Here is a 71,604-nt window from a genome sequence, read left to right as displayed (position 1 = left end):
ACAGCTTAATAAACTCATCAATACGCATTTTAAAATACAGCTTTTCATTTATCCAGATGCCCAGATATTTGTAAGCAGGGACAAGATCAATATAGGCACCACCCAAAGTACATACAGTGCCTTCGGAAAGTATTCAGACCCCTTGACTTTTTATACATTTTGTTATGTTACAGGCTTATTCTAAAATCAATTCATAAAAATAAATCCTCTGCAATTTACACACAATACCCCATAATGACAAAGCGAAAACAGGTTTTTAGTTTTTAAAATACAAAAAACAAAAAAAATACCTTATCTACATAATCATTCAGACCTTTTTGTCAGATTCCATTGATCATCCTTGAGATGTTTCTACAACTTGATTGGAGTCCACTTGTGGTAAATTCAATTTATTGGAAATTATTTGGAAAGACACACGCCTGTCTAAATAAATTCCCACAGTTGACAGTGCATGTCAGAGCAAAAATCAAGCCATGAGGTCGAAGGAATTGTCTGTAGAGTTCCGAGACAGGATTGTGTCGAGGCACAGATCTGCGGAAGGCTACCAAAACATTTCTACAGCATTGAAGGTCCCCAAGAACGCAGTGGACTCCATCATTCTTAATTTGAAGAAGTTTGGAACCACCAAGACTCTTCCTAGAGCTGGCCACCCGGCCAAACTGAGAAATCTGGGGAGAAGGCCTTGGTCAGGGAGGTGACGAAGATCTTGATGTTCACTCTGACAGAGCTCTAGAGTTCCTCTGTGGAGATGGGAGGACCTTCCAGAAGGACAACCATCTCTGCAGCACTCCACCAATCAGGCCTTTATGGTAGAGTGGCTGGACAGAAGCCACTCCTCAGTAAAAGGCACACGACAGCTCGCTTGGTGTTTGCCAAAAGGCACCTAAAGAATCAGACCATGATAAACAAGATTCTCCAGTCTCATGAAACTCTTTGGCCTGAATGCCAAGCATCATGTCTGAAACCTGGCACCATCCCTACAGTGAATCATGGTGGTGGCAGCATCATGCTGTGAGGATGTTTTTCAGTGGCAGGGACTGGGAGACTAGTCAGGATTAAGACAAAGATGAACTGAGCAAAGTACAGAGAGATTCCTGATAAAAAACCTGCTCCAGAGCGCTCAGAACCTCAGACTGGGAAACCTCACCTTCCAACAGGACAACGATCCTAAGCACACAGCCAAAACAACGCAGGAGTTGTTTCGGGACAAGTCTCTGAATGTCCTTGAATGGCCCAGCCAGAGCCCAAACTTGAACCTGATCAAACATCTCTGGAGAGACCTGAAAATAGCTGCGCAGCAACGCTCCCCATCCAACCTGACATAGCTTGAGAGGATCTGCAGAGAAGAACAGGAGAAGGGGGCAGTTGAAATCACAGTTAAAATCGGCTCAGGGGCTAAATTTTATTTGCTTTTTGCATTGGACTTATATTGAATTCTGCTTATACAAACGCGCTCTACCACAATAACAATGGAGGATTCTCAGAGGAGAAAGAGGAGGCCCATCCTCAGTGAAGGCGGGACAACTTCCGGTGAAACTGGAGGGTGCGCAATTCAAATAAATAATCATAAAAATGATGGACATTAAACATGTAGGTACATACAAGTGTCTTATATCGGTTGAAAGCTTCAATTCTTGTTAATCTAACTGCACTGTCCGATTTACAGTAGCCGTTTCTATTGACTCCTCAGATACCCTAAAATGTAATCAAACTACAATATTTAATACGGAAAGAAGTATGTTCAATAGGAAACCGATATTAGCAGGTGCGTCTTGTCTTCCTCGTGCGCCCAAACACAAATTTCCAATATTGTGTCCCAGTACTAAAACTCATATTTCTTACTTGTTTTGGAAAAAACAAGCCTGAAACCTTGAACATAGAGTGCTGACACCCTGTGGTGTGTTTTCTTTCCAATGGTACCAATTATATGCATATACTGTCACCAGGGCCTGAGCAACAGGCAGTTTACTTTGGGCATGTCAGTCAGGCGGAAATTGAGAAAAAAGGACCCTAGGCTGAAGAAGTTTAAAAAAAGTTATCCTTTTTAGATAAAACTATACTAAATATATTCACCTCACCAAATAATTGACTAAAACACTGTTTTGCAATGAAGGTCTACAGTAGCCTCAACTGCACTCTGTAGGGTAGCACCATGGTGTAGCCAGAGAACAACTAGTTCAGTCCTCCTCTGGGTACATTGACTTCAATACAAAACCTAGGAGGCTTGTGGTTCTCACCCCCTTCCGTAGACTGACACAGTAATTATCTAGGGCTGTGGCATTCACAAAATCTTGTCAGTGGGTGATTGTCAAGCAAATAACTGCCGGTCTCACTGTAATTGACTGTTAATTAACAAACACATTTAGCATCTCCTGGCTTCCACACACAGCCTACAAGCCACTGATGCAGACCTTTGGAACATCTTCATTTAAAAAGTCTAATAAATCCATGTAATGTAGCCTACACCTTCACACTAAACCCATGATTTATTTTAAACAGGTCTAAAGAAGCATGATATTAAGAAAATGTCATATTTCAGAAGAACAGAATAGCATACTCTGAGTTGTCCTTATGTTTGTAATGAATACTCAGGGAGAAAAAGGTGTAGATTCACACGCAGAGCATGGCAGATGTTTATTACGCCTTCACAGAAGGCAGGAATCATGGTCACAGGCAATGGTCAAACACAGGTAGGTAGTCAAAAACAAACAATACCTCACAACCATACAAACAGAAATAACTGAACCAAATAGGGAGCTGATGAGACCAGGTGAGAAACGAACACAGGTGAAATGAGTGAACAAAAATGAAAGACAGATGTTCCAGAACACAAAGAAACAGGGTACGTTCAAGAACATGAAGAAAAAGAACACAAGGTTGACTAAGAAAATTAAAGCAGAACCTTACAATGGTAGATCCTGATCTGGCTGTCCCCTGACCCCTCAGTCCCAGGCCTACCAGAAGGGTGTCCTCTGACCCCTCAGTCCCAGGCCTACCAGAAGGGTGTCCTCTGACCCCTCAGTCCCAGGCCTACCAGAAGGGTGTCCTATAACCCCTCAGTCCCAGGCCTACCAGAAGGGTGTCCTCTGATCCCTCAGTCCCAGGCCTACCAGAAGGGTGTCCTCTTTGTGGAGCGATTCAGCTGCGCTGCATGTTTTGACTGACACAGTCCTGAAACAAGAGATCAACACATAAATTCTTGGACTCAAACAGCAGCTGGAGGATGTATGCAACGGCCTGAGAGAGAAATCATTGAAACAACTTGTTGATTGTGTCAAACATGTGATACAATAAATTCTGGTGCAATGTAAATGTGTTTTCCTTGTTGATTTGATTGCAATATTTGGAAGAACAGATATCTAAAACCGTTGTATGATATTGACTCTTGTCCTCAGTGCCAGAGCTATGGGTAGTGGGAAAAACTCCCTGTCAGGCATGGGCTCATCGGGTCTGGTTGGATCCTTCAGTGGAATGCCATTTTTGATTGCAATGTTGTGGAGCACACTGCAAGCCTTGACAATGTAACAAACCTAATAAAGGAATTTGCACATTGTATTACATTCACGTAATGGGATTTGAAGGAATGTCATTTCAGAGGCAAACCTTGCTAGGCTAGTATTGCAGTGTGCCTCCTGTCCCAGACAAGCACAACGCCCTTTCAGCAGGCCTATGGTGCGCTCCACTGTTGTTCTTGTGTGTGCGTGGGCTTGGTTGTACCTTGACTCTTGTTGGTTTGAGGGGTTTGTGAGGGGAGTCAACAGCCATGTTTTTAATGGGTAGCCCTGGTCTCCTGCAGTTATGAAACACACCATTCAGATATTGTTTCCCAGTAGAGGTCGAACATGGCAAATAAAACCTTGAAAATAAAAACATAAGTCACTTACCAATAAGCCATCCATCCTCAACAGCTCCTTCCTGGAGGCCGACTGAACTGTTCCGCACAATGAATGAATCGTGTCCCACCTGGCCATTTGGCCACTACATTCAACAAAGCCAAATGTGAATCACACACATCACACCTGCACATTGACAGAATGGAAACCTTATCTTTTGACGAAGTTGAATTCATTCATTGATGGTGCTTTTATTGCGATGTGGGTGCAGTCAACTGCTGCAATGACATTAGGAAATCCAGCTATGGTATGGAAATCCCTCACTCTGGCCTGTTGCACAGCAGTGTACGGAAACTGCATGTATTGTGAGGGTCAATGAAATAATGCCATGAAGGACTGCAGGCAATATTCGACTCATGGTTGGTTGTGAAATGCCAGACCGATCCGCAATCTCCCGTTGGAATGTTCCAGTGGCCAAAAATCCCAGGGTGGAGCAGACTTGGGTATGCACTGGGATGGCATTGGTGCATTTTGTCTCCCTTTCTAATACTGGAGAGAGTTGGTTGCAGAGATACAATAAAATATGCCTTGGAAAACTTAATCTACTAATAAGCCAAGCGTCACTCTCAGCCAAAACATCTGCACGCTCATTGAAAACACTCTCCCTGCGTAATGCAGCTTGTGCCAGATCCTCCAGTAATGCAAGATTTGCCATTTTGGACAAGTCACAACGCCTCAGTGTTGCCTTTTATATTATTTAACTGGTTTAACTAAATTGCCTCCAACCTTACATGCCACTCTATTTCTAATTGATTTTATTATTCGACTTAAATGGTTTCATGTTTATGAATTCGATAGCACCCTGAGAAAAATATTAGTAGCTTAAGTGTCTATAAAAGAAATACGAAATAAACGATTCATGTATTGTCTTTTTTCTTCATATTTTTATGATTTGGTCCAGTATGTCAATCCTTTCTCCATTTGGTGGATGGTATTTCATTAGCAGTTTGACTTTTCTACCACAAGGTGCTGTGGGTACGCATGGTTAGAGGTGTGCTTCAATTTACACACAATCTCAAGTATAAGTACAAATTGATAAATTCCACACATTCTCAAGTATAAGTAAGAATTGATCAATCCCACACATTCTCAAGTATAAGTACAAATTGATAAATCCCATACATTGCTTAGAAATGATTGCACACATGGTTTATGAACCTTTCTGTTCATTTGCAACATTGATAAATGAGGGCCCAGGTCTTTCTCACAGGCTACAAGTGAAGACAGACACATCAGGGACGCAACTGCGTGTGTCCTTATCCAATTCCGAGGTACATATTGCAGATATTGGAAGAACTGTCCACACTTACTTTTTATCAGCCAACAAGATAAGTAGGCCTAACGAACAGCAAAAGCACTAGCCTATGTAAATCTACTATCCCCCATAGTACAAAAGTCTAACTATTCAATTCTGTGCGAGAAATAAATATTCCAAACATAGTCTGGGACAGTGGTGTGATGCAATAGATCCCTATGTGGCTGACACAACAGATCAGAACGTTTAGCTTAAAATGTTGATAAACTACTAGGCTATTCACATTATAAGTGCAACAATGCGCACATGGTAGAAGCATTAAGAGCAAATGTTCCATGAGCAGAAAACACCATTATCAAAAGTTATCGCAAATGCAATTATGCATATAATTATTTTATTATAAAGTTGCATTTTTATGGTGAAAATGATCTTCCCCAAACTTGAAACTCACACGCTGCTTACGTATGCCAGTTAGGCTCTACACCCCTTGTAAAGTGGATAGTTGTGATACAAACCTTATTAAAACATATAGGCCTATGGGTGTGCAACTATGATTAGAAAAAGTCGCACAAAATGCATTGTTTCTTGTGTTGGGTATCATTCACAAGTGATAATATATAATTCACAAGTGATAAGCTAATATTGTTACCCATCAAACTGTTCTTGATTTAATCGTCTTTACATACACTAAATAATATATGTGTGAAATTTGTTTTGATTTAGAATGGACCATTATCATGCACCTGTATTGAAACAGGAGCAGCGGGGAAAAAAAACATGTCATCTATGCACTTAAATAGCGAATGGAGGATGCTTTTCCCCGTGGTTTATTTTCATGCCAGCCAGGTAGGCTATACTCCTGTTGTATAAGCAATGTGCTTAATATTAGGAAAGTTGAGAAATAAATATTGTAGGCCTAGCCTATAGAAAGCTGATCCTCCTCTTTTTAGTAGAGGCCATCACTCTTTTTTTAATTGCGCAATTGCATAGCCTATAGAAATGTTGTGCAACATCTCATGGGCTCTCATGAAGTGTTTGAATAGATTTTCGGATACATTTGCATTGATGTCAGAGTGATTAGAGGGACAATAGATTGCTGATTACGAGGCAGTTAGCAGGTTTGTTAGGCTACCAATGACCAGCAGCAGCATCAGTGCTTGGAGAAGCCTAATTACTGTGATTAAACAGTCACATGGAATTTGACTGCCTTCATGACTCTTGACCGCCGGTGTGGCAATAATATCGTCACAGCAATAGCACGAATTATGACAACTTCCAGGGGATGTCCTCCAACCTATCAGTGCTCTTGCAGCATGAACTGACATGTTGTCCACCCAATCAAAGGATTAGAGAATGAATCTAGTACTGAAATCATAAGCTACAGCTAACTAGCACTGCAGTTCATAAAATGTGGTGAGTAGTTGACTCAAAGAGAGAGAAAGACAACAGTTGAACAGTTTTAGACAAATTCATTTCTTAAAAAATGAAGTAGAAGCAGAGAGAGAGAAAGATATTTTGTTGTATATTTTTCCACTTTCAGTCTCACTTACTTAGCTAGCCAATGCAGCTAGCTAGTTTAATCTACATAAAACACCCAGCTCAAACAGAGAGGGGTGCTACGTTAGCTAGCTGGCTATGGCTGTTCAACAGTGGAACTCTTCCATGTCAATGTAAGCTTTGAGTTTTATAAATGTATTGCCACCGGGCCTGCCGGTGTAACTGCTAAACTGCTTGCTGACTGTACACTGTACTGCATGTGTTACTGTTGATTTTGACGTTAGGTAATATGGTAATAACGATGAAGGCTATGTGTAGTGGATAGCGGTTATGATATGAAGGTTTGGCTTGGAAAGTTTTTTTTGCCTGGTCACAGACAGCTGATGTGTTTTGCACTGAAGACCACAAGGAAAGGGAAAAGGTGAGAGGAGAAGAGCATGTTGATGTGAGAAGGAATTATACAACGATCAAAAGGATCATGCTGTTTGTATGTGGCTGCTATGACAGTGAACTGTGTTTGCATGTGATCAGGGTGTCATGAACCCACTATTTCGTGGCAACAGAGGGCTCTCAAGGGGTGGTCACGAGAGTGCTCAGGGAGGTGTGTGGGGGTTTCCATCGGTGTGACTACTGTGGAAAGTCCAGACCAGGTCTCCACTGTGCGCATCCCCTCAGAATATGGCGATTTGGCTCTCGCCTTTTGTAAGAAGACGGCGACTAAATTACCACCTCATCGACGGGGGGATTGTGCAATAAATCTCCTGGTAGATGCAGCACTTCCCAGGAGTCACGTGTATCCTCTGTCACAGGAGGAGACGGTGGCTATGGAAACATATGTCTCCGAATCCCTGGGGCAGGGATACATTCAGCCCTCCACTTCACCTGCCTCCTCAAGTTCCTTTTTTGTGAAGAAGAAGGATGGGGGTCTGCGCCCGTGTATTGACTATCGGGGGATCATTCAGATCACTGTGAGGTACAGCTACCCGCTGCCTCTCATAGCCAGTGCGATCGAGTCAATGCACGGGGCGCGCTTCTTCACAAAATTAGATCTCAGGAGCGCTTACAACCTGATGCGTATCCGGGAGGGGGACGAGTGGAAGATGGCATTTAATACCACCGCAGGGCACTATGAGTACCTCGTCATGCTGTACGGGTTGATGAATGCTCCATCAGTCTTCCAGTCCTTTGTTGATGAGATTTTTAGGGACCTGCACCGGCAGGGTGTAGTGGTGTATATTGATGACATTCTGATATACTCCGCTACATGCGCCGAGCATGTGTCCCTGGTGCGCAGGGTGCTTGGTCGACTGTTGGAGCATGAACTGTACGTCAAGGCTGAGAAATGTCTGTTCTTCCAACAGTCAGTCTCCTTCTTAGGGTACCGCATTTCCACGTCAGGGGTGGAGAGGGAGAGTGACCGCTTTTCAGCCGTGCGTAATTGGCCGACTCCCACCACGGTAAAGGAAGTGCAGCGGTTTCTGGGGTTTGCCAACTACTACCAGAGGTTTATCAAGGGTTTTGGTCAGGTAGCAGCTCCCATTACCTCACTGCTGAAGGGGGGACCGGTGCGGCAGCAGTGGTCAGCTGAGGTCGGACAGGGCTTTTGGTCACCTGAAGGCTCTGTTTACCTCGGCTTGCGTGCTGGCTCATCCGGATCCATCTTTGGCGTTCATAGTGGAGGTGGACGCGTCCGAGGCTGGAATAGGAGCCATGTTCTCTCAGCGCTCGGGCACGCCACCAAAGCTCCGCCCCTGTGCTTTCTTTTCGAAGAAGCTCAGCCAGGGGAGCAAAACTATGATGTGGGGGACCGGGAGCTATTGGCTGTTGTCAAGGCTCTGAAGGCGTGGAGGCATTGGCTTGAGGGGGCTAAACACCCTTTTCTCATCTGGACTGACCACCGCAATCTGGAGTACATCCGGGCGGCGAGGAGACTGAACCCTCACCAGGCAAGGTGGGTTATGTTCTTTACCCATTTTGTTTTCACTCTATCCTACAGACCAGGTTCCCAGAAGGCAGACGCACTGTCCCAAATGTATGACATAGAGGAGAGGTCCATGGATCACACTCCCATAATTCCGGCCTCTTTCCTGATGGCACCGGTGGTGTGGGAGCTGGACGCGGACATTGAGCGGGCGTTACGCACAGAGCCCCCCCCCCCCCCCAGTGTCTTGCTGGACGCCTGTACGTTCCGTCTGCTGTCCACGACCGTTTGATCTATTGGGCCTACACGTCACCCTCCTCTGGTCATCCTGGCATCGGTCGGACGGTGCGTTGCCTTAGTGGGAAGTACTGGTGGTCCACCTTGGCCAAGGACGTGAGGGTTTATGTTTCCTCCTGCTTGGTGTGCGCCCAGTGCAAGGCTCCCAGGCACCTGCCCAAAGGGAAATTACAACCCTTACCCGTAACGCAACGGCCATGGTCGTACCTGTCGGTGGACTTCCTGACAGATCTTCCCCCCTCACAGGGCAACACCACGATCCTGGTCGTTGTGGATCGGTTTTCTAAGTCCTGCCGTCTCCTCCCTTCGCCCTGTGGCTCTACAGACTGCGGAGGCCCTGTTCACACACTTCTTCCGGCACTACGGGGTGCCTGAGGACATAGTTTCTGATTGGGGTCCTCAGTTTACGTCCAGGGTCTGGAGAGCGTTCGTGGAACGTCTGGGGGTCTCGGTTAGCCTCACCTCAGGTTTTCCCCCCGAGAGTAACGGGCAGGTGGAGAGAGTAAACCAGGATGTGGGTAGGTTTCTGCGGTCATATTGTCAGGACCGGCCGGGGGAGTGGGTGGCGTTCATCCCCTGGGCAGAGATGGCCCAAAACTCACTCCGCCACTAATCTTTCTCCTTACCAGTGTGTACTGGGGTATCAGCCGGTTCTGGCACCTTGGCATCAGAGCCAGATCGAAGCTCCTGCGGTGGACGAATGGTTTAAGCGCTCGGAGGAGACCTGGGACGCCGCCCATGTGCACCTACAATGGGCAGTGTGGCGGCAAAAGGCTAGCGCCGACCGGCAATGGCTAGTAGACCGGCGACACCGACCGCCGCCTGAACAGTCGGCGGTCGGCGTCGCCCGTCTACTAGCCATTGCCGATCCACTTTTTTTCCCCCTTTGGTTTTGTCTTTGTTTTCACACACCTGTTTTCCATTTCACAATCATTTGTTCCTGTATTTAAACCCTCTGTTTCCCCCATGGTTTTGTGCGGGATTATTACATGTTCAGTTAGGTTTATTTTGATGACTGGTTTTTTGACGTGTGCTGTGTTCACCCGTGCTTTATCTTTACCGTCTTGTTTTGGTCAAGTGTAATTGTTACCTTGTGCCTTGTTGAGTAAAGTACGTTGCTCACTCATTCTGCTCTCCAGCGCCTGACTTCATGCACCAGCTACACTCACCTTCTGACACAGGGGTGTATTCATTCCGCCAATTCTGTTGAAAAACATTTCTAAACAGAACGAAACGGGGATAAATATACCTTAATTTGTCCAAAAGAAACTATTTTTTGCAACTGTTGGACTAATGATTGTACCCTAGATCAGCTAGATGCGGGCACGAGTGTGCAAGGCGGTATTGAATGTGTCAGTGTCTGTCACCTTGATTACTCAAATTTCTCTCAACCTGTGCACCTACGTTGTAAATATTAAGTTTTAGGGTAGGTTGTAGCAACCTCATGATAGGTGTAGGGAACATTTGAGTATCATGTAGTAGCCTAAACTTACCGAGGTTACATTGAGCTGGGCGAATGGATGATGAATGACAGTCATCCAATATGCTGTAATAGAAATAAGGCCATGCTCAACAACAACAAAAAATCATCCTCCCTCATCTTAAATGTCACTGACTGCCACTGCACAATAAACATAAAGTTTAAATGCAGAGACTCCGAAATCTATAGCCTATCTCTGCTGCGCTGTATCAGCACAATGGACAGCGCCCTACAACAAGGCCATTTGGTAAAGAATATAGGCTACAAAACAGATAGATAGATAGATAGATAGATAGATAGATAGATAGATAGATAGATAGATAGATAGATAGATAGATAGATAGATAGATAGATAGATAGATAGATAGATAGGCTGTTTGTAATAGGGGAATTGCTCTAAGTGAATGCAGGCGTACACACAGCTTTCTTACCAAAATAATTTAAACTAAATGCTGAAAGTAGTAGCGTAGTTATTCATGCATGCAAACAAAAATACTGAATACCAGTTTGGCTTAGAATAGCAACAATTTGAACAAATGAATGTGACTAGAACAAAACAGAGATACAAAGTAGTAGGCCTCGTAAAACAAAAGGCTATTGGATTCAGGTTTGGCCGGGGTAGGCAGTCATTGTAAATAATAATTTATTCTTAACTAACTTGCCTTGTTAAATAAAGGTTAAATAAAAAATGTAAATATTTAATAAAACAATTAAAAAGTGGTCCGAAACCTGAATACCGACACAAGGGTCAAACAAATTCCCCTCTAAGACAATCACTGGTACAGCTGATTAGCTGTCTTGAGTCAAATATCTAGAAAAGCTAATCTAAGTGAGACTGTCCTACAACGCTCATCATCAATGGGAACCATCGAGATAGCTGGTTAGCTATCTTCCAGACAAAACAACAGTAGAAGATGGGAAAGGGGAGACCCCCATACAAGCTTGCCACTGAAAGGCCAACAACCTTCCTAAGGAGGGCTGGTTCCGGCAGAGATAAATGGCAAACAAAGGCATTCACACATAAATACATTCATGATTTTTTTAATTCCAAACGGGCAGCGGTTCATGTGTAAACTATATGATTACTTTGAGAATAGTTCTGAAATGTATCGAAGATAAGTGTATTTTTTTCTCTCTCTCTCTCTCCCTCTCCATGTGGTTGAGTAAAAGCACCATATTGTGTCAGTCCGCTAGGGACCTTTGTCTCATGTATTATGGGTGTATGTTTATTTATGTTTATTTATTAGTTAGCTAGTAAAAAAAGAATTAAACCAATTTGTGTACTACTGAATCATGAGTAAGGCTGGGGTTTTTGCAGATGGATGAGGTTACAACTGTTCAGAATGATATGATAAGAGGTAATGATTAATAAGAGGTCAGTTTATAAGGTCTATATCTATTATATCGATAGAGTTTAATTTGGGAGATGGTAACTATTTAAACAACCTCTTCCGTGGAGCCCCAAGTTCCTAATGAGTTAATTGTTACATGATTAATTTAATCGGGTAACAGTTAAACATAGTTAGTGGATTAAATAAATAACAGTCATCAGATCAATAAAAGTAAAGTCACAACACTAGCTAACCAACAGCTGTAATGATGTATTTGAGAGACAACAAGTGCTCATTGTGCAAATGTATTTATGTTTTCAATAAACATTGGAAATTAAATATAGCTTCTGTCAACAATCTAAGCCAACCCCGTCTGTTTTGCCTTATAGTTGCACACCTGGCAGATTTGTTGCAAAACAACCAACTTGTCTATGGCACAAAATATCCACTGCGCCCTATCAGCACCTTGGACAGCGTCCTACATATTAAAGCAAGATTTTTGATAAACCAAGCAGCTAGATTGTTTCAATCTTATCTTTTCAAAAGACTTGCAGCCTCCTTGATGCTCTGTGGAACTTCCTGAGTAATCAATCAATCCATTCTCCCCTAAATCTTATTGTAAGAGCCCTCTCAAATGTCAGTTGGATTAGTTGAGCTTTCCTCGAGTGTAGCATGTTTTTTCTGTGCTGACTGAAAAAGTTTGTCAAAGTGGAAAATGAGTTCTCGCATGTAGCTGTGGACGCCCCAAAAGTCAGTTCATGTTTCAGTGCAGTAAACATGTCATCGGCATAGCAGAGAGCGGCCCAGAGAATCGTTGCAGGATATCAAGTAGGGTCCATTTGTCCACATTGGAGCCAGAGCGGGCGATTTCAGCAAAAACTGCAGAGTGACACTAAACTCAGCTTTCACCAAATCTGTTTTGCTTTGATCAGCAGTGGTTTCACCTTTTTCACATCTAGAAAGTGGTCCTTGTCTGCGTTAGCATTGGATCCAACAGAGAACTTTCGACATGGGAAACAAAATTCTGCATCAAGCAAGTATTCCGGGCACTCTCTTCCTATGAAGCAGTTGCTATTAAATTAATGTTTTTGGACAGAACCTGCGGCAAGGGTAGGATTTTAGAATTTTAGGCTAACCTGGGCTGGCTCCTCCAATACTGCTGGGCTTGGCCGTCACCTCGGTGGTTTGATGCTGCTTGCTACTGCTCATCACTCTCCTTCTCCATTGTTTGGGTACTTTGGCAAAGCCAATTTCTGATATCCATCGTGGCAGATTAGCTGGTTTGAGCTAGCTAAATAACACTTTGTACAGCTAGCTAAGAAGCAAACTAACTTGGTAATGGTGTGGTGTGAGGCAGAGTTGAGTGAAGCAGCTTCAACAGTAAACTTACAAATCAAAATAAAATATTACATGCGGAAGTGTATCATGTTTTTCCCCCACTTTTCATGGAAACCCAAAGGAGTCATACCTAACCGCCCAGTGGCTGTCCATACCCCTGCTACACACACACTGTGGTGCAATCTGTCCATTGTGATGTCGCATTGGAGATTAAGATTTTAATATTTTTTTGTGTGTGAATTTTACCCCTTTTTCTCCCCAATTTCATGGTATCCAATTGTTTAGTAGCTACTATCTTGTCTCATCGCTACAACTCCCGTACGGGCTCGGGAGAGACGAAGGTTGAAAGTCATGCGTCCTCCGATACACAACCCAACCAAGCCGCACTGCTTCTTAACACAGCGCCATCCAACCCGGAAGCCAGCCGCACCAATGTGTCGGAGGAAACACCATGCACCTGGCAACCTTGGTTAGCGCGCACTAGAGATGAACGTACTTTGGTGCGAAAAGTGCAAATACATCCCAGAACAACAGCAAAGGACCTTGTGAAGATGCTGTAGGAAACATGTACAAAAGAATATATGTCCACAGTAAAATGAGTCCAATATCGACATAACCTGAAAGGCTGCTCAGCAAGGAAGAAGCCACTGCTCCAAAACCGCCACAAAAAAAGCCAGACTACGGTTTACAACTGCACATGGGGACAAAGACTGTACTTTTTAGAGAAATGTCCTCTGGTCTGATGAAACAATAATAGAATTGTTTGGCCATAATGACCATTATTATGTTTGGAAGAAAAGAGGGGAGGCTTGCAAGCCGAAGAACACACATCCCAACCGTGAAGCACGGAGGTGGCAGCATCATGTTGTGGATGTGCTTTGCTGCAGGAGGGACTGGTGCACTTCACAAAATAGATGGCACCATGAGGAAGGAAAATGATGTGGATATATTGAAGCAACATCTCAAGACATCAGTCAAAGCTTGGTCACAAATGGGTCTTCCAAATGGACAATGACCCCAAGCATACTTCCAAAGTTGTGGCAAAATGGCTTAAGGACAACAAAGTCAAGGTATTGGAGTGACCATCACAAAGCCCTGACCTCAATCCCATAGAAAATTTGTGGGCAGAACTGAAAAAGCGTGTGCGAGCAAGGAGGCCTACAAACTTAACAAAATTCACCCAACTTATTTTGGGAAGCTTGTGGAAGGCTACCCGAAACGTTTGACCCAAGTGAAACATTTTAAAGGTAATGCTACCAAAAACTTCTGACTCACTGGGAATGTGATGAAAGAAATAAAAGCTGAAATAAATCATTCTCTCTCCTATTATTCGGACATTTAACATTCTTAAAATAAAGTGGTGATCCTAACTGACCTAAGACGGGGAACTCTTACTAGGATTAAATGTCAAGAATTGTGAAACACTGAGTTTAAATGTATTTGTCTAAGGTGTATGTAAACTTCCGACTTCAACTGTACTTAGTTTTACCTGCATTCAATACTAATTGCAATACTAATTTCTGTAATACAATGAAGGTAGACTGTAGTTCATATAGAGCCTGGTCAATCATGGGGCAACCTGCACATCTGTTGTTGTTTTTTCTGTTACTGCCACACACACACCATCTCTCCTCACGGAACTCTTATCTCCCTGGATGGGGAACTCTTACTAGGATTAAATGTCAAGAATTGTGAAACACTGAGTTTAAATGTATTTGTCTAAGGTGTATGTAAACTTCCGACTTCAACTGTACTTAGTTTTACCTGCATTCAATACTAATTGCAATACTAATTTCTGTAATACAATGAAGGTAGACTGTAGTTCATATAGAGCCTGGTCAATCATGGGGCAACCTGCACATCTGTTGTTGTTTTTTCTGTTACTGCCACACACACACCATCTATCCTCACGGAACTCTTGTCTCCCTGGATGCAACTTCTGCCTGCTCATTGGCTGAAGCGGAGAATGCCCTTGCCGCCGGTTGGCTCAAAGTCTGTCCACTTTGTTTTGACATATAAGTGTAACTGTTGATCTGAACTGTGGCGTACGAATAGCCGTCCCACAAATGACAAACCCCGCACCCCATCCTGCACAGAGTGGATTCAGACAGCGATGTACATAGATCCTGTCCTGCTAGAGAGCCTATATACCTTACTAAACAGGTTAAAATCCTAACATATCTTAGTTCATATATTATAAGCCTAACATTTCTACAGCGAATAGGAGAAAATATTTTTCTGATATTCTAGTGGATATTAAATGAAATTTTTGTTCAATCTCCTCTTTGTATTTGAAGAAGAAAAAGGCTCACCATGCTCTCTGCTTGTCTGGAGTTCCTGGGGATGGGGTTGTGCCTACTGGGCTCGCTCCTGGTCATGATCGCGTGCGGGCTGCCCATGTGGAAGGTGACGGCGTTCATCGATATGAATATCGTGGTCGCGCAGACCAACTGGGACGGGCTCTGGATGTCATGCGTGGTGCAGAGTACCGGCCAGATGCAGTGCAAGATGCACGACTCGGTGCTGGCGCTCAGCCATGATCTGCAGACAGCGCGCGCCCTCACGGTGATCGCGGCGGTTCTTGGGGTGGCGGGGCTGGCGGTGACTATTGCCGGGGCGCAGTGCACTAACTGTATCAAGACCGAATTGGTGAAAGCAAAAGTGGTGCACGCCGGTGGGGTGGTCTACATAATCAGCGGTCTATTGGTATTGGTTCCCCTCTGTTGGATGGCCAATAACATCATAGTAGACTTTTACAACCCAGATGTGTCCTCGTCCAAGAAGAGGGAGATAGGAGCGGCCATCTATATCGGCTGGGCCGCCACAGCCCTGCTCCTTCTGGGGGGAACCATGCTGTGCTGCTCCTGTCCCCAGCGAGGCAAGAGTGCCTATCCCACCAAGACCATCTCGGCCAACGGAGACTTCGACAAGAGACATTATGTGTAGGTGATGAAAAGAGAGTTTTGCGCACATCCAAACTTGCCACAGGAGCCGGACAGACAAGTTAATGTCTACCCTTCTTGTTTGATGCCCATCACATACGTTATCTTTATTGTGGTCACCTAGAACGGAGGCTTTGATAAGGGAAATTATGTGTAGGCTAGACGATATCAGGATACTTTTTTTCATTTGGTTTGATTGTCTGTTATGCATGCCGACTTCACCAAACTTTTAACTTCCTCAGTTTGAAATCAGTGTATATTTTTTTCGAACATATATTTCTGTGTGTTGTAGGCTACACCGTTGTGTAGGGGTCTGGCGACCAGAAAATAAAAACAAAAATGTTGCCAATGAAGCCATACACACCGAGAGCGCAGCTAACCAAGGTTACATTTTTGGTTGATCTCAAGTTAAATTCACGTTAGTTGACAAATCAACTACATGTAAATCAAAACTAGACATTGAACGATGTCTGTGCCCAGTGGGACCTACTTGTTGTGTAGCCTATCCATTGTGTAGCGTTTTTTATAAACCCTTGTATTTGCATATTACTATTTCATCAGTATTATATAGGCAAAAGGTAAAGGTAAAGATGTTTTAAATGTTGATGTTATCATTTGACACTAGGCTATTGTCTGGCCAGAGTGGTCTGTCAAGTCTGTGTGCTCTGTGAATAAAGCCTATTGTTCTCAACTGGCTTTAGTGTCTGCATGTAAGTTGTAAATAGCTACATACATAGAAGCAGGGACTGGTTTTCAACATAGTTAATAACTTTAGGTTCCCACACTGGACGTGTCCTTTGTAAGCAGTGAATGCTACTCAGAACAATGTGCCCTCATATGATGATCAAATGAGCTTATTTGCATTTGAATGCTGTTGTATTGTACTGTATAACTAGCTGATTGTGGACCTATCTGTTTTCCTGGCCCTCTTTAAACTATTGGGCAATTGATGTTTTATAATAAAAATGAAATCACAAACCCCCTTGTGTTTCTGTGTAGTATTATTGTCTGTTACATGTGCATTAGGCTATTTTTATTTTAATAGTATGTACTATTGACTGTTTATTAAGCACAGTTCACAATACAGTTTCAGTTGTATTACTGAGGTTTCTCTACATTGACCTTCTACCACACACACAAACATACAATATACAGTGCATTCGGAAAGTATTCAGACCCTTTCACTTTTTCCACATTTTGTTACATTACAGCCTTATTCCGAAATTGATTAAATAAAAAATTATCCTCATCAAACTACACACAATACCCCATAATGATGAAGTGAAAACCGTTTTTAAGAACTTCTTGCACATTTATTGAAAACAAAAAACACAAATTCCTTATTTACATAAGTATTCAGTCTCTTTGCAATGACTCAAAATTGAGCTCAGGTGCATCCTGTTTCCATTGATCATCCTTGAGATGTTTCTACAGCTGTGGTAAATCAATTGATTGGACATAATTTGGAAAGGCACACACCTGTCTATATAATGTCCCACAGTTGACAGTGCATGTCAGAGCAAAAACCAAGCCATGAGGTCGAAGGAATTGCCCGTAGAGCTCCGAGACAGGATTGTATCGAGGCACAGATCAGAGATGTTCGATCGGGTTCAAGTCCATTCTCTGGCTGGGCCACTCAAGGACATTCAGAGCCTTGTTCCAAAGCCACTCTTGCAGTGTCTTGGCTGTGTGCTCAGGGTCATTATCCTGTTGGAAGGTGAACCTTTGCCCCAGTCTGAGGTCCTGAGCGCTCTGGAGTAGGTTTTCATCAAGGATCTCTCTGTACTTTGCGCCATTCATCTTTCCCTTGATCCTGGCTCCACATCCAACCTGACAGAGCTTGAGAGGATCTGCAGAGAAGAATGGGAGAAATTCCCCAAATACAGGTGTGCCAAGCTTGTAGCGTCATACCCAAGAAGATTTGAGGCTGTAATTGCTGCCAAAGGTGCTTCAACAAAGTACTGAATAAAAGATCTGAATACTTATGTCAATATGATATTTCAGATTTTTTATATTTAATAAATTTGCAAAAATGTAAAAAAAAACAGTTTTTGTTTTGTCATTGTGGGGTATTGTGTGTAGATTGATAAGGGGGGGAAATAATTTAATACATTTTAGAATAAGGCTGTAACAAAATGTGGAAAAAGTGAAGGGGTCTGAATATTTTCCGAATGCACTGTGAATACATAAACATAGGACTGTGTGTAATCGTAGCCTCTGCTAACTCAGCACACCCCAACTATCACCTTCTGGTTTACAATGACATAAACAAGGACTGATGAATGTATTACTGGTTGTTAAACTTGAATCAAAGTGACTGAAAAACACTAACTAATAACACAGTGGTCCACAAACATTTATTACCCTGTGGCCTAAACGTTTGTCAAATGTTATTTGGAAAGCAGCAAATGTGAGTCTAACAGAAAGGGAGAACTACAGGACTGTTCTCTGAACACAGTACAGCACATCTCAAATAGCAATGTATAATTAAAGGAGGAAATGGAAAAACAAACAACCTGACATAGAATTTATTAACAATGGGTGAACAATTTATCAGATTTTCAGGGGTTAGGGATTAGGTGCTAGGGGGTAGAGGGTATAGAGCAGTGGTGCATTGTCGTAAACAACAGGTGTAGACTAACAGTGAAATGTTTACTTATGGAAACTTCCCAACAATGCAGAGAAAAATAGACAAATATTAGAAGAAAAAATAGAAATTAAAAATACAAATGATGTACACACACACGAGGGGGGTGGGGGGGTACCAGTACTGAGTCGATGTACAGGTTTGAGATAATTAAGGTAGATATGTACATACAGGTAGAAATAAAATGACTAGGCAACAGGATAGATAATAAACAGTAGCAGCAGTATGCGATGAGTCAAATGTAGCCATTAAGTCAAACTCAATGTCTGGACACCCGAATGTCTGCGGGTTGTCGCTTCTCCCTTGAACTTGATTAGGAACTCCCCTCACCTGGTTGTCTAGGTGTTAGTTGGACACAAATGGAAAGGAAATAATAAAAACCACTAGACCGTCCAGGAATGAGTTTGCCACCCCCTGGTATAGGGGCTAGGGGGTATGAGCTAGTAGGGTAGGGGCTGAGGGTGGATTTGGGATCGGTGTGCCTCTACTGAAGCCTGTCTGTGCCTGCAGTCCTCTTCAGGTCAGAGGTCAGGGTGGTGTCTTATCTGGTGTCGTTTCCGGTCGCCATCTTGGGAGAACCTCTTCCCACACTCAGAACAAATGTATGGTTTCTCTCCAGTGTGAATCCTCATATGTATGATCAGAGCACTCCGTCGGAAACAGCGTTTCCCACAACAGTGGCACTCATGAGGTCTCTCTCCTGTGTGAACCATCTGGTGTCTCCTCACACTGTCAGCTCGAGAGAAAATCTTCCCACAGACAGGGCAGGAGTAGCTGGCCCTCTCCCCAGCGTGCCACTGGAGGTGGATCCGGAGTGTGGTGGACTGGACAAAACTCTTCCCACACTCTGAGCAGATGTATGGTTTTTCTCCGGTGTGAGATCTCTGGTGCACCTTAAATGTGCTTGGCTTGTTGAAAGTCATTCCACAGTCACTGCAAAGGTAAGACCTCTTTTTTACAGTTTTTCGCTGATGTCTTTTCTGGTGGATCTCAAATTGTCTTTTGTCTGAGAACGCCTTTCCACAGTCAGAGCAATGGTGAGGTAGCTCTCCAACATGTACCTGCAGGTGACTATTTAACATTGCCTGTGTAGAGAACTTCTCCTCACACATAGAGCAGTGGTAACGTGTCTTTTCCTTGTGTTTCCACTGGTGTCTTTTTAGATTTTCCGGACGAGTGAAGCTCTTACCACAATCAGAGCAGTGATTAGACTTCTCTTTATGTGTATGCTGGTGTCTTCTCAAGTGATAGGCTCTGGTAAAACCTTTACCACAGTCTGAGCATTGGTGAAGCATCTTTCCAGCATGTTTCTGCTGGTGTCTTTCAAACGCGTGTAACGACTGGAATAGTTTCCCACAGTCGGTGCAGAGGTGAGGCTTTTCCCCGGCATGCACTTTCATGTGACTTCTTAGTTGTGCTGCTTTAGAGAAACACTCATCACAGTTAGTGCAATGGTATGATTTGTCAGTCATATGGCTTCTCTGGTGTTTTTTCAAATGTTCCGGTCGAGTGAAGCTTTTACCACAATCAGAGCATTGGTGAGATTTTTCTTTACTATGTGTTTTCTTGTGTCTTTTTAAATGATAGACTCGGGTATAACTCTTATCACAGTCTAAGCAGTGGTAGGGCTTGTCTCTGGTTTTAGAACTGTTGTCACAGGCATCATCATCACCATCATCATAATCATCACCATCATCAACACCACCATCATAATTATCAGAGATTGGGGCAATTTTCTTCCCTTTCTCCAACGTTCTCTGACGCAGTTGCCTGTCTATATGTAAACTGTCCTTGCAGTCAAACATTGTCTCTGTAGAAGTGGTGTTTGCTGTGTCCATTAAAAGCTTTTGATGATTTGGCCCACAGTGAATGAAAGCTAAGAGTCCCGATGCTGCTGTGTTGTCGTGGAATCGTGATATAACCGACAACTCTTCACTGCAACCAGTAAATTTTACATTCGGAACGTGAAAGAAAAATAATCGTTATTCAGTTAACTCAACAAGAAATATGATTAAAGAAAGTACAAAGTAAACTCTAGTCTTCGCAAACGTGCTTGTTAGCTACCGAAGTATGCAGACGTCAACAGTGTGACGTCATCATACGCTTATCACGTGGTTTATGTTATAATAACCTGAGCCGCCGTGCACAGGTCAATGGGCAAAAGCGGTGCCGGGGAGCGCCATTCTCAAATGGAACAGTGATCTGCAGCGCTCGGTCATGTTGTCTACAAGGCAGCATGTTGCATCGTCTAGAAACATACAACATATTTTTTCCATAAAATATATGTTCGAATTGTCAAACTAGTTTTCATTGGGAAGGCAGATAAGGCGTTTGTATCAAAAGCAATCACCTTTGTATGTGAAAACAGAATCCACCTCTTTACTCCATGTCCTTAATCTAGCTCAGGCCACGTCACTTTTGTTTTGAGCCAACTGCGCAGTGAGCTTTGAACAGGGCACCACCCCGGTGGCAGCCCGGTTCCAAAAAGTACGCTATCACTTTTCACCAGGTGCAACCTCCGGGGTAACCCGGGCCAGATAATCGAATCCCTCAGTAGTGTGTGATTTCGGTCCGCAATTCTGTGTATTCCACTATGTGGACATTCATACATTGATCGCCGCACCCTCCCCCCTCGAGCGTCCCATTGGTTCCTGCATGTGGCTTGTGTTTAAGTGACACTTTTGATATTCTCCATTTCCCTTATTTGTCTATGCGATTGAAATGTGGGTCAAAATGAAATTACAAGTATTATCCGAGTTTTTCGTTTAGGCTGTGACATCATTGTAGTATAATTAATGTGCAACGTTTTATCTTAAAATGTATGTGTAATCTGTTGATGCGTTGGATGCCAGATGTAACAGATATAACAGGCACCTAACCCCTCTATTTTTTAAAGCTGTGAGGAGGTGATGTAATGAACAAAACAGACACAGAAGCCCCAAACGTAACATTAACAGAACTGCAGGAAGGCAGTGCTCAGTAGGCAGGGACGAAGGACACTTTCTACTAGTGTTTCAGCTAGCTAGCAGTGTCGTCCTTTTTTTGGTATTTTTATAGCGGAAGACATCCTATAAGGTGTATTGCCGCCGCCTCCCACATGTGTACCGGAGTCCTAATTTAAAAATGTACCAATAGAAGTATAAAGAGGAGTTCCTGCAGATACAGGAATGGACACATGCAGGAACGCTCTGAATTGCAGGAGAAGGTGATCACAGCCTTCTCCATAATCTAGCCTACTGAGATAAATTACTGTAGTAGCCTTAACTGTTTATCCTTTGTTATGGGTCAGTTTAATGCACCATGCAAACTGTACAAAATGGATAGAAATATTGAATTATGAAGAAAGGTGTGAATTATAAAATAAGAAATTAACATAAAGCACTTTGAGGTCCAAGTGAAAAGATTCCACACACACACACACACACAGAGACAGACAGAGAAATTGAATAAGGGCCTCAGAGGGAATTGTCTGTCTCTGGTCTCTGCTGGGAGACTGCAGCTGACTGAATAAACGATGCAGATTTCACACATACATAATAATAAACACAAACATACAATATAAATACATACTTTGGAGAGACTGTGTGTAATCGTAGCCTCTGCTAACTCAGCACACCCCAACTATCACCTTCTGGTTTACAATGACATAAACAAGGACTGATGAATGTATTACTGGTTGTTAAACTTGAATCAAAGTGACTGAAAAACACTAACTAATAACACCGTGGTCCACAAACATTTATTACCCTGTGGCCTAAACGTTTGTCAAATGTTATTTGGAAAGCAGCAAATGTGAGTCTAACAGAAAGGGAGAACTACAGGACTGTTCTCTGAACACAGTACAGCACATCTCAAATAGCAATGTATAATTAAAGGAGGATATGGAAAAGCAAACAAAACAAACAACCTGACATGAAATGGTTCACATTTTAGCTGTTCTTTAAACCAGATATTTACTAGAGGGCATGGGCTAGCTAGGGAGTAGGAGCTAGAGGTTAGGAGCTAAATGTATGAGCTCGGGGTAGGGATGTCAACTCAATATCTGGTGGGTCGAGTGTTTGCCGGTTGTCGCTTCTCCCTTGAACTTGATTAGAAACTCCCCTCACCTGGTTGTCTAGGTGTTAGTTGGACACAAATGGAAAGGATATAATAAAAACCACTAGACCCTCCAGGAATGAGTTTGCCACCCCCTGGTATAGGGGCTAGGAGGTAGGAGCTGGGAGGGTAGTGGCTGAGGGTGGATTTGGGACTGGTGTGCCTCTCCTGAAGCCTGTCTGTGCCTGCTGTCCTCTTCAGGTCAGAGGTCAGGGTGGTGTCTTATCTGGTGTCGTTTCCGGTCGCCATCTTGGGAGAACCTCTTCCCACACTCAGAACAAATGTATGGTTTCTCTCCAGTGTGAATCCTCATATGTATGATCAGAGCACTCCGTCGGAAGCAGCGTTTCCCACAGCAGGGACACTCATGAGGTCTCTCTCCTGTGTGAACCATCTGGTGTCTCCTCACACTGTTAGAGCGAGAGAAAGTCTTCCCACAGACAGGGCAGGAGTAGCTGGCCCTCTCCCCAGCGTGCCACTGGAGGTGGATCCGGAGTGTGGTGGACTGGACAAAACTCTTCCCACACTCTGAGCAGCTGTATGGTTTTTCTCCTGTGTGAGATCTCTGGTGCACCTTAAATGTGCTTGGCTTGCTAAAAGTCATTCCACAGTCACTGCAAAGGTAAGACCTATTTTTTACAGTTTTTCGCTGATGTCTTTTCTGGTGGATCTCAAATTGTCTTTTGTCTGAGAACGCCTTTCCACAGTCAGAGCAATGGTGAGGTAGCTCTCCAACATGTACCTGCAGGTGACTATTTAACATTGCCTGTGTAGAGAACTTCTCCTCACACATAGAGCAGTGGTAACGTGTCTTTTCCTTGTGTTTCCGCTGGTGTCTTTTTAGATGTTCCAATCGAGTGAAGCTCTTACCACAATCAGAGCAGTGATTAGACTTCTCTTTATGTGTATGCTGGTGTCTTCTCAAGTGATAGGCTCTGGTAAAAACTTTACCACAGTCTGAGCATTGGTGAAGAATCTTTCCAGCATGTTTCTGCTGGTGTCTTTCAAACGCGTGTAACGACTGGAATAGTTTCCCACAGTCGGTGCAGAGGTGAGGCTTTTCCCCGGCATGCACTTTCATGTGACTTCTTAGTTGTGCTGCTTTAGAGAAACACTCATCACAGTTAGTGCAATGGTATGATTTGTCAGTCATATGGCTTCGCTGGTGTTTTTTCAAATGTTCCGGTCGAGTGAAGCTTTTACCACAATCAGAGCATTGGTGACATTTTTCTTTGTTATGTGTTTGCTTGTGTCTTTTTAAATGATAGACTCGGGTAAAACTCTTACCACAGTCTAAGCAGTGGTAGGGCTTGTCTCTGGTTTTAGAACTGTTGTCACAGGCATCATCATCACCATCTTTATCACTACTGTCACCAGCATCATAATGATCATTACCATTATTATCATCATCATCACCATCATCCTCACCATTGTCATCGTTATAATCATAATCGTCATCAACACCATCATCACCACCATCATCATCAGAGATTGTGGCCATTTCCTTCCCTTTCTCCAACGTTCTCTGACGCAATTGTCTATCTGTATGTAAACTGCTGTCCTTGCTGTCAAACATTGTGTCCTTTAGTGCCACCCCCTCTACCTCAGGTGTCACACAGATTATTTTGCGATCTGTCTCTTTAAGAGAGAAAAGTTCAAGACATGACATGTCTTCATCAGAGTCATTTGAATCAGTTTCAGTAACCTGATGCACTTCTCCTTCTCTCTTTCCTGTTTTGGGTGACTTTTTATCACTCTGCTTCGATTTGCACATTTTCTGTATGTGTCCTCTTTTGTTACATTGTCTACAGTCTTTGTCTTTAAACCAACAATCGACAGGGTCATGTGACTTTTTACCACACCGAAAGCATGCCTGTGATTTATCTTGACGTCGGGTGTTCAACTGGTTCACTGTGCATTCCACTGTATTTTTCCTCTGTAACTCTCCTGCATCTTTTGCGGCAGTTTCCATTGATATGGCTATGTCCAATGCGCGCGCCAATGTCAGATCTATTTCTGATAAGAGCCGTTTCTGTGTGCTCTCGTTGTGTAACCCGAATACCAGCCTGTCTCTGAGCGCATCCGACAATCCCTGTCCGAACTGACAATACTGCGAGAGCTGGCGGAGCTCCCCAATGTACTCCGGTATTGACTCTGTCTTTTGCTGATTCCGTTTGTGAAATCGGAAACGTTCGGCTATGACCAGCGGCTTTGGATTTAGATGGGTCTGTAACGCGTTTACAATCTCTTTGAAAGTCTTCTCTTCTGGCTTTGTCGGTGCTGTAAGGGTACATAGCAAGTTATATGTTTTAGCTCCCATTACACCCAGAAGTACCCCCACTTTCCTTTCAGCTTCTACATCGTTAGCAAAGCAATACTGCTCAAGTCTCTCGATATATGTAGCCCAATCCTCTATGGTGCTATCGAAATTGTCCATTTGCAGCAGCAGGTCCATTTTTGGGGTAGAGCTATCAACGTGATATCCTCAATATCAAGCAAATAAAGTATGTTTTAGTCTATTTTTCTCCCCGATGTTGGTGTTCATTACACGGTAGGAATTGTACTTCAAGCAGAGATAACGTTTACATGACTTCTTTCTTCTTATGAGTTTCCGGTACACTAAGACGCTGTGTTGCGTATTGCTGCCTTTCACAGGTCGGAGTGTGAATTGCACATTTTGTCACAAAAAAAGGTGAGTTTACATAACTTCATTTTGTACGATCTTTTGGCTCATTCGACAGTGCAGACGATTTTAAAGGCGAGTCGAGACGGACTAATCTACAAATCACCTTGAATCATAAATAACTACTCAATGTTATTTGCAGATCAGTCAGTCGTTCGCAATGTACCCATGATACATAGCGGTGTTGGTGCTCCTGAACATGGCCTATGACCTAATTGTTCAAATTCAAGCACAGAATGCGCAGTACTTGAATAAGTATCACTGCTCTAGTAGCAACATACATTAGTGCCTAGGATACATGCTATATAATGGTATCACATTATTTCATACATAACACATTGTCTATGGAGATGCCTTTTATTCTGTATCCATTGGACGCTTTTGATTTGGGAGGATTTAGCCCTCAGTTAAGTAAAGATAGGACAGTGCTAGTCCAATAAAGGACTAAAGGAGTCTAACGTTACTCTTTAAAGTCCAAGAACCTACATGTTCTGTTCAAAGGTGAAATGGATTGGAAGTCAAAACATGTGACCAGATTCTCAATTGATGTATGGTTCTGGAAACATAAATCCCTCTACTTTCATTTCACATCAAAATTATTCCATAAATGCAAAATACAGACTTACTGTACACCAGTGGAGGCTGTTGAGGGGAGGATGATCCATAATAATGTCTGGAACAGAGCAAATTGAATGGAATCAAACAATGTGTTTGATGTACTGGATACCATTCCACTGATTCCTCTCCAGCCATTACCACGAGCCTGTCCTCCCCAATTTAAGGTACCACCAACCTCCTGTGCTGTACTCTGTTAACCGGTTTTGGCACAGTTGCAGCCAACAGTATTTTTCAGTGATAACACTTGTGGAGTCTGTCTTCTGTTTACACACAGGTGTTAGGAGACACATATAGTTAATTAGCACAGGTAGTCAACTCTGTCTTCCGTAAACACTCGCTGTAACATGGAGATATGGCCATGTGGGAACACTAACCCTATAAAGGTGTGTATAAATTTAACCTTTTATTTTTAGAAAATAATTTATTTCTGATATGATATAAGGTATTTATACTTCCAACCCGTACCGCAATTAATGCGTGTTAATATTCAAACCAAGATTCGTGGCTCTTAACAAAACTCTCCCATACAGAAGCCTTCATCCAATGTTCCTTATCTGTAATGTAATGGAACTGAGAGTCATGATCAAGCTGGGCTAGGAGAATCCCAGCTAGCTAGTTAGCTGTCCCGCTACTGCTGTGTTGCCTTTTAACTGGTGATTAAATCTAAACTTTTCTCAATTAGTCGATCTAAGATTCTGACCGGGAACGGAAAACTTGTAGTTAGCTTACAAAAAAAATATTGTTTCCAAAAATAGCTTTTTATTTTTTTTAATGTATTTATTAATAACAAATCAATACATAAAGCACATGAGGGAACACAAGCATACATAGATTACAAACAATAGACAATCGAGCTAGGGGGTACAATATCACATTACAATTACACAAGGACCTTAAGGGACATGCATATACTTACAATTCTAACAGCTTTTTTGTTAGTAGAGCATTTAACCGTCTTAAAATACAGTTCAATTTCTTTTTGTAGGGTACGAAAATGTGGTTTTCTGTTTGTAAATTTACATTTGTGTATATGAAATTTGGCCAAAAGAATAATGAAATTAATTACATAAAAAGGATTCCGCTTATTTCTATTGTATGTAAAGAATCCAAACAGTACATCTCTCCACAATAGTGTAAAATCTTCATAAATGTGTTCAATTATAAACCTACTGATGTCTTGCCACAGTTTTCTTACATGCATACAATGCCAGAAAAGATGCACAACTGTTTCTGGGTGGTCATTACAAAAGGAGCAATTTGAGTTGATGTTTTCCTTAAACTTCTTCATATAGTGGTTGGCAGGATAATATTTATGAATAATTTTAAAGGAAACTTCTTTAATTTTGTTAACAAGTAGGTATGTGTGTGGCAACATCCAAACTTTTTTCCAACAGATATTATCAATAAATCCATTCCAATAGATACAACATCCTGCTGAAACAAGGATCGTAATCGCTCTGTTGTTGAATGGACCAAAAGAGAAACAAATCTTTCCTACTGATGAGTCAACAGGGTCAACAGAAGGTAGGCTCTGAGGGTCAGGTCTTGACATGTTCCTGAATAACATAGCAACACCTGAGGGAATGGCATCTAAAACAATTGAAAAATCTTTAGGTGTTACAGGGACCTTGTAAAGTGATAAGAATTCTTTATAACTGAGTAAAATACCCTCTTCATGCTAGCTAGCTACGGAGGTAAGATGTAAACAGAGCGACGTCATCCGCTTCTTCTTCTTGTGCATTTTCGGCAGCCTGTACGCTTTTGAGCATATGAACATCATCAGCTTTACCTCTCTCACGGTTTTCTATTGGTCGTCACTAGTTACCACAGTCACAAAGTCAGAGGGCCCGCCTAGTCGACCAATTAGATGAGAGAGTGTGATGCCGGCTCAGAAAGCCTGCCTACCCGACCAATCAGATGAGGGAATGTGATGATGCGAATGCCAGCTTACGCCTCGATCATACCGAGAGTATATTGCATTTTGGTACACCAGAAGTACATTAATTTCCAATGGAACGCTGTGTTTGCCTTGCAGCATTGCGTTGCTGTGAGTTCTGTGTGGTGCATACGTTGGACTTATCGAATGTATGTGTCAAACTGCATGAGTATACGGCTTGACAGAAATGGTAGCAGAATGAATGTTGATCTTTTGTTGCACACATATCCAGATGATGCTGTGTACCAATTTGCGCGAAAGCACTGTAGGTGTGATCGAGGCGTTATGGTTCGTGGGAAATGCTGCATTTTCTAAACATCACATCTGAGCAGCATGGTGATGAAGAAGATTTCTGTCCATACTGAGGTCCATCTGGAAGAGGACAGAAGGGGACCTCTAAGAAGGTGTTGTGGGTCAATGTGCAGGCCATCATAAAGAGATCACAGACCTCACTTATCATCTTCAAAATGAGCAGTGCATGACGGACCTGTCTTCACATCTGCAAAGCCTATTGCTGGATATGAAGGCTCATGTTCCACAGCATAAATACATTTGCCTTTGGTTTAAATGTTTCACACCGGACATCTAAAAACTGGTAGGACAGAGTGAGTGGAACATTCTACCAATTGAGTACATTTTGAATAGGGCAACTTTTATTTAAACTAATTTTCTATCATAAAGAGGTAAACTTAATTAAAAAAAAAAAAATCATATCAAGATGTTAAATAAATAAATGACCATAGTGAGTGCCCAAGTGCCAAATAACGTAACAGGATTGAAGTTTATCTTAAATCAGCCAATTTAACTGTGTATGTTTTACTTGAGGATTACTTGTGCATTTTTGGGGAAAAAAATTCAAATCAAAGTGTACATTTTTGTACATGTAATTTTAAAAACAATACAGATATTGGAGTAAATCGAGATATATGGATAGATAGATCTACATTTTTAGGTCCTCAATTTTCTTCTTCCAACAGGGGTGGGGAGACATTTTTTCAGTTTCAAAGTTAAGTTCCTGCAATTCTACACATTTTTCCATGACTTATGCCATGTTAATATGATATCTGGTGAGCGTGACAAACACAATCAGTAGGGCCCTCTGGAGGTCCGGTTGGCAATTCAGATAGACTAACTAGACTAAATTACCAATCTTCATTTTTTTTACTGACATGGGATAATTGAGTGACTTTCAATGAGTGACATTTAACAAGAGGAACATTTCTGATGCACAACTAAGTTTGGAAACTGCCCCTTTTGTATTCTACTATTCTAACTCATACTTAGTAACAAAATGGTAAAACTATCAAATGAACTGCAATATGCTGTCTTCAATCAACTCAGTGTGCAGTTCAATTGAATTGCATATTAAGTTCAACTAGTTATACTGCAGTAGGACTGTAGCATGCAGTTTATATTGTAGTTTATTTGCATTATAACTGTGCCGCTACTGTTTTTTTGTTTTTCGAAAACATTTGAGGTCCGGACCTTGGTGTCCTCATATGTAGGGTTAAGACAAGTAACTATGAGTAAGGGCAAACATCATGATAAAGCCTGCAAGCGGAGTTTGAATAAGACATCCGATTTGCATTTAGAAATGTTGGTTTTATTATGGATAATAAATAACCAAATCATTGATGGATCACTAGACAAAACAAATGCATGTCTCTCGTCTGCCCCTGCATGCCGGTCGGCATACGGTCATCACACTCCCTCATCTGATTGGTCGTTGCCTGCAAACTGTAAGCCAGCATACACGTTCAACATTCATCTGATTGGTCAAGTAGGCAGACCTTCTTACTTTGTGGCTAACTAGTGACCTTTTCGGTGATCAGAAGCCTATCACGTGGTTTCTGTGCATAATGTAGGCTACTGGGATAAACAACTGTAGTTGTAGCTAGTATCCTGCTTTGCTAAATCATTTTTTGTTGTTTTCCATCTATTGAATGCACCATGAATACTGTACACAATGATGAATGGATAGAAATATAGTTACGGAAAAAATTATGAATGTGGATCCTCTGTAGGTTTCTTCCTAGGTTCCTGCCTTTCTAGGGAGTTTTTCCAAGCAACGGTGCTTCAACATCTGCATAGAGGGGTTGGTTGTTTAGCAACAAAACAGATGCGTGTGCAACTATGGGGCAAAACAAATGGAGTTTGCTTAGATTGTTGACAACATGTAAGCTATATTTCATCTCCAATGTTGATTGAAAACAAATACATTTGCACAATGAGCACTTGTCTCTCAAATACATAATTACAATTGTTGGTTAGCTAGCTAGCAGATTTTAGCCATAATATATGAAATAGTAAAAAACACTAGACCGTCCAGGAATGACTTTGCGACCCCCTGGTATAGGGGCTAGGGGGTATGAGCTAGTAGGGTAGGGGGTGAGGGTGGATTTGGGTGCCTGTGTGCCTGTACTGAAGCCTGCCTGTGCCTGCTGTCCTCTTCAGGTCAGAGGTCAGGGTGGTGTCTTATTTGGTGTCGTTTCTGGTCACCGTCTTGGGAGAACCTCTTCCCGCACTCAGAACAAACGTATGGTTTCTCTCCAGTGTGACTCCTCATATGTATAATCAGAGCACTCCGTCGGAAGCAGCGTTTCCCACAACAGTGGCACTCATGAGGTCTCTCTCCTGTGTGAACCATCTGGTGTCTCCTCACACTGTCAGCTCGAGAGAAAATCTTCCCACAGACAGGGCAGGAGTAGCTGGCCCTCTCCCCAGCGTGCCACTGGAGGTGGATCCGGAGTGTGGTGGACTGGACAAAACTCTTCCCACACTCTGAGCAGATGTATGGTTTTTCTCCGGTGTGAGATCTCTGGTGCACCTTAAATGTGCTTGGCTTGTTGAAAGTCATTCCACAGTCACTGCAAAGGTAAGACCTCTTTTTTACAGTTTTTCGCTGATGTCTTTTCTGGTGGATCTCAAATTGTCTTTTGTCTGAGAACGCCTTTCCACAGTCAGAGCAATGGTGAGGTAGCTCTCCAACATGTACCTGCAGGTGACTATTTAACATTGCCTGTGTAGAGAACTTCTCCTCACACATAGAGCAGTGGTAACGTGTCTTTTCCTTGTGTTTCCACTGGTGTCTTTTTAGATTTTCCGGACGAGTGAAGCTCTTACCACAATCAGAGCAGTAATTAGACTTCTCTTTATGTGTATGCTGGTGTCTTCTCAAGTGATAGGCTCTGGTAAAACCTTTACCACAGTCTGAGCATTGGTGAAGCATCTTTCCAGCATGTTTCTGCTGGTGTCTTTCAAACGCGTGTAACGACTGGAATAGTTTCCCACAGTCGGTGCAGAGGTGAGGCTTTTCCCCGGCATGCACTTTCATGTGACTTCTTAGTTGTGCTGCTTTAGAGAAACACTCATCACAGTTAGTGCAATGGTATGATTTGTCAGTCATATGGCTTCGCTGGTGTTTTTTCAAATGTTCCGGTCGAGTGAAGCTTTTACCACAATCAGAGCATTGGTGACATTTTTCTTTGTTATGTGTTTGCTTGTGTCTTTTTAAATGATAGACTCGGGTAAAACTCTTACCACAGTCTAAGCAGTGGTAGGGCTTGTCTCTGGTTTTAGAACTGTTGTCACAGGCATCATCATCACCATCTTTATCACTACTGTCACCAGCATCATAATTATCATTACCATTATTAGCATCATAATCATCGTCACCATTATCATCGTTATAATCATAATCATCATCACCACCATCATCATCAGAGATAGTGGCAATTTCCTTCCCTTTCTCCAACGTTCTCTGACGCAATTGTCTATCTGTATGTGAACTGATGTCCTTGCTGTCAAACATTGTGTCCACCCCCTCTACCTCAGGTGTCACATAGATTATTTTGCGATCTGTCTCTTTAAGAGAGAAAAGTTCAAGACATGACATGTCTTCATCAGAGTCATTTGAATCAGTTTCAGTAACCTGATGCACTTCTCCTTCTCTCTTTCCTGTTTTGGGTGACTTTTTATCACTCTGCTTCGATTTGCACATTTTCTGTATGTGTCCTCTTTTGTTACATTGTCTACAGTCTTTGTCTTTAAACCAACAATCGACAGGGTCATGTGACTTTTTACCACACCGAAAGCATGCCTGTGATTTATCTTGACGTCGGGTGTTCAACTGGTTCACTGTGCATTCCACTGTATTTTTCCTCTGTAACTCTCCTGCATCTTTTGCGGCAGTTTCCATTGATATGGCTATGTCCAATGCGCGCGCCAATGTCAGATCTATTTCTGATAAGAGCCGTTTCTGTGTGCTCTCGTTGTGTAACCCGAATACCAGCCTGTCTCTGAGCGCATCCGACAATCCCTGTCCGAACTGACAATACTGCGAGAGCTGGCGGAGCTCCGCAATGTACTCCGGTATTGACTCTGTCTTTTGCTGATTCCGTTTGTGAAATCGGAAACGTTCGGCTATGACCAGCGGCTTTGGATTTAGATGGGTCTGTAACGCGTTTACAATCTCTTTGAAAGTCTGCTCTTCTGGCTTTGTCGGTGCTGTAAGGGTACTTAGCAAGTTATATGTTTTAGCTCCCATTACACCCAGAAGTACCCCCACTTTCCTTTCAGCTTCTACATCGTTAGCAAAGCAATACTGCTCAAGTCTCTCGATATATGTAGCCCAATCCTCTATGGTGCTATCGAAATTGTCCATTTGCAGCAGCGGGTCCATTTTTGGGGTAGAGCTATCAACGTGATATCCTCAATATCAAGCAAATAAAGTCGATGTTTCACCCAAATTTCGGTGCCCATTGCATGGTAGGAATTATACTTCAAGCATAGATAACATTTACATTACTTCTTCTTGGTAGTTTCCGGTAGACTAAGACGCTGTGTTGCGATTGCTGCCTTTCACAGGTCGGAGTGCGAATTTCACATTTTGTCACAACTTCTTCTTGTACGGTCTTTGGGCGCATTCGACATTGATTTTAAATACGAGTCAATAATCACCTTGGATAACTACAAATGTTATTTGTAGGTCAGTCAGTCATTCACAATAAAGGTTAAATAGTATTTATTTTTTTAAATGATAAATACCGGTTTTGATGCCCTCGAACACAGCCTTTGAATTCGTTATTCAAACTCAAGCGCAGTGCATTGTTGCGCATGCGCGGTACTTGAATACGTATTACTGCTCTCGTAGCAACATACATTAGTGCCTAGGATACATGCTATATAATGGTATCACATTATTTCATACATAACACATTGTCTATGGAGATGCCTTTTATTCTGTATCCATTGGACGCTTTTGATTTGGGAGGATTTAGCCCTCAGTTAAGTAAACATACAGTAGGAGAGTCCTAGCCCAAAAATCCACTAAAGGAGCCTAACATTACTCCTTACAGTACAAGGGCCTACATGTTCTGTTTAAAGGTGAATTGGCTTTGGAAGCCAAAACAGCCAAATACTCAATCTAAATGTGAACAGATTCTCAATTGCTGTATGGTTCTGGAAACATAAATCCCTCTACTTTCATTTCACATCAAAATTATTCCATAAATGCAAAATACAGACTTTTAATCGATTTTCTCACAGTTGCAGCAGACAGTATTTTTCAGTGACAACATTTTTGTCTTCCGTTTACACACAGGTGTTAGGAGACACATGTAGCTAATTAGCACAAGTAGTCAACACTGTCTTCCATTTGTTTTCTGTAAACACACGCTGTAACATAGAGAAATGGCCGTGTGGGAACACTAACCCTATAAAAGGTGTGTATCAATTTACCCTTTTTGTTTTTAGAAAATGATTTCTTACTGATATAAGGTCCTTTCACTTCCAAACCCGTACCGCAAGTGATGGGGCTCTTAACTCCCTCATACAGAGAACTCCCAACCAATGTTCCCTCAAAAACTTTTGGGCACTGAGCAAATTTCAGGTCTGCTGAGGGCAAACTGTCAAGCAAAGATCCACTGAGTTTGAAGGTAGGCCTTGAAATCCATCCAGAGGTACATCTCCAATTGACTCAAACAATGTCAATTAGCCTATCAGAAGCTTCTAAAGCCATAACATAATATTCTGGAATTTTACCAAGCTGTTTAAAGGTAAGGTCAAATTAGTGTATGTACACTTCTGACCCACTGGAATTGTAATACAGTGAATTAATCTGTCTGTAAACAATTGTTTACATGCACAAAGTAGACGTCCTAACAGACTTGCCAAAACTATAGTTTGTTAACAAGAAATGTGTGGAGCGGTTGAAAAACGAGTTTTAATGACTCCAACCTAAGTGTATGTAAACTTCCGACTTCAACTGTATATGTCCGTTACGTTTATGGGGGGTCAATTAAGGAATAAATCGTCTTCTGCAAACCACTGGAAACTAGGACAACATGAGAGGATATTTTTAAAGTACTGGACAGCTTTGTGACATCAAATGGACTTTGGTGGTCAAGATGTTTTGGTATCTATAAAAGCCATGACAGCAGTTGCTCCCGACGTCACTTGGGTACACTGCAGCATCCACCGAGAGGCTCTTGCTGCCAAGGGAATGCCTGACAGCTTGAAAGATGTTTTGGACACTACAGTGAAAATGGTTGACTTTGTTAAAGCAAGGCCCCTGAACTTGTGTATTTTCTGCATTATGCAATGATATGGGCAGCGACCATGTAACGCTTTTACAACATGCAAAAGTGCGCTGGTTATCAAGGGGCAAATTATTGACATGTTTTTTTGATTGAGAGACGAGATTAAAGTTTTCTTTACTGACCATAATTTTCACTTGTCTGACCGCTTGCAAGACCACTCACACGACTGGCCTATCTGGGTGATGTTTTTTCTCGCTGAATGATCTGAATCTAGGATTACAGGGACTCTCCGCAACTATATTCAATGTGCGGGACAAAATTGAGGCTATGATTATGAAGTTGGAGCTCTTTTCTGTCTGCAATGTGTCCGCATACGGCTATTCTTCAACAGAAATGCGTAAAACTACGTCACAATGCTGCAGACACCTTGGGGAATACGTAGAAAGCGTAAGCTCGTTGATGGTACATTCACAGCCAAATAGGGAGTGATTGGAATGCAGCGCTTTCAAAACCTGGGGTACTTCCGGATTGGATTTTTCTCAGGCTTTTGCTTGCAACATCAGTTCTGTTATACTCACAGACAATATCTTTACAGTTTTGGAAACGTTAGTGTTTTCTATCGAAAGCTGTCAATTATATGCATATTCTAGCATCTTTTCCTGACAAAATGTCCCGTTTAAAACGGGAACGTTTTTTTTCCCAAAAATGAAAATACTGCCCCTAGAGTTCCAATAAATGTATTGTATAGTGTGTGTGTGTGTGTGTGGCAGGCTTACAATGATGGCAAAAAAACATTTGAGAGTGCGCTGACCCTGGTGCACATAGCTTGAGGTTTAATGTTTGAAGGGGTACAGGACTATAAAAAGTTTGGGAACCACTGAATTAGAAAAACCAAAAGTTTACCTTGATGTGGAAGAGTTCCAGTGTTGGAAGCCATAGCCAGCTAGCTAACATAGCAGCCCTCTGTTTGAGCCGGGTGTTTAATACCTCTTGATCCTACTTGAGACGCAGACGTCTCAAGTAGGCACCTGGAAATGCAAATGCGCTACGCTAAATGCTAAATGTACTCGTTAAAACTCAAACGTTCATTAAAATACACATGCAGGGTATTGAATTAAAGCTACACTCGTTGTGAATCTAGCCAACAAGTCAGATTTTTAAAATGCTTTTCGGCGAAAGCATGAGAAGCTATTATCTGATAGCATGCAACACCCCAAAATGCCTGAAGGCGACGTAAACAAAATAATTAGCGTAGCCGGCGCTACACAAAAACGCAGAAATAAAATATAAAACATTCATTACCTTTGACGAGCTTCTTTCTTGGCACTCCTATATGCCCCATAAACATCACTATTGGGTCTTTTTTTCGATTAAATCGGTCCATATATACCCAAAATAGCCATCTATGGAAACTGTGTAATTCAGAAAAAAACATTGTTTCAAAACGCTGCGTCATTTTTTAAAATTAAAAAAGTTGACGATAAACTTTAACAAAGAACTTCGAAATACTTTTGTAATCCAACTTTAGGTATTAGTAAACGTTTATAATCTATCAAAATGATCACGGGGCGATGTGTATTCAATAGCTCCACGTCTTGAAATCATGGTCGGAAAACTTTCCTCCAAAACATCCTGTCGGAGACCGGAAGAAATGGAATCCCCCTCCTTTGTTTTCCCAAGAAATAACTCTCAGGAAAATGACGACAATGGTGACATCGTGTGGAAGCTGTAGGAATTGCATCCGTGTCCATATTTAATTTGGTGTCCTTTAAACAATACATGCAAGTGGCGCATGGATATTATTTTCAGCTTTCAGTGACCAGTTTTTCTTGCGCTTTTCGATGAAACACACGCTCTGTTATAGTCACAGCCGTGATTTAACCAGTTTTAGAAACTTCAGAGTGTTTTCTATCCACACATACTAATCATATGCATATACTATATTCCTGGCATGAGTAGCAGGACGCTGAAATGTTGCGCGATTTTTAACAGAATGTTCGAAAAAGTAGGGGGTAAGCTTAAGAGGTAAAAGTAGGCTAAACTAGCTAGCTGCATTTGCTAGCTGTGAAAGTGAAACAAAAATACACTAAATATAGCTAGCTCCCGCTTGAGTCCTTCATTTTTGAAGAAATTAATTTAACTGTTCAACTTTTGTATTTCTCGCTCTTTGAGTCAACTACTCACTACATTTTATGCACTGCAGTGCTAGCTAGCTGTAGCTTATGTTTTCAGCACTAGATTCATTCTCTGATCCTTTCATTTGGTGGACACCATGTCAGTTCATGCTGCAAGAGCTCTGATAGGTTAGAGGACGTTCTCCGGAAGTTGTCATAATCACTGAGTAAGTAATTGGAAGGGAAATATGAGCCTCCTAGATTTTATATTGAAGTCAATGTACCCAGAGGAGGACTGAAACTAGTTGTTCTCTGGCTACACCATGGTGCTACCCTACAGAGTGCAGTTGAGGCTACTGTAGACCTTCATTGCAAAACAGTGTGTTTTAATCATTTTTTTGGTGAGAGGAATATATTTAATATAGTTTTATCTCAAAAGGATCACTTAAAAAAAAAAAAATCACTATTAACCTTTTTATGAAGGGAGCCTCCACTGACCCCTACATTCTACCACAGCAACCATCTTATTTTGGGGAAGCCTAATTGATTCGGAGTTCGGACATATAACGTTTGTATGTGAAAATTATGCATACTTTAAGCTTTTCCGAACTTACTTCACTCGTGCATAAGCATATGGAGAAGCTTACGCTGCTGTTTCTGGCACATGCGCAGATCAAATAAACAGCTACAGTTAATGTAGTCTGTCGGCTGACGTAGACTCAAGCCAATCGCAGAATGTGAAGACAGAACTGAATTAATGTTATTGGTTCAGAGTGTGTTTTGATATTTTAACCTGCATGTCGTGATCGCGTTTGGTGTGGGGGGCAAAATAAATATATGCATGATGGCGCACGCGCGCAGCCGGTTTGGGTTTCGTGTCAGGATCAAACTAAACTCTTCACACTGCTAAAGCGTCTGGCGCCTGAAGATGAGGATGATTCCCGAGCTGTTCAATGCGGTCGTGCTGATGGCCGGGTTGGGCTAGACGGGCAAGTTATCAAACAACGTCGTAGCCCTCCCTATACAACCACTTCAGGTATCGTATTTAAATACACGTGCACAAACACACACAGTGTTAGGTCTGGATTCTTCGAAGTGTTGAGTGACAAAGTGCTGACAAAAGTTCAACGCAGATAATATTGGGTTGATAGATTGAGGGATGGATTGTTTCTCTGCCCCCTGCTCCAGTCACCTCCACCTCAGACCTGCATGGTCTGTTGCTTACAGTGTCGTATGGCGGAAGGACTCACCATGTACACAAATGCATCTCTCCCCCCACTCCTACCCATCTTCTTATTCCACCACCTATAGTTGAAGTCGGAAGTTTACATACACATACGTTGGAGTCATTAAAACTTTTGATTTTTCAATCACTCAACAAATTTCTTGTTAACAAACTATAGTTTTGGCACATCCTTTAGGACATCTACTTTGTGCATGACAAGTCATTTTTCCAACAATTGTTTACAGACAGATTATTTCACCTATAATTCACTGTATCACAATTCCAGTGGGTCAGAAGCCTCCTATCCCTACACCAGCTTCTCTCCCTATACCTCCTCTCTACACCAGCCCCTCTCCATATACCTCCTATCCCTACACCAGCCCCTCTCCCTATCCCTCCTATCCCTACACCAGCTCCTCTCCCTATCCCTCCTATCCCTACACCAGCTCCTCTCCCTACACCAGCTCCTCTCCCTATACCTCCTATCCCTACAACAGCTCCTCTCCCTATACCTCCTATCCCTACACCAGCTCCTCTCCCTATACCTCCTATCCCTACACCAGCTCCTCTCCCTATACCTCATATCCCTACACCAGCTCCTCTCCCTATACCTTATATCCCTACACCAGCTTCTCTCCCTATACAGCCTCTCTACACCAGCTTCTCTCCCTATACCTCCTCTCTACACCAGCTCCTCTCCCTATACCTCCTATCCCTACACCAGCTCCTCTCCCTATACCGCCTATCCCTACACCAGCTCCTCTTCCTATACCTCCTATCCCTACACCAGCTCCTCTCCCTATACACTCTCTCTACACCAGCTCCTCTCCCTATACCTCCTATCCCTACACCAGCTCCTATCTCTACACCAGCTCCTCTCCCTATACCTCCTATCCCTACACCAGCTCTTCTCCCTATACCTCCTATCCCTACACCAGCTCCTCTCCCTATACCTCCTATCCCTACACCAGCTCCTCTCCCTATCCCTACACCAGCTCCTCTCCCTATACCTCCTATCCCTACTCCAGCTTCTCTCCCTATACAGCCTCTACACCAGCTTCTCTCCCTATACCTCCTCTCTACACCAGCTCCTCTCCCTATACCTCCTCTCCCTATACCTCCTATCTCCAAACCAGCTCCTCTCCCTATACCGCCTATCCTTACACCAGCTCCTCTCCCTATACCTCCTAACCCTACACCAGCTCCTCTCCCTATACACCCTCTCTACACCAGCTCCTCTCCCTATACCTCCTATCCCTACACCAGCTCCTATCTCTACACCAGCTCCTCTCCCTATACCTCCTATCCCTACACCAGCTCTTCTCCCTATACCTCCTATCCCTACACCAGCTCTTCTCCCTATACTTCCTATCCCTACCCCAGCTCCTCTCCCTATACCTCCTATCCCTACACCAGCTCCTCTCCCTATACCTCCTATCCCTACACCAGCTCCTCTCCCTATACCTCCTATCCCTACACCAGCTCCTCTCCCTATCCCTACACCAGCTCCTCTCCCTATCCCTACACCAGCTCCTCTCCCTATCCCTACACCAGCTCCTCTCCCTCTCCCTATCCCTATACCAGCTCCTCTCCCTATACCAGCTCCTCCTACACCAGCTCCTCTCCCTATACCTACACCAGCTCCTCTCCCTATACCTCCTATCCCTACACCAGCTCCTCTCCCTATACCTCCTATCCCTACACCAGCTCCTCTCTATCCCTCCTATCCCTACACCAGCTCCTCTCCCTATCCCTACACCAGCTCCTCTCCCTATCCCTACACCAGCTCCTCTCCCTATCCCTACACCAGCTCCTCTCCCTATCCCTACACCAGCTCCTCTCCCTATACCTCCTATCCCTACACCAGCTCCTCTCCCTATACCACCTATCCCTACACCAGCTTCTCTCCCTATACCACCTATCCCTACACCAGCTCCTCTCCCTATACCACCTATCCCTACACCAGCTCCTCTCCCTATACCACCTATCCCTACACCAGCTCCTCTCCCTATACCTCCTATCCCTACACCAACTCCTCTTCCTATACCACCTATCCCTACACCAGCTCCTCTCCCTATACCACCTATCCCTACACCAGCTCCTCTCCCTATACCACCTATCCCTACACCAGCTCCTCTCCCTATACCACCTATCCCTACACCAGCTCCTCTCCCTATACCTCCTATCCCTACACCAGCTCCTCTTCCTATACCACCTATCCCTACACCAGCTCCTCTCCCTCTGCTCTGAATGTGTTTGCGTTACATGGCCGAGGAGAGAAATGCTTTCTTCAGCCTCACTCAGGGTTACTACTGGAACCTATTACTGGACAGATATGATGGGAAGGACCGCCACTCCATCGATCCTTCCTCCCAATCCTTCAGCACCACCCCTGGGCCAGCATGTGTGAGAGGTGGGACCATCAGGGTCAGGAAGAGGGTGTTTAACCAGGTAAGAGGAGATGTGCCTAATCCCAAATGTTTGCCAAAACCCTATCCACTGGTCGAGATCTGAGAAGATTTAATTGGTACAAGTAATAGGGTTAAACTTCCACTCAGCCTATTTCCAAATCTTCTCAGGTCTCATTTGTGATTGGGACCGAGAGTGGGGGCAACAGATGAAGAGGGAGAGACCGGGGCGAGGAAGAGGGGGAGACGGAGGAGAGGATAGTGGGGGAGCAGGGGGACAATTGATGAGAGAGAGGGCGACATAAGTGCAGCTTGAGGTAGTTGTGTAACGCAGAAGACAAATTTCAATATCTCTCAAAAAGGACAAAACAATGCAGCATAACATTGCTAATGAGTGTATATTTACTATAGGTGTATATTTATGTTTTATGATTATACAAAGTATTTGTCTTTGTGTGTGTGTGTGTGTGTGTGTGCGTGAGTGTTTGTAGGAGACCAGTGGGCCACCTGTCTTTTCAGTCTCTAAATCCAGAACAAATTCAAGAATGCATACAGTATTATATAGAGCCATTATTGCATGGAACTCGCCTCCATTTCATATTGTGCAAATGAACAGCAAACCTGGTTTAAAAAAACAGATAAAGAAACACATCATTGCGTCTCTCCTATTTGACCTAGATATTGTATGTATTGATATGTAGGCTGTATGACATTTAAAACACTTTTCTTTTTTAAATGTTCTGTTCTTGTCTATTAATGTTCTGTATTATGTCATGTTTTGTATGGACTCCAGGAAGAGTAGCTGCTGCTGCTTTCGCAACAGCTAATGGGGATCCTAATAAAATAACCAATACCAAAGTGTATCAGTTTGAAGGCCTGGTAACTGATGTGGTGTGGGACCGAGTCCTCTCCCCAACCTCAAAACTTAACTACAGTTGAAGTCGGAAGTTTACTCCAACTTAGGTTGGAGTCATTAACTCGTTTTTCAACCACTCCCCAAATTTCTTGTTAACAAACTATAGTTTTGGCAAGTCGGCCAAGACATCTACTTTGCATGACACAAGTCATTTTTCCAACAATTGTTTACAGATTTTTTCACTCACACTTCCAGTGGGTCAGAAGTTTACATACACTAAGTTGACGGTGCCTTTAAACAGCTTGGAAAATTCCAGAAAATTATGTCATGGCTTGAGAAGCTTCTGATAGGCTAATTGACATAATTTGAGTCAATTGGAGTTGTACCTATGGATGCATTTCTATGCCTACCTTCAAACTCAGTGCCTCTTTGCTTGACATCATGGGAAAATCAAAAGAAATCAGCCAAGACCTCAGAAAAGTCTGGTTCATCTTTGGGAGCTATATCCAAATGCCTGAAGGTACCACGTTCATCTGTATAAACACCATGGGACCACGCAGGCGTCATACCGCTCATGAAGGAGACGCGTTCTGTCTCCTAGAGATGAACGTACTTTGGTGCGAAAAGTGCAAATCAATCCCAGAACAACAGCAAAGGACCTTGTGAAGATGCTGGAGGAAACAGGTACAAAAGTATATGTATCCACAGTAATACTAGTCCTATATCTATTGGGAAGGACCGCCACTCCATCGATCCCTCCTCCCAGTCCTTCAGCACTACCCCTGGAACAGCACATCCATAGCCATGAAGTGCTTTGAAAGGCTGGTCATGGCTCACATCAACACCATTATCCCAGAAACCCTAGACCCACTCCAATTTGCATACCGCCCAAACAGATACACAGATGATGCAATCTCTATTGCACTCCACACTGCCCTTACCCACCTGGACAAAAGGAACACCCATGTGAGAATGCTGTTCATTGACTACAGCTCAGCGTTCAACACCATAGTACCCTCAAAGCTCATCACTAAGCTAAGGAACCTGGGACTAAACACCTCCCTCTGCAACTGGATCCTGGACTTCCTGACGGGCCTCCCCCAGGTGGTGAGGGTAGGTAGCAACACATCTGCCTCGCTTATCCTCAACACTGGAGCTCCCCAGGGGTGCTCAGTCCCCTCCTGTACTCCCTGTTCACCCATGACTGCATGGCCAGGCACGACTCCAACACCATCATTAAGTTTGCTGATGACACAACAGTGGTAGTAGGCCTGATCACCGACAACGACGAGACAGCCTATAGGGAGGAGGTCAGAGACCTGGCCGGGTGGTGCCAGAATAACAACCTCTCCCTCAACGTAACCAAGACTAAGGAGATTATTGTGAACTACAGGAAAAGGAGCACCGAGCTCTCTGATGCGTACCTGGTGTCCACATCACCAACAAACTAGAATGATCCAAACACACCAAGACAGTCGTGAAGAGGGCACGACAAAGCCTATTCCCCCTCAGGAAACTAAAACGATTAGGCATGGGTCCTGAGATCCTCAAAAGATTGCATCACTGCCTGGTACGGCAATTGCTCAGCCTCCGACCGCAAGGCACTACAGAGGGTAGTGTGTACGGCCCAGTACATCACTGGGGCAAAGCTGCCTGCCATCCAGGACCTCTACACCAGGCGGTGTCAGAGGAAGGCCCTGAAAATTGTCAAAGACCCCAGCCACAGACTGTTCTCTCTACTACCGCATGGCAAGTGGTACCCGGAGTGCCAAGTCTAAGACGAAAAGGGTTCTCAACAGTTTTTACCCCCAAGCCATAAGACTCCTGAACAGGTAACCAAATGGTTACCTGGACTATTTGTATTATGTCCCCCCCCCCCAACCCCTCTTCTACTCTGTTTATCTTATATGCATAGTCACTTTAACTATACATTCATGTACATACTACCTCAATTGGCATGACCAACCAGTGCTCCCGCACATTGGCTAACCGGGCTTTCTGCATTGTGTCCCACCACCCGCCAACCCCTCTTTTACGCTACTGCTACTCTCGGTTCATCATATGCAGTCATTTTAACCATACCCACATGTACATACTACCTCAATAAGCCTGACTAACAGGTGTCTGTATATAGCCTTGCTACTGTTATTTTCAAATGTATTTAACTGTTGTTTTATTTCTTTACTTAACTACACACACACACACACACACTTTTCTATCGCACTATTGGTTAGCGCCTGTAAGTAAGCATTTCACTATAACAACTACCTGTTGTATTCCGCGCACGACACAAATAAACTTTGATTTATATCGACAGGATCTGAAAGGCCGCTCAGCAAGGAAGAAGCCACTGCTCCAAAACTGCCATAAAAAAGCCAGACAACGGTTTGCAACTGCACATGGGGACGAAGACCATACTTTTTGGAGAAATGTCCTCTGGCCTGATGAAAGAAAAATAGAACTGTTTGGCCATAATGACCATCGTTATGTTTGGAGGAAAAGGGGGAGGCTTGCAAGCTGAAGAACACCATCCCAACCGTGAAGCGCAGGGGTGGCAGCATCATGTTGTGTGGGTGCTCTGCTGCAGGAGGGACTGGTGCACTTCACAAAATAGATGGCTTCATGAGGCAGGAAAATTGTGGATATATTGAAGCAACATCAAGACATCAGTCAGGAAGATAAAACTTGGTTGCAAATGGGTCTTCCAAATGGACAATGACCCCAAGCATACTTCCAAAGTTGTGGCAAAATGGCTTAAGGACAACAAAGTCAAGGTATTGGAGTGGCCATCACAAACCCTGACCTCAATCCCATAGAACATTTGTTGGCAGAACTGAAAAATCGTGTGTAAGCAAGGAGGCCTACAAACCTGACTCCGTTACACCAGTACTTTCAGGAGGAATGGGCCAAAATTCACCCAACTTATTATGGCAAGCTTGTGGAAGGCTACCTGAAACATTTGACCCAATTTAAACAATTTAAAGGCAATGCTACCAAATACTAATTGAGTGTATGTAAATGTCTGACCCACTGGGAATCTGATGAAAGAAATAAAAGCTGAAATAAATCTCTACTATTATTCTGACATTTCACATTCTTAAAATAAGGTGGTGATCCTAACTGACCTAAGGCAGGGAATTTTTACTGGGATTAAAATGTCAGGAATTGTGAAACTGAGTTTAAATGTATTTGGTTATGGTGTACGTAAACGTCCGACTTCAACTGTACATGTCTGGGTTGCAATACCCTGGCCCAGGCTACTACAACAATACCCCTCATAATGTGCTGGTCCAAGGCCATCTACTCCACTCCTGGAGGAAAACACCTTGAACTCCTCCAATGCCTATCAGAGGCCATTACCAATGAGAGGAAAGAGGAAGCATTTGAAAGGAGGGCGCAGAGAGAGGGTGTGGCTATAGGGAAGAGTAGTGAATGAGGGGGTTTGTTTCTCTGGGTTGAGTTACCCCGGTGGTTGTTTGAAAAGGGTGAAAAGTGATTGCATTTGTTTTGGATCCATGCTGTCTCCTGGGTGTGAACCTTGTGCCCCTCTGGCTGATGGCGAAGTCGGCTAAAAACAAAAGTGACGTAGATTAAGCGCGTGAAGCGATAAGTAGGATTCCTTGTTAACATGAAGAAGTGATTGCTTTTGATAAAAAGGCTTTCTGCCTGTTGTGTTTCTGGACGATGCACCTGGCTGCCTTTTTGACAACATGACCGAGCAGCGCAGATTGAGTCGAGAAGGGCGCTCCTCCCTCCCCGCTTTCCCCCGATGATGTGACGTGCCATTCCTCGGTTGAACCCGGGCCAGCGTAATAGAACTCCCTCATTGCTACTAAACCTTACTTTAGAAGGTGTATGTCCTAGCGATGCTCCTTGATTGAATTTACTTCTGAATCACTGGACCAATTGACTAAATTCAGATTCTAATAGTTTTCCTGTTTCCTGATGGGTCCCAAATCAAATTAAGTTGTACTCTGGATGATGATTTTGATACATGATTTAAATACTTAAAATTAAGAACTTGGCATATTAAAAGCAATTGATGAGAAAAAAGTGATTTTTCTATGAGGAGGCTTAACCTAGGTCTGTGAAACCAGCCCTTTGGGCAAGATTAATACTGGAATGTTGCCATGTCACTAAACAGCCACAGAGTATAACTATTTAACATTAAAAGATTCAAGGGAATAATCATGTGATCTTTTGTTTTTAATTTCATTATGTACCATAAAATTACAATAAAACATGTACAACAGCAATTTGAGGCACAAGCTTGATGGGCTTTGTAGCTACACAACCCATCATTTAGACTTTTGAAACACAAGAGCTCCTGTATAGCTGCGTCATTCAGTTTCATCTGAACAGATCACACAACTGATATTAAACATTCAATGCAACAGTCCTAATAACTAACAGCCATAGAGACAAACATGTTAAACCACTTCCCAGTTGTTGCAGTTCCATAACAGTCTCAAAATATCATATTGTCAATGTACAGCCTAGAGAGCAGCATCAGAACAGGCACAGCAGGAAGGTTCTGAGGTGTGTGTCCGTGTTTAAAAACTCAAATGCATTTCTCCCCCCTGCTTGAAGTAATCATTGATTATTTTCCAACATGGTGATAACTAACTACTAGTCTCACCCACCAGCCTAGCCTGAGGATGAGGTTAGACAACAGCAGTAGAATCCTTGTTTAAAACTACCCAATTTGGTGAATAAATATTTCCAAGAAAGAGAACAGGGAGGAATGCACGTTAAAAAGTGTTCAAAGGGCCATTGATTTCCCTCATTGCAGGTGAAGGACACTGCACTGCCCTCGTGTGGCTTGAATTAGCACTGCACCTCACACAGACAACAGGGTCACTCACGCTCAGGACGCAACCGCATACTGGACATTGTAGATAGAAATGGCATGAACAGAACTGAAATGATTCCTCACTATGCATGTCTAAGAGACATGTCAGTTCTACACAATACATTTCTATCTGATCACCACCCAGGACAGCACCTTTCTTTTTGTCTGATTTGGACAGAGCTAGTCATCTTCACCCTGGCTATCCACAATGAGGACATGAGTCCACTAACTTCTATTATGTTACCAGATAACATCAGTTTAAGGCAGATAATAATGTTTTAAAGGCAGAAAGGAAGATGCATATCTTCATGTTGATATCAAAAGTAACAAATTGCTTGGATTGTTTAGTAATTGTTGCAGTAATATGAGTCAGAGGTGGGGTGCAAGTTGTCCTGAACCCTGGCCTGATGGTGTCCCATTGGAGTGGTAGGTAGGTGTCACTCCCCATTGGCCCAGGGAATGATGTTCTCTCCATAACAGTTGAGGTTAGAATTTGGGCGTTGGGCAATCTGGTCCAAGATCTGTGGTTAAGGGCAACTTCTACCCAGAGCTGTGTGAGCCTGTCTCCATGCCTGGCATTCCTTCCAGTTCAGTAGCTGACCGGCGCTGATGAGACTGTGCAACACTACACTGCAGTCCTGAACGCAGCCCTGGGTGTAGTAGCTGTTATGAGCCAATCTGAAATGGCACCCTATTCCCTATATAGTACACCACTTTTGGCCACTGGAATCTATCCAGAAGTAGTGCACTATGTAGGGAATATACGGCCACCATTTGGGTCTAAATCGCAAGTCTCTATGACGCATACTCCTTCAGCAGCTGGCCGGCTATCACCAGTCTCTGGATCTCACTGGTGCCTTCATAGATCTCAGTGATTCGCGCGTCACGGTAGTGCCTCTCCGCTGGCATGTCTGTCACGTAACCCATTCCCCCAAGAACCTGGATTGACTTTTAGTTCCACAGATAGAGAAAAAGGGTAAATATTTTTAAGGGTTTAGCATCTGAGAAATGTCAATTAATTCCATATTGATTATTGACTGATTCAGTCACTAGTTGTAGAAATAAGGACATGACAGGCTGTCTGATGCGTACCTGGTGGCCGCAGAAGGTAGCAGCCTCAGACGCTGCTAGTTTGGCCATCGCTGCTTCCTGTGGGGACAGGAAGGACGAAGTACAACGTTATGTAATATGACAGAGAGGATGGTGTGTGTGGTGTGGTGGGATGGGATGTGTACCTTGGTGAAGGGTTTCTTGGCGTCTTTTAGCATTGCAGCCTTCCAGGTGAGGAGACGAGCACTTTCAACAGCTACAGCCATGTCTGCCAACTTGAACTGAAGCATAGAGATACACACCCTTCAAGTGGAACTGACAGTATTTTAGCATATACACCCCCCGGAAGAACATGACACTGGACTGTGCGTTTCCAGCCAGTAGCAACAGAGACTTTAGATCATTAGAACACATTCGCCAAAAGCCACCTGAATGGATTTCTGCTAATATGTAAATACCACAGGAGTCCCCTTACATTAGTGAACTTTACAGTCCTTGATCAAACAACCATGAAAAGGTAGGCTCTCTCCTTCAGTTATGCACATCAACAAGATCAACAACTAATGCTAGCCAGAGCAAGATGTTATGACTGACTTGTGATCATTGACCTTGCTAGTTTGATTGTATTGAGATTCCCAGCCTTAGTTACAGTCATCTGTTTGTGTCCAAAATATTGAGTCATTGAAACTGAAACAGTGCATCCCGAATGGAGGCAGCAAACAATGTATCAAGCCCACTGTGACTTATAATCTGATAGCAATGTTTTTTGGACTACCAAGAACTATTGGTGAATTATATTAATCATGCATTGAGCTGCATCCAACTATTCTACCAACAATGCCTTAGTGTACGTCATGTAATGTTGAGTCAAATAGAACCTATTTTTTTAAACGTCTTATAAAGTTGGTTTTGTAGCTTAAACTGAAAATGTGATATTTTTTGACTGATATGATTGTCTGTTTCATATCTGAAAAGTAGTACAAACGTGGTTAGTTCCACTTTAATATAAGACACCTTAACATTTAAACAAACTTTTACATACACACACACCTGTACAGCCTGCAGCTTGCCAATGGGCGCGCCGAAGGCGGTGCGTTTGTGAGCGTAGTCCGCAGCACAGTCCAGAGCAGCCTGAGCAATACCCAGGGCCTGGGAAGCTATACCTATACGCCCACTGTCCAGGGTTTGCTGTGGGGGGGGTGGGGGGGGGGGGGGGTGCACACAGTACACACAGACAAGCACATAATCACTCACATTGACTATGCACACACACAACCAACACCCCACCCCCACCTATAAACCGACCATGGCTATCTTGAAGCCAGATCCTCGTGACCCCAGCATGTTGCCCAGGGGTATCCTACAGTCCTCCAGGATGAGGTTGGCCGTGGAGGTTGCTCTGATGCCCAGCTTGTCCTCCTTCTTCCCCAGGGACAGGCCAGGATGGGGCATGGGCACCAGGAATGCACTGATACCCTATGGGGGAGGGGGGGGGGAACAACACACTGAAATGCATGTATAAGTTACATTTATTATAATATCAAAATACTGAGAAACAGAGAGAGTGAGCGAGTGAGAGAAGAAGAAGGAATATAGGGGGTTTCACTATGACTCGACTCCAACAACGGTGTATCTAACCTTGTGTTTGAGTGACTTGTCAGTGGTAGCGAATATGACAGTAGCCGAAGCATCCCAGCTGTTGGTAATCCAGGCTTTAGTCCCGTTCAACACCCACTCCTCTCCCTCCTGTCTGGCTAACGTAGACGCTGCCCCTGCATCACTACCATTACCTACACAGATGGGGGAGAGAAAGAGAGAGAATCAACAACCACTCATCTTCCCTAGTTGGAGTGTAGTAGTAAATGGAGGGCCCTGGGGCACAGTGTGTGTTGTGTGCGTCTGTGGTGTACCTGGTTCACTCAGAGCGAAGCAGCCAACTTTCTCTCCAGTCGTGAAGGGAGTGATCCACTGTTCCTTCTGCTTCTGTGTTCCAAACTTCAATATTGGCCCTATGTACAAAGACTACACACACATACCCTTTAGTATCAGTGTTAGATACAGCGACAACATAAAACACACACACCCTTACGTACGTTGTTGACCGAGACCACACATCCAGTGCTGCCGCAGCCCCTACTGATCTCCTCCACGGCCAGAGAGTAGGCCAGGTAGTCCATTCCTGCTCCTCCCAGCGCCTCAGGAACCTCTACAGCCATCACCCCCATAGCACCCAGCTCTCGCACCTGTAGAAACACACACATGGATGCATTAGAGGGTGTGTGTGTGTGTACTTCATATTCTGTGTTCTGCGTGTGTGCCTGTTTAGTGATGCGTGTTGGTTGCTAATAACCCATCCACAACCACCTGACTGTGATTTTCACTGAGGCCCCACCCGACCCGAACACGAAAATAGGCCGATAGAAAATGAGTCAGAGAAGGCGTACCAATCTTTTTGACAGGGGGTGCCGGATTTCTTTTTTTTAAGCCTGGATATGTTAATCAACTTGTCTATAATTAGAAACATGCAGCTTCTCATCTGTCATTACTGCCCTAGAAGACTAAATAAGCCTTTGCTTACCAGAATGTATAAAGTAAATATAATATAAATACATAATATATCCTTTGTCAAGATAAACCATCCACCTGACAGGTATATCAAGAAGCCGATTAAACAGCATGATCATTACACAGGTGCACCTTGTGCTGGAGACAATAAAAGGCCACTCTAAAATGTGTTGTTTTGTCACGCAACACAATGCCACAGATGTCTCATATTTTGAGGGAACGTGAAATTGACATTCTTAGTGCAGGAATGTCCACCAGAGCTGTTTCCAGAGAATTTGTCAATTTCTCTACCATAAGCTGCCTCAGAAAGGGGTGCTCAGGAGTATTTCTGTCTGTAATCAAGCCTATTCTGATTGAACGGGCATGGCTCCCAAGTGGGTGGGCCTATGCCCTCCCAGGCCCACCTATGTCTGCGCCCCTGCCGAGTCATGTGAATAGGGCCTAATGAATTTATTTCAATTGACTGATTTCCTTATTTAACTAGGCAAGTCAGTTAAGAACAAATTCTTATTTACAATGACGGCCTACCAAAAGGCTTCTTGCGGGGACGGACGGTGGCTGCGATTAAAAATTAAAAATAAATAAAATAGGACACACACACACACACATCACAACAAGAGAGACAACACTACATAAAGAGAGACTTAAGACAACATAGCAAGGCAGCAACACATACAACACAGCATGGTACAAACATTATTGGGCACAGACAACAGCACAAAGGGCAAGAAGGTCGAGACAACAGTACATCACACAAAGCAGCCACAACTGTCAGTAAGTGTCCATGATTGAGTCTTTGAATGAAGAGATGGAGATAAAACTGTCCAGTTCGAGTGTTTGTTGCAGCTCGTTCCAGTCGCTAGCTGCAGCGAACTGAAAAGAGGAGCGACCCAGTGTGTGCCTTGGGGACCTTTAACAGAATGGGCTGCAGTAGATATCTCAGATAGGGGGGAGTGAGGCCTAAGAGGGTTTTATAAATAAGCATCAACCAGTGGGTCTTGCGACGGGTATACAGAGATGACCAGTTTACAGAGGAGTATAGAGTGCAGTGATGTGTCCTATAAGGAGCATTGGTGGCAAATCTGATGGCAGAATGGTAAAGAACATCTAGCCACTCTAGAGCACCCTTACCTGCCGGTCTATGAATTATGTCTCAGTAATCTAGCATGGGTAGGATGGTCATCTGAATCAGGGTTAGTTTGGCAGCTGGGGTGAAAGAGGAGCGATTACAATAGAAGAAACCAAGTCTAGATTTAACTTTAGCCTGCAGCTTTGATATGTGCTGAGAGAAGAACAGTGCACCATCTAGCCATACTCCCAAGTACTTGAATGAGGTTACTACCTCAGGATTTAGAGCTTAAGGTAGTCATCACACCTGTGGGAAGAGGGGCATTCTTCTTACCAAACCACATGACCTTTGTTTTGGAGGTGTTCAGAACAAGGTTAAGGGTAGAGAAAGCTTGTTGGATACTAAGAAAGCTTTGCAATAGAGCATTTAACACAAAATCCAGGGAGAGGCCAGCTGAGTATAAGACTATCATTTGCATATACAGTGGGGCAAAAAAGTATTTAGTCAGCCATCAATTGTGCAAGTTCTCCCAATTAAAAAGATGAGACCTGTAATTTTCAACCGACAAAATGAGAAGAAAGAAATCCAGAAAATCACATTGTAGGATTTTTTATGAATTTATTTGCAAATTATGGTGGAAAATAAGTATTTGGTCACCTACAAACAAGCAAGATTTCTGGCTCTCACAGACCTGTAACTTCTTCTTTAAGAGGCTCCTCTGTCCTCCACTCGTTACCTGTATTAATGGCACCTGTTTGAACTTGTTATCAGTATAAAAGACGCCTGTCCACAACCTCAAACAGTCACACTCCAAACTCCACTATGGCCAAGACCAAAGAGCTGTCAAAGGACACCAGAAACCAAATTATAGACCTGCACCAGGCTGGGAAGACTGAATCTGTAATAGGTAAGCAGCTTGGTTTGAAGAAATCAACTGTGGGAGCAATTATTAGGAAATGGAAGACATACAAGACCACTGATAATCTCCCTCGATCTGGGGCTCCACGCAAGATCTCACCCCGTGGGGTCAAAATGATCACAAGAACGGTGAGCAAAAATCCCAGAACCACACAGGGGGACCTAGTGAATGACCTGCAGAGAGCTGGGACCAAAGTAACAAAGCCTACCATCAGTAACACACTATGCCGCCAGGGACTCAAATCCTGCAGTGCCAGACGTGTCCCCCTGCTTAAGCCAGTACATGTCCAGGCCCGTCGGAAGTTTGCTAGAGAGCATTTGGATGATCCAGAAGAAGATTGGGAGAATGTCATATGGTCAGATGAAACCAAAATATAACTTTTTGGTAAAAACTCAACTCGTCGTGTTTGGAGGACAAAGAATGCTGAGTTGCATCCAAAGAACACCATGGGGGTGGAAACATCATGCTTTGGGGCTGTTTTTCTGCAAAGGGACCAGGACGACTGATCCGTGTAAAGGAAAGAATGAATGGGGCCATGTATCGTGAGATTGAGTGAAAACCTCCTTCCATCAGCAAGGGCATTGAAGATGAAACGTGGCTGGGTCTTTCAGCATGACAATGATCCCAAACACACCGCCCGGGCAACGAAGGAGTGGCTTCGTAAGAAGCATTTCAAGGTCCTGGAGTGGCCTAGCCAGTCTCCAGATCTCAACCCCATAGAAAATCTTTGAAGGGAGCTGAAAGTCCGTGTTGCCGAGCAACAGCCCCAAAACATCACTGCTCCAGAGGAGATCTGCATGGAGGAATGGGCCAAAATACCAGAAACAGTGTGTGAAAACCTTGTGAAGACTTACAGAAACGTTTGACCTCTGTCATTGCTAACAAAGGGTATAAAAACAAAGTATTGAGATAAACTTTTGTTATTGACCAAATACTTATTTTCCACCATAATTTGCAAATAAATTCATTAAAAATCCTACAATGTGATTTTCTGGATTTTTTTTCTCATTTTGTCTGTCATAGTTAAAGTGTACCTATGATGAAAATTACAGGCCTCTCATCTTTTTAAGTGGGAGAACTTGCACAATTGGTGGCTGACAAAATACTTTTTTGACCCACTGTAAATGGATGAGAGAGCCTCCTACTGCCTGAGCTATGTTGTTGATGTAAATTGAGAAGAGCATGGGGCCTAGGACCGAGCCTTGGGGTACTCCCTTGGTGACAGGCAGTGGCTGAGACAGCAGATTTTCTGACTTTATACACTGCACTCTTTGAGAGAGGTAGTTAGCAAACTAGGCCAAAGAACCCTCAGAGACACTAATACTCCTTAGCCGGCCTACAAGAATGGAATGGTCTCATAATTGACTGTCATGACCTTTAAGATCCTGAAATAAATAATTCATATTTCTCCACTCCTGTTCAAAATGTAGATTTGGTGTATCAGTAATGCAATAAAGTGTTTAATTCTGCAGGAGTTAATAAACAATAAAAAAAATAAATGCAACAATTAAGATTTTACTGAGTTACAGTATATAAGGAAATCAGTCAATCGGAATAAATCCATTAGGCCCTAATCTATGGATTTCGAATGACTGGGAAATGGTCACAGATACCTTAAAAAAACGTAGGGGAGTGAATCAGTCAATATCTGGTGTGATCACCATTTGCCTCATGCAGCACGACACATCTCCTTCGCATCAAGTTGACCAGCCTGTTGATTGTGGTCTGTGGAATGTTGACCCTCTCCTCTTCAATGGATGTTTGAAGTTGCTGGATATTGGCAGGAACTGGAACATGCTTTCGTACATGTTGATCCAGAGCATCCCAAACATGCTCAATGGGTGACATGTCTGGTGAGTATGCAATTGTGTTTGTTGCCCGTAGTTTATGCCTGCCTGCCTGCCCATACCATAACCCCACCATGGGGCACACTGTTCACAACGTTAACATCAGCAAACCGCTTGCCCACAAACGATGTCTGCCATCTGTCCGGTACAGTTGAAACCAGCTGTCAATCATGAAGAGCACACTTCTCCAGCGTCCCAGTGGCCATCGAAGGTGAGCATTTGCCCACTGAAGTCTGTTACGACGCCAAACTGCAGTCAGGTCAAGACCCTGGATATGATGAGCACGCAGATGAGCTTCCCTGCGCAAGTTTCAAAAAGCATTTGGCGAATGGCATGTATTTGGCGCTCGTACAGTCAGGCTCTGAAGCTTAGGCTTACGCACTAATGACATACGAATAATGAAAAACTTCAATTTAGCCTATAGATATGAACTGCACAAGAATTATGCATTTTTAATGCATTTTTCCCCTTTTCAACCTGCCTGCCACCCACACAATATTTCATGACCCTAAACCCACCATTCCGGCGGATATAACCAGGAGTAGCGATGGGCTTTTGACATTTGACTGTTCGAGTACTAGCATAACAATTCCTCATTGAACACTGCATGGTGATGAATTGAGGCGATGACATCTATTTGGGGAGTAGGCGTAATGATTCTGATGAAAATACGCTCTGTTTTAATCAAACAAATATTTGTACATATTTTCAGTGTGGAACCTGTCTATGTTTATGGAGGTTATAGCCTGGGCTAATTGGCACTAGCAGTTCGCAAGGTAGCCAAAGCAGAAAATAGACGGGATGCAATTATTCCAAAACTGCAGCTTGTTGTTGGAACACATATTTACCTACAAATCAACCAGTCCATTGTGAATTTGTGATAAAACTGTCTTCATTTGGCAAGGTGTAGATTGTGTATCCCTTCAGAGCCATTTATGCCCACTGTTTGTGTAGGCATTTCTGTAGGCCTAACAGGAGAATGTGTGCAAATTCAGCAGGTGTGTGTAGAGGGAGTGGTCAGAACGCAAATGAGTGAAAGAGATATGGAGGGGAAAGGGAATTTAGGGAGAAGAACTGTTGCCTTGGATTCTTTTTTGTTGTGCCCCGCAAATGCAAATGTACAAGTGGAACACTAAGGAAAGCAAATTAACATTTCCTTCAAGACAATGGGGGGGGGGGGGGACAATCCACAAAGCACATTCTACCAAATAGTTTTAGTATTTTATTGGATTATTTTTATCCCCTCTGGTCAAAGATCGAGTTTTGACATCCAATCGAGGACTCAATTACTCATACCTAAAACCCCCGGGACTGTAGGTTATGAGTCTACCCGAGCATCACTAGTGTGTGTACCTGTTGCGCTGGGAAGAGGTGTTCCTTATCAAGTTTGCCAGCTATAGGACCCAGCTCTCTGTCTGCGTAGTCTCTACAGGTTTGTCTCATCATCTGGTGCATCTCTGGTAGCTCAGCTAGAGAGGACAGAGACCTACAGCCACTGACACACAGGCCCAGGGCTGGAAAGGGGGAGAAAGACAGAGAGAGAGAGGCTTTAGTATTGTAAGAGCTGCTCATGTCTAGCATGAATTCACAACATCATAACTCGACTGTTAGACAGTGTTACATGAATACAACTGCCCAGATCGACCCTGAGTGACAACCAATCATTGTAAATAGACCCAACACACCCGCACCAGGGCCGTCACCAGAATTTCATACCATTCAGGGATCAGTCCCGAAGACCAGGGGCTAAGGGGTTTGCAGGTCAGAGAAAAATATTTGCCTTTTCTAAAATAATTGATTGTAACGCTAGATCATTTTACATGACTGAAGACAATACAATAATATTTTATATACCACACAAATTACCTAAATGACAAGTTACTGACATTGACATAGAGATCAATAAAATGAATGACCCAAATCATAAATTAAACCAATAGCATTAGGCCAATGAAAAAGGTCCCACAGTTAACAGTGCATGTCAGAGGAAAAACCAAGCCATGAAGTCGAAATAATTGTCCGTAGAGCTCAGAGACAGGATTGAGTCGAGGCACAGATCTGGGGAAGGATACCAAAAAATGTCTACAGGCATTGAAGGTATCCAAGAACACAGTGGCTTCCATCATTCTTAAATGGAAGAAGTATGGAACCACCAAGACTCTTCCTAGAGCTGTCCAAACTGAGCAATCAGGGGATTAGGGCCTGGGAGGTGGATCAGGGTAAGGGAGGTGGCCAGAGAATGTCAATAGAGTGTAAAGCTGTCATCAAGACAAAGGGTGGCTTTTTGAAGAATCTCAAATATATTTTGATTTGTTTAACACTTTTTTGGTTAGATTCCATGTGTTATTTCATAGTTTCGATGTCTTCACTATTATTCTACAATGTAGAAAATTGTAAAAATAAAGAAAAACCCTTGAATGAGTAGGTGTTCAAAATTTACACTACCGGTCAAAAGTTTTAGATCTTGAATGATGTAGGCTAAGTAGCCTAACTATTGTTTAACAGAATAATAGCACAGATAGAGTTAAACACAGCAACTTGTATTTAGTTTAAATCAAATAATATTTTAGCATATAGTGCGTGCTGTTGAGTTGTGTTTGAGGAAAAAACATTTTTTCTACATTTCAGCATAATCATCCTAAATTGTCATAAGAAAAGACGTGGTGTTTTTGGTATAACAGTAGCCTGACATTATCTATGCTATTATATTAGGTTTGTTATGTACAATATTCATTAATCATGAAGTGATCTTGCGAAAAAGTACCATTCTGAGAAGTGGCGAAGCATCACTCCACTGCGCACTGGCAGCACGACACCCTTGATTATAACGGTTGGATGACTTTGTGAGTGTCACGTAACCATAGCTCTATTAACTAAGCGGCGCATTCAGTTGACTACAAAAAAAATACATGTACACCATCGCAAAAGATTCAGGGCTGACCCAAAATCATTCAGGGCCCCAAAAGCAAGGTCCTGGTGACGTCCCTGGCACGCACACACACAGTACCATCCACAATACATAACTGTCTAGCTAAATCTCGCCACACTGACAACCCCCTGCCTGTGGGGTAAAGGTTGGAGACTGGACATGAAGATTACCTAATGATGATGATGCATGTTGATAAAGTTAATATCAGCAGCATACCACCCTGCATCCCACTGCTGGCTTGCTTCTGAAGCTAAGCAGGGTTGGTCCTGGTTGGGAGACCAGATGCTGCTGGAAGTGGTGTTGGAGGGCCAGTGGGAGGCACTCTTTCCTCTGGTCTAAAAAACTATCCCAATGCCCCAGGGGAGTGATTGGGGACATTGTCCTGTGTAAGGTGCTGTCTATGGGATGTTAAATGGGGTGTCCTGACTCTGTGGTCACTTAAGATCCCATGGCACTTATTGTAAGAGTAGGGTGTTATCCCCAGTGTCCTGGCTAAATTCACAATCATCCCCTCAAACCATCATAGTCACCTAATTATCCCCTCTCCCCTGTAACTATTCCCCAGGTTGTTGCTGAAAATGAGAATATGTTCAGTCATCTTACCTAGTAAAATAAAATAAAGAGAATAAATACATCAAATAAAGAGAGTGGATGAAAGTAGGCTGTGACTTGTAAACTAAAAAGATTATTCAGTAGCAAATGACTAGTCATTTAACTTTGCAAATTCCCTCAATAAGTAAATAATAGCGATAATAATCGCTTATATCAATTTATATTGGTTGGCTGTTAAAAGGATCCACCCCTTTAAAAACATTTTTAGCCTAAAATGACATACCCACATCTAACTGCCTGTAGCTCGGGACCTGAAGCAAGGATATGCATATTCTTGGTACCATTTGAAAGGAAACACTTTGAACTTTGTGGAAATGTGAAAGGAATGTAGGAGAATATAATACAATATATCTGGTAAAAGCTACCATCATCTTTGAAATGCAAGAGAAAGGGCATAATGTATTATTCCAGCCCAGGTGCAATTTAGATTTTGGCCACTAGATGACAGCAGTGTATGTGCAACGTTTTAGACTGATCCAATGAACCATTGTATTTCTGGTCCAAATGTTGTATCAAGACTGCTCAAATGTGCCTAATTTGTTTATTAAATAACTTTTATGTTCAAAATTGTGCACGCTCCTCAAACAATAGCATGGCATTCTTTCACTGTAATAGCTACTGTAAATTGGACAGTTAGATACATTCTTGTTAATTAAAGCTTTCTGCCAATATCAGATATGTCCTGGGAAATGTTCTTGCTACTTACTAATGCTAATTGCATTAGCCTACATTAGCGCAACTGTGCCATGGACGGGACACCGATCCCAAAGTTCACTATACTGAACAAAAATAAAACGCAACATTCAACAATGTCTAAGAGTTACAGTTCATATAAAAGGAAATCAGTCAATTAAAATAAATTCATTAGGCCCTAACCTATGGATTTTAGATGACTGGGAATACAGATATGCATCTGTTGGTCACAGATACCTTTAAAAAAAGGTAGGGGTGTCACCACCATTTGTCTTATGCAGCGCGACACATCTCCTTTGCATAGAGTTGAATAGTCTGTTGATTGTGGCCTGTGGAATGTTGTTCCACTCCTCTTCAATGGCTGTGCGAAGTTGCTGGATATTGTCGGGAACTGGAGCACACTGTCATAAACGTCGATCCAGAGCATCCCAAACATGCTCAACAGGTATAATATCTGGTGAGTATGCAGGCCATGGAAGAACTGGGACATTTTCAGATTCCAGGAATTGGGTACAGATCCTTTTGACATGGAGCTGCGCATTATCATGCTGAAACATGAGGCGATGGCAGCGGATGAATGGCACAACAATGGGCCTCAGGATCTCATCATGTTATCTCTGTGCATTAAAATTTCTGTCGATAAAATGCTAATGTTTTTGTTGTCCATAGCTCATGCCTGCCCATACCATAAGTCCACCATGGGGCACCTTGTTCACAACATTGACATCAGCAAACTGCTCACCCACACAACACCATAAACATGGTCTGTGGTTGTGAAGTGGTTGGATGTCGGCTTATGGTAGAGAAATTAACATTCAGTTCTCTGGCAACAGCTTTGGTGAACATTCCTGCAGTCAGCATGGCAATTGCACGCTTCCTCAACACTTGAGACATCTGTGGCATTGGGTTGTGTGACAAAACTACACATTTTAGAGTGGCCTTTTATTGTTCCCAGCACAAGGTGCATCTGTGTAATGATCATGCTGTTAATTCAGGTTCTTGATATGCCACACCAGTCAGGTTGATGGATTATCTTGGCAAAGGAGAAATGCTCACTAACAAGTATGTAAACACATTTGTACACAACATTTAAGAGAAATAATATTTTTGTTCATATGGAAAATGTGTGGGATATTTTATTTCAAGTCATGAAACATGGGACCAACACTTTACATGTTGAGTTCATATTATTGTTCAGTGTAGGTGAAAGGTCACCTCTGTCCTCTCGCTTTTAACCTTTAACCCAGTGCGAGCTCTTGCCCGAGAAAACACTTGGGTGGACAACGAACCCGATACATTGAAATGCGAATAGATTCATTACAATCTGTGTATTACATAGCTAACCACCCAACAAAAGTCAGTGCAAACAATGGTTACTTAACGTTAACTGGTTGCAGTCCTTACTTAACCCCATTCAAGTTCAAATGCCTCGAAAGCTATTACTAGCTCAACTAAAGCCAGACTAATTTACTGCCATTGCAAATGCAGCATTCTAGTAATGCATAAAAGCTGTGAATCGTTTTTGGGGGTGGTTAGCTAGCTAAGAAGCCAACTAAACGCTCGATATGCAACTAGCTGTCGTTACTTAGCATTGGTCTTTAGCTAGCTAGCTCATTATCAAATACTAGCATAAGCTACTAGCCGAGTAATGTAGCTAGCACCCCGGCACATGACTATCAGTCTATTCATTGTCGAAGGATCAACAAACAAAATAAGTACAATATCCCTTTGTATTCGAGAGACAAATTAGCATTTTTCAATAGTTTGTGTATTGATTGTATACTGACCTTTTCCAGCTTTGAAGAGTGCTGCCATGTTGTTTATTCTTGACTTGCTGCTTGAAACCAGACAGCTGGAGTCGCTATCAACCCACGTGACATAGTTCGAGTGACGTCTGTATTTTTTGTTATGGTTATGTAGCCTGCATTTCTTTAAAAAAAATATTTTTTTATTGCAGATTAAGCAGTATACAACCAGACAATGATAACATTTGCTAGGGGGTACAACAAATGACAGATTATACAAAGACCTTAAAAGATACACACATATTGATTGCTGTCACAGCTTTCGTATTAGAATAATGTAGAATGGTCTTAATGTACTGCTCGAATTCCTTATAGAAAACACGGAAGAGTGTTTTTTTTATTAGTGAATTTACATTTATGAATATTACATTTTTCCATTAGCCCAATTAGATTTATGAGGTAAAATTGTTTTTCTTTATATTTATTATGGTTAAGGAAACCGAGTAGCACCTTCTCCCATAACAAACAAAAGCCATCAAGAATATTAACAATTATAAAACTGTGAATATCTTTCCATAATTTCTTTACATGTAGATAATGCAAAACTGTTTCTGGATGCTCAACACAAAATGTACAGTTTATGCTAATGTATTTGTTGAGTTTCTTCAGGTAATGATTCGCAGGGTAATACTTATGGATCATTCTGAAAGAGACCTCTGACCTTGTTAACAAGCAGGTATTTGTGTGGTAATAACCAGACCTTTTTCCAACAGATATTATTGACAAATGTATTCCAGTAAGTTGTGACATAAGGAATAGATACAATATCCCCTTGAAATAAAGAACGTATAGATCTGTTGTTCTGAGGGAGCAAGGAGAAACATATTTTCCTATTGGAGAGTCAACTGGATTAAGTTAGGGTAGGTCAAGAAGGTGAGGTAGCCTACATTTCTTATCAGAATTATTTAGCTACATGTTTACATCAGTATAGCGGCAGCTTTTTGTTGCAGAACTGGTTGATGTTAAAACAACCGGATGCTCTGTTGTAACCTAAAATTAGCTCATTTCATAATTTTCCTATTTTAATGATGATTTATCATGTCTACATCTTTTTCTTTGGTCATTTTATGGGACCATTGGCCAAAACTCAAAGGTGAACATTTTAAATCCCTCACATTTGTCAAATTTTGTGTTTTGTCATAAACTGACCATAACTCCTACGTCATAGCTCTAAATAGGAAACACATTTCAAGGTCCCATTGAATAACCTTATACAAGCTTTATCTACATGCATCCTCATGGTTAGGTAATAATAATTTAAACTGTTCAATCTATAGCTTAGAGACAGGGGGACTGTGCTGTCTGTCAGTGGTGAGAGGGGCTGTGTTCAACCTTTAACCCCTCGCTAATCAGATGGTCCTTTCTCAGTCTAACAGGACAGATGGAGAGGTGAGGGACAGAAGGAAGAGAGAGAGAGATGGACACAGTGAAGGAGGGAGAGACCGAGAAAGACAAAACATTGGGAGAAAGCAGTCAGACAGACATAAGGGAAGAGAGAGAAATAAACAGTGAATAACAAACCGTGAAAGACAGTGAAGCACAAAATGCTGTAGTAAAAATGTTGCCACAGGCTCTGAATAAAAGTAGTCCAGGCAAAAGGAATTCAAGTTTTTCAAAACATGTTTAATATTTGGCATCATAAAAAGTCATTTAGGTTGTTCCAGTTGGTACGATGCTGTCATTCTATCCCTTTAGGATGGAGGGATGAGGGTGGGTGAAGGGAAGGAAAGGAGGTTGGAGAAATAAAAAGCGCCTGTTGGGCGGGTTGAGTGAGGGAGGGCTGGCTGCAGTTACAGCGTCCGTCCACCAGAGTTCACTCACTTGGTGGCGGAAGTGAGGTTGAAGCAACCACGCTGATGGAACTGCATGTCCCTGACACGACGCATGGACTGGATCTGGGGCTGGAAGGCACAGAACTCGTTGTAGTGTCTGTAGTCACCACACTCAAACAGGTACTGGTAGCCTCTGTATCCGGGGTACTGGTAACCCACCCACCTGGAGAGAGGAGGAGATAGAGAGGATCAGTTTAGTTACCGTATATTTAGATTTATAGTATTTCTAGGCTGTTTTTAGATTAAAATGAAGTCATATAATGGAGTTCTACAGTCATAAATGTACCTTTGATATTTTATGACACAAAAACATGACACAGTCCTCCCCATGACTAACTGAATACTTCCCTTGTTGTAGGCACGGGACCTGCAGCTCTGCCTTAGGCTCTGGGCCATATGTCACTCTACTGCTACAAATTTATTACTACTCTATTTCTAGCTTCTCCTGCAGATATGAGCTTTATCACTGATATAGCTGATGATTTGTCAGTTTATTTAACCAGGTTCTCAGCAGCAGAGTAGCCCTACTGCTGTGATACATATAAATATAGATGTGGTGTGCGTGTATAAGGATGAGTGCATGTGTGTGTGTGTGTGTACTCACACTCCGCCAGGCACCCTCACGCTGCCCACCCTGTCAGTGAAGCCGTGCGCCCAGAGGGTGGGCACGTCATCCTCCTGGATCTCCATCTTATTGCCCTTGAAGTCAGAGAGCTCAAACAGACAGATCTTGTGCTCCATGCTGTCCTGATGAGGGAAGGAGGGAGAGAGGGAAGGAAGGGGAGGAAGGAGAGAGAATGTCAGGGTACAGTGTTGGAGGTTAATTCCACTAGCTACTGTATTAGCCCTGGTCACCAGATGTTTTTGCTTTAGCAAACTCCTTTGTCATTGTCATGTTGGGAATGTGTGTGTGAAAATGTGAGAGTGTGTTTGTGTGTGTGTTTGGCATGAGTCTATGTGTGTATGCGAATGTGTTTTATGTGTGTGTGTGTGTGTGTTCCTCACCATGCGGATGGGTCTGAGGGACATGAGGCAGTCGCTACGGTAAGAGTTGCTCCAGGTATCCCAGCGAGGGTACTCTCCCTTCTCCAAGATGAACATCTCCCCACGGAAGTTAGTCTGCTCAAAGGCAACAAAGCTGGAGAGGGGGGGCCATCAGGGACAGGGGGGGCACAAGGGGGAGATGGGGGAGAGAGGGATTAGAAGACGGGATGAAATGAGTGTGAAGAACTGTGAAAGAGTACAGGATCAGTGTTTGATCTCAGATGTTAAAGTGTTCCTGTGTTTTGGACTAGAATATAGTGGAGCTTACTGATTGTGTAATCATACCCTATAGGTGTATGTGTGTGTGTGATCTTTCCCTGTAGGTGTATGTGTCCACTTACGGGCCGCACTCAACGATGATACTGCGCACTCTCTCCATGCCGCGGTCACACACGTTCATGCACTCATTCTGGATCTCCATCATTCTGCCCTGGAAGTTCTCCTGGTCGAACAGCATGATCTGCAGGGGTCCGAGTTTAGATGACATCATCAACAGGAGAGGTCAAGGGTGAGGCACTGTCCTTATTACAGAAATATTGTATTCTATATTTGCCATTTTACCATAGAATTAGAATGAATATGGTGCCTTTTACTACTGCAGGTATGTAACTACTGTAGGACTCAGAGCCCTTTACAGTTGGGGCTGGTAACTACAATAACTCAATCTATCAATCAGTTAGAAAGCTCCATTATCACTCTGACTACCTGGACAGGAGCTTCCTTCCACTAAACCCAAAGCCCCCTGTACTGCTGTGAAGGCCGTAAGATGTCTGGGGTCATCTTAGATGTCTGGGGTCATCCACTGACTGAGTAGCAATGTTTCCAATCACAACAGACCTCCTGTATAATGCTCTATCCATAGTCAATTAACCCTGCTCAAATAAAGGCTAAAGGCAAATGGCTAACTTTAGACTGTTTGCTGCTCCCACATAATGGGTGGACATTACTCTTTTTTTCTGCTCCCACACAATGGGTGGACATTACTCTTTTTTTCTGCTCCCACATAATGGGTGGACATTACTCTTTTTTTCTGCTCCCACATAATGGGTGGACATTACTATTTTTTCTGCTCCCACACAATGGGTGGACATTACTCTTTTTTTCTGCAGTAACCATTTGAATCCAGCTCCTGTGCCAAGTGGGCTGTGTCTATATATAATGGAGATGTGGTGACTCACTTTGAAGTTTCCCATGCCAGGGTCTCCGGTCTTGGTGGCCTTGCTGGTGGCAGCGGGGGCAGGGGCTCCCTTGTCCTTAGCATCAGTTCCCTGACTGGAGGCGGACTTGGCGGTCTGAGACATGGTGAGGGATCAGGAGATTCTGACAGAGAGCGGGAGGGAGATGGAAAGTACGGAGGGAGAAGGGGTAGAGGGAGGGACAATGGAGGGAGGGGATGGAGAGATGAGTGTGGGAAGAGAGGGGGCAAGGAGAGGATGGAGGGATTGGAGAGAGGGGACAGGGAGAGGAGAGGTATGTCAGAGGAAAGAGAGGGTGGCGCAACCAGAGACAGTAAAAGGGAGTATTGACGGAAAGAGGGCAAGTGAGGAGGATAGAGATGCAAGTAAAGAGAGGGAAAGAGAATGGAGGGGTAGGTAGAGAGATAGATTGAGAGAAAGAGGGACAAGGAGAAATACATGTAAAAACAGTCAAAACACAATCAGGTAAAGGTGTGGTATCTATGTTCTTACTACAGAATGAATGTTTGTTGATTGTGTGTTACTATTTTATTATTTATTTTTGTAAATAACTAAGGCAGGACACAGAGGCCACACACTGTCATAGGATGGATCAGAATCACCAATAAGAAAGTAACCATCCAACCACCAATGTAGCAATCCAGCCTGGGGTCTGAGTGCCTCATGTAGGCCCTGAGGCCTGGGCCTCTGTTAGGGGCTCTGCCCCGCTCGAGGGTGACACACCCAGGCATTGTAGGCTGAGAGGAGTGGGCCCTTGTGTACTGTTTGCCGCTGTGGATTGTGTGTGTGGGTGGGGTGTGTCCTTACCTGTGTGTACAGCTTGTAGTGCCGTGTGGGGTAGGCTGGCTCGTGCTGGCCCCCTCAGTGCAGAGCCCTAGCTTTTATACCCTGGCAAGGGCCGAAAGCCGGGGCTCGCAGGACAATAAAAACACAAGCGTCATCAGAGTTGATCTGGACCAAATCACCCCAGGTCATCGCATCACCCAGAACCCCCCCCCCCCCCCCCCGCCCCCCGTGCTGCCTGTAAGCACTTTACTGTCAATGGAAAGCCCTGACAATGGCACTTTCCCCTCTGTTAGTGCGCTGGGCCTGTAAACTATAGCAGCATATAGAGAACAGGAATGCATAGACCTGAAGGGCGCAAGGAGTTAATCCTCTAACACAAACACACGCAGCTGCATGCACACACACATGCATGCACTCATGTACAGACACACACACACACACACAGACACATACACACAGACACACACACAGTGTTTCTCTCTTATCTTTCTCTTACTCTAACAGGAAAAACTTTACATGGTATAGCCTTGACTGATTTACTCCGTTCCTTCTTCTACTTCTTCTTCTTCTATGTAGTTCCAAGCACAATGTGTGAAAAGTAGTTTATGAATAAAGTTAAGATCACTATTCATATTTTTTTATTATAATAATTTATTATAATTATTATCGGAGAAAGGATATGGATATGTAAACAGGTGATAACGTCTCACAGCACTGTCTGTCTGTCTCCCACACATGTTTTACATGGATATAATGCTAATATACAGGCAGTATCACACAGCATTTTAAAACACAGAAAATGATGCTAAAGGAAGATAGAGGAGAAATAGTAGAGCCTGTATGACACTGACGAAGCCTTAATCCTTGTCTTTTCTCCTCTCTACTACTCTCTTCTTTCTCCTCTTTCCTTACCCCCCATCTCCCCGTCTCTCTCTACCCCCTCACCACAGGTCTTTATGGAAAGTGTTCATGTTCTACACACATTGTCCAATCAAGTACAGGTCCCTCCATTGTATAGGTCAATGTTAATGATCATGAAGTTATGGTTTTAAGAATAAAGATTTTCAATGTTGTGGATATCGTGATCCTTGAAAGATTGATTGATTGTTTGTTTGTTTGATTGGTTAATTAACTAATTTAGATAGATACAGTTCCTTCAGAAAGTATTCACACCCCTTGAAAATTTCCACATTTTGTTGTGCTATAAAGTGGGATTAAAATGAATTTAATTGTCAGTTTTTTGTCAACAATCTACTCAAAATACTCTAATGTCAAAGTGGAAGAAAAATTCTAACATTTGTAAAAAATAATATATGAAAAAATAAAACACTAATATATCTTGATTACAAACAGTTGAAGTCGGAAATTTACATACACTTACTTTGGAGTCATTAAAACTCAATTTCAACCACTCCACAGATTTCTTGTTAACAAACTATAGTTTTGGCAAGTCGGTTAGGACATCTACTTTGTGCATGACACAGTCATTTTTCCAACAATTGTTTACAGACAGATTATTTCACTTATAATTCACTGCATCACAATTCCAGAAGTTAAAGTAAACTAAGTTGACTGTGCCATTAAACAGCTTGGGAAATTCCAGAAAATTATGTCGTGGCAGCATCATGTTGTGGGGGTGCTTTGCTGCACGAGGGACTGCACTTCACAAAATAGATGGCTTCATGAGGAAGGAAAATAATGTGGATATATTGAAGCAACATTTCAAGACATCAGTCAGGAAGTTAAAGCTTGGTCGTAAATGGGTCTTCCAAATGGACAACGACCCCAAGCATACTTCCAAAGTTGTGGCAAAATGGCGTAAGGACAAAAAAGTCAAGGTATTGGAGTGGCCACCACAAGATGTCTGCCGGCAGGCACAATGGCTTCGGAAAGTATTCCTTCTTATTGGCAGGGACTAGGGAGTTCTTTAGGAAAAAAATAAACAGAATAGAAAAGCACAGGAAAATCCTAGAGGAAAATCTGGTTACGGTTGCTTTCCAACAGACAAATTCACATTTCAGCAAGACAATAACCCAAAACACAAGGCCAAATACAGTACCAGTCAAAAGTTTGGACACACCTACTCATTCAAGCGTTTTTCTTTATTTTTGTTATTTTCTACATTGTAGAAAGTAGTGAAGACATTAAAGCTATGAAATAATACAAATGGAATCATGTAGTAACCAAAAAAGTGTTCAACAAATCAAAATAGATTTTATATTTGAGATTCTTCAAAGTAGCCACCATTTGCCTTGATGACAGCTTTCCACATTCTCTCAACCAGCTTTAGCTGGAATGCTTTTCCAACTGTCTTGAAGGAGTTCCCACATATGCTGAGCACTTGTTGCCTGCTTTTCCTTCACTCTGCGGTCCAACTCATTCCAAACCATCTCAATTGGGTTGAGGTCGGGTGATTGTTGAGGCAAGGTCATCTGATGCGGCACTCCATCACTCTCCTTCTTGGTCAAATAACCCTTACAAAGCCTGGAGGTGTGTTTGGTCATTGTCCTGTTAGAAAACAAATGATAGTCCCACTCAGAGCAAACCAGATGGAATGGCGTATCGCTGCAGAATGCTGTGGTAGCCATACTGGTTAAGTCTGCCTTGAATTCTAAATAAATCACAGACAGTGTCACCAGCAAAGCACCCCAACACCATCACACCTCCTCCTCCTCCATGCTTCACGGTGGGAACCACACATGCGGAGATCATCTGTTCACCTACTCTGCGTCTCACAAAGACACAGCGGTTGGAACCATAAATCTCAAATTTGGACTCATCAGACCAAAGGACAGATTTCCACCGGTCTAATGTCCATTGCAAGTCTCTTATTATTATTGATGTCCTTTAGTAGTGGTTTCTTTGCAACAATTCGACCATGAAGGCCTGATTCACTCAGTCTCCTCTGAACAGTTGATGATGAGATGTGTCTGTTACTTGAACTCTGTGAAGCATTTATTTGGGCTTCAATTGCTGAGGCTGGTAACTCTAATTAATTTATCCTCTGCCGCAGAGGTAACTCATGTGGCGGTCCTCATGAGAGCCAGTTTTATCACAGCACATGATGTTTTTTGCAACTGCACTTGAAGAAACGTTCAAAGTTCTTGACATTTCTGGATTGACTTACCTTCATGTCTTAAAGTAATGGACTGTCATTTCTCTTTGCTTATTTGAGCTGTTCTTGCCATAATATGGACATGGTCTTTTACTAAATAGGGCTATCTTCTGTATACCACCCCTACCTTGTCACAACACAAATGATTGGTTCAAACACATTGAGAAGGGAAGAAATTCCACAAATAAACTTTTAACAAGGCACACTTGTTAATTGAAATGCATTCCAGGTGACTACCTCATGAAGCTGGTTGAGAGAACGCCACAAGTGTGCAAAGCTGTCATCAAGGCAAAGGGTGTCTACTTTGAAAAATCGCAAATTTGAAAAACATTTTGACTTTCTTAATTACTACATTAATCCATATGTGTTATTTCATAGTTTTGATGTCTTCACCTTTATTCTACAATGTACAAATAAATAAAAACCCTTGAATGAGTAAGTGTGTCCAAACTTTTGACTGGTACTGCATATACTGGAGTTGCTTACCAAAACAACATTGAATGTTCCTGAGTGGGCTAGTTACAATTTTGACTTAAATCGGCATGAAAATCTATGGCAATAATTCAAAATGTCTATCTAGCAATGATCAACAACCAATCCTAAAAATAATAATGTGGAAATATTCTACAATCCAGGTGTGCAAAGCTCTTAGAGACTTACCCAGAAAGACTCACAGCTGTAATCACTGCCAAAGGACACTGGAACACATGTTGTTTTGGCATGAGAAAACTATGCTATAATGTGTATAATTTGTTCATAAAGTGTGTGACTGGTTATTTTAGCCACATACAGTACATTTAGCATTAGCCACATTGCGGTAGCATAGTCATAGCAGTGGTGTAAAGTACTTAAGTAAAAAGTACTTTAAAGTACTACTTAAGTTGTTTTATGGGGTATCTGTACTTTATTTTTTACATTTTTGACAACTTTTACTTTTACTTCACTACATTCCTAAAGAAAATAATATACTTTTTACTCCATAAATTTTTTCTGACACCCCGAAAAGTACTAATTACATTTTAAATACAGGAAATTATCAGATTCCCGCACTTATCAAGAGAACATCTCTGGTCATCCCTACTACCGCTGATCTGGCGGACTCACTAAACACACATGCTTCATTTGTAAATGATGTCTGAGCGTTGGAGTGTGTCCTTGGCTATCCGTAAAAATAAAAAAATAAAAAATTGTGGGGTTTGCTTAATATAGGCAATCTTAAATGATTCATACTTTTACTTTTGCTACCTAAGTAATTACACTTTTTCTTTAGTATATTTAAAACCAAATGCTTTTAGACCTTTACACAAGTAGTATTTTACTCGGTGACCTTTACTTTTACTTGTCATTTTCTATTAAGGTATCTTTACTTTTACTCAAGTATGACAACTGGGTACTTTTTCCACCACTGGTCATACTGTAGCTCTGATGATAGCCAGATAGCTTTATAATTAGCTCATAGCAGTACAGTACAGTACAGTACCAGAAAAGTGCCTGTCTGTGTTAACAATAGAGTGACTGGCTAGTCAAGCAGTAGTCAACAGAGAGAAGAGCAGAGACAGGACTGTCACTAGCCTACCTCTCTCTGACCGGAGCCTGTGGATGGTTGGTACAGTGCATTCGGAAAATATTCAGACCCTTGACCTTTTCCACATATTGTTATGTTACAGCCTTGTTCTAAAATGGATTAAATACTTTTCCCCCCTCATCAATCTACACACAATACCCCAAAATGACAAAGTGGATTTTAGAAATGTTGGCAAATGTATTAAAAATACAAAACAGAAATACCTTATTTACATAAGCATTCAGACCCCTTGCTATGAGACTCGAAATTGAGCTCAGGTGCATCCTGTTTCCATTGATCATCCTTGAGATGTTTCTACAACTTGATTGGAGTCAACCTGTGATAAATTCAATTGATTGGACATCATTTGGAAAGGCACACACCTGTCTATATAAGGTCCCTAAGTTGACAGTGAATGTCAGAGCAAAAACCAAGCCATGAGGTCGAAGGAATTGTCCGTAGAGCTCTGAGACAGGATTGTGTAGAGGCACAGGTCTGGGGAAGGATACCAAAAAATTGCTGCAGCATTGAAGGTCCCCAAGAACACAGTGGCTTCCATCATTCTTAAATGGAAGACATTTAGAACAACCAAGACTCTTCCTTGAGCTGGCTGCCTGGCCAAACGGCGCAATCAGCGGAGAAGGGCCTTGGACAGGGAGATGACCAGAAGGCTCTGACAGAGCTCCAGAGTTCCTCTGTGGAGATGGGAGAACCTTCCAGAAGGACAACCATCTCTGCAGCACTCTACCAATCAAGCCTTTATGGTAGAGTGGCCGGAGGGAATCCACTCCTCAGGCACATGACAGCCCACTTGGAGTTTGCAAAAAAGGCCCCTAAAGGACTCTCAGGCCATGAGAAACAAGATTCTCTGGTCTGATGAAAGCAAGATTGAACTCTTTGGCCTGAATGCCAAGTTTCACGTCTGGAGGAAACCTGGTACCATCCCTACGGTGAAGCATGGGGGTATTAGCATCATGCTGTGGGGGTGTTTTTCAGCAGCAGAGACTGGGAGACTAGTCAGGAACGAGGGCAAAGATGAAAGGAGCAAAGTACAGAGAGATCCTTGATGAAAACCTGCTCCAGAGTGCTCAAGACGTCAAACTGGGGTGAAGCTTCACCTTCCAACAGGACAACAACCTGAAGCACACAGCCAAGACAACGCAGGAGCGGCATCGGGACAAGTCTCTGAATGTCCTTGAGTAGCCAAGCCAGAACCTGGACTTGAACCCGATCGAATCTCTGGAGAGACCTGAAAATAGCTGTGCAGCAACGCTCCCCATCCAACCTGACAGAGCTTGAGATGATCTGCAGAGAATAATGTGAGAAACTCCCCAAATACAGGTGTGCCAAGCTTGTAGCGTCATCCCCAAGAAGACTCAAGGCTGTAATCAAAGGTGCCAAAGGTGCTTCAACAAAGTACTGAGTAAAGTGTCTGAATACTTATGTAAATGTGATGTTTCAGTTTTTTATAAATTAGCCAACATTTCCAAAAACCTGTTTTTACTTTTTCAATATGGGGTATTGTGTGTAGATTGATGAGAGAAAAAAAACACTTGAATTAATTTTATATTAAGGCTGTAACATAACAAAATGTGGAAAAAGTCAACAGGTCTGAATACTTTTTGACTGTGCGTAGGGTTAAAGTGACTAGACAACAGGATAGATAATAGGCAGCAGCGGGTAGCCATTTGATTAGCTATTCAGCATTCTTGTTTGGCAGTTTTATGGCTTGGGGGTAGAAGCTGTTAAGGCTCCTGTTGGTTCCAGACTTGGTGCACTGATACCGCTTGCAGTGAGGTAGCAGAGAGAACAGTTTATACTTGGGTGGCTGGAGTCCTTGACAATCTCAGTCCTCTGTCACGTTTCTTGGCTTGAATATTTCCCTCAATCTCTATGTTTCTCTCTCTCTCTCTCTCTCTTTTTACTCTCTCTCTCTCTTTTTACTCTATCTCTCTCTCTCTTTACTCTCTCACCCCCTTATCTTTCTCTCTCTTTTTCCTTCTATTGCTTTCTTTCCTTATCTCTCTTTCCTTATCTCATTCCCCTCTCTCCCCCATTTTTTACACTCTCCCTCTCTCCCTTTTTCTCTGCCAAAATAGATCTCTACATTCCAGCAGCAAATGGAGCCTCCTGCTACTGTGTGTTATAAAACATGGACGCATGTCCTGATCATACTGACTGATTAACTATGATTAATGACAGGAATAACTAAGAGACACACCATCAACACTACATGCTGTGGCTCAATGTGGGCTAACAGAATAAAAAAGAAAAACAACAACTTTGTCAACAATCTAAAAGTCTTCCAGGCACAAGTTTAACTGTGTACATTTATTTTGAAGACGCTCGGTTTGAGTCCTGTCAACCTTCTACAATGACATTAAACTGATGATGTCATAACAATGAAGTCTTATCACACTTTACACACATATCAATTTACACACAATACCCCATAATGACAAAGCAAAAACAGGTTTTTAGACATTTTTGCAAATGTATTCTAAATAAAAAAAACTGAAATATAACATTTACATAAGTATTCAGACACTTTACTCAGTATTTTGTTGAAGTACCTTTGGCAGCGATTATAGCCTTGACTCTTCGTTGGTATGACGCTACATGCTTGGTACACCTGTATTTGGGGAGTTTCT

The 71,604-nt window shown here is 42.8% G+C and overlaps 6 protein-coding genes across 6 annotated transcripts; 1 reads left to right on the top strand and 5 right to left on the bottom strand.

The window, feature by feature from the left end:
- Window positions 1–15,124: 15,124 nt before the first annotated feature.
- On the top strand, window positions 15,125–16,916 carry LOC139408512 (claudin-5-like). Its single transcript, XM_071152488.1, has one exon. It carries the CDS (start codon window positions 15,326–15,328, stop codon window positions 15,956–15,958), a length of 633 nt encoding a protein of 210 aa, XP_071008589.1. The 5' UTR covers window positions 15,125–15,325; the 3' UTR covers window positions 15,959–16,916.
- A 2,206-nt stretch (window positions 16,917–19,122) lies between these two features.
- Window positions 19,123–20,175, bottom strand: LOC139409647 (zinc finger protein ZFP2-like). The gene has a single exon (XM_071155067.1). It carries the CDS (start codon window positions 20,071–20,073, stop codon window positions 19,123–19,125), a length of 951 nt encoding a protein of 316 aa, XP_071011168.1. The 5' UTR covers window positions 20,074–20,175.
- Window positions 20,176–21,875: 1,700 nt separating this feature from the next.
- Window positions 21,876–25,256, bottom strand: LOC139408511 (oocyte zinc finger protein XlCOF6-like). The gene has a single exon (XM_071152487.1). The coding sequence runs from the start codon at window positions 25,149–25,151 to the stop codon at window positions 22,899–22,901; it is 2,253 nt and encodes a 750-aa protein (XP_071008588.1). The 5' UTR covers window positions 25,152–25,256; the 3' UTR covers window positions 21,876–22,898.
- A 4,258-nt stretch (window positions 25,257–29,514) lies between these two features.
- On the bottom strand, window positions 29,515–31,744 carry LOC139409646 (zinc finger protein 883-like). Its single transcript, XM_071155066.1, has one exon. The coding sequence runs from the start codon at window positions 31,742–31,744 to the stop codon at window positions 30,389–30,391; it is 1,356 nt and encodes a 451-aa protein (XP_071011167.1). The 3' UTR covers window positions 29,515–30,388.
- A 13,519-nt stretch (window positions 31,745–45,263) lies between these two features.
- On the bottom strand, window positions 45,264–59,571 carry LOC139408510 (acyl-CoA dehydrogenase short chain). Its single transcript, XM_071152486.1, has 10 exons — window positions 59,399–59,571; window positions 54,731–54,891; window positions 49,071–49,220; window positions 48,888–48,999; window positions 48,616–48,767; window positions 48,283–48,453; window positions 48,028–48,165; window positions 47,163–47,258; window positions 47,020–47,076; window positions 45,264–46,875 (listed from the first exon to the last, which is right to left on the bottom strand). Exons 1-10 carry the CDS (start codon window positions 59,424–59,426, stop codon window positions 46,723–46,725), a joined length of 1,218 nt encoding a protein of 405 aa, XP_071008587.1. The 5' UTR covers window positions 59,427–59,571; the 3' UTR covers window positions 45,264–46,722.
- A 1,447-nt stretch (window positions 59,572–61,018) lies between these two features.
- Window positions 61,019–64,358, bottom strand: LOC139408509 (beta-crystallin B1-like). Its single transcript, XM_071152485.1, has 6 exons — window positions 64,296–64,358; window positions 63,471–63,612; window positions 62,634–62,752; window positions 62,254–62,386; window positions 61,853–61,995; window positions 61,019–61,411 (listed from the first exon to the last, which is right to left on the bottom strand). Exons 2-6 carry the CDS (start codon window positions 63,591–63,593, stop codon window positions 61,234–61,236), a joined length of 696 nt encoding a protein of 231 aa, XP_071008586.1. The 5' UTR covers window positions 63,594–63,612; window positions 64,296–64,358; the 3' UTR covers window positions 61,019–61,233.
- Between the last annotated feature and the right edge of the window lie 7,246 nt (window positions 64,359–71,604).

Source organism: Oncorhynchus clarkii, chromosome 5 (assembly GCF_045791955.1).
Source record: "Oncorhynchus clarkii lewisi isolate Uvic-CL-2024 chromosome 5, UVic_Ocla_1.0, whole genome shotgun sequence".
Classification (NCBI taxonomy): domain Eukaryota; kingdom Metazoa; phylum Chordata; class Actinopteri; order Salmoniformes; family Salmonidae; genus Oncorhynchus; species Oncorhynchus clarkii.
Note: the sequence above shows the minus strand (reverse complement) of the source record. Positions and strands in the feature narration are given on the sequence as shown.

Bases quoted from the DNA above. Each gene is read 5' to 3' on its own strand.
- LOC139408512 (XM_071152488.1), top strand. From the start codon at position 15,326: ATGCTCTCTGCTTGTCTGGAGTTCCTGGGGATGGGGTTGTGCCTACTG.
- LOC139409647 (XM_071155067.1), bottom strand. From the start codon at position 20,073: ATGACTGACAAATCATACCATTGCACTAACTGTGATGAGTGTTTCTCT.
- LOC139408511 (XM_071152487.1), bottom strand. From the start codon at position 25,151: ATGGACCTGCTGCTGCAAATGGACAATTTCGATAGCACCATAGAGGAT.
- LOC139409646 (XM_071155066.1), bottom strand. From the start codon at position 31,744: ATGTTTGACAGCAAGGACATCAGTTCACATACAGATAGACAATTGCGT.
- LOC139408510 (XM_071152486.1), bottom strand. From the start codon at position 59,426: ATGGCAGCACTCTTCAAAGCTGGAAAAG. The intron at 49,221-54,730 runs GTACACACACTA...GTGTTTCTACAG, and splicing joins ACCTCTTCCCAGCGCAACAG to GTGCGAGAGCTGGGTGCTAT. The intron at 48,768-48,887 runs GTACACCACAGA...CCATCTGTGTAG, and splicing joins CTTCGCTCTGAGTGAACCAG to GTAATGGTAGTGATGCAGGG.
- LOC139408509 (XM_071152485.1), bottom strand. From the start codon at position 63,593: ATGTCTCAGACCGCCAAGTCCGCCTCCAGTCAGGGAACTGATGCTAAG. The intron at 62,387-62,633 runs GTAAGTGGACAC...CCCCCTCTCCAG, and splicing joins ATCATCGTTGAGTGCGGCCC to CTTTGTTGCCTTTGAGCAGA. The intron at 61,412-61,852 runs GTGAGTACACAC...TCCTCTCTCCAG, and splicing joins GTGAGGGTGCCTGGCGGAGT to GTGGGTGGGTTACCAGTACC.